The sequence below is a fragment of the Cotesia glomerata genome, linkage group LG4, assembly GCF_020080835.1.
Source record: "Cotesia glomerata isolate CgM1 linkage group LG4, MPM_Cglom_v2.3, whole genome shotgun sequence".
Lineage (NCBI taxonomy): Eukaryota > Metazoa > Arthropoda > Insecta > Hymenoptera > Braconidae > Cotesia > Cotesia glomerata.
The window spans coordinates 5,089,835-5,161,923 of record NC_058161.1 but is presented as its reverse complement, the minus strand read 5'-3'; the positions used below and the strand labels follow the sequence as shown (position 1 = coordinate 5,161,923).

At 26.9% G+C, this 72,089-nt stretch overlaps 5 protein-coding genes and 2 long non-coding RNA genes across 9 annotated transcripts in view; 5 read left to right on the top strand and 2 right to left on the bottom strand.

Annotated features, from left to right (window-relative positions):
- The first annotated feature begins 2,189 nt into the window (after nucleotides 1-2,189).
- Nucleotides 2,190-13,098, top strand: LOC123262973 (beta-arrestin-1-like). Its single transcript, XM_044725482.1, has 4 exons — nucleotides 2,190-2,607; nucleotides 2,681-2,971; nucleotides 5,890-6,033; nucleotides 13,005-13,098. Exons 1-4 carry the CDS (start codon nucleotides 2,339-2,341, stop codon nucleotides 13,096-13,098), a joined length of 798 nt encoding a protein of 265 aa, XP_044581417.1. The 5' UTR covers nucleotides 2,190-2,338.
- A 10,862-nt stretch (nucleotides 13,099-23,960) lies between these two features.
- LOC123262971 (beta-arrestin-1-like) lies at nucleotides 23,961-35,859 on the top strand. The gene is made up of 6 exons (XM_044725481.1): nucleotides 23,961-24,122; nucleotides 24,234-24,296; nucleotides 26,981-27,231; nucleotides 30,994-31,369; nucleotides 31,443-31,733; nucleotides 35,712-35,859. The coding sequence occupies exons 3-6, from the start codon at nucleotides 27,009-27,011 to the stop codon at nucleotides 35,857-35,859; spliced, it is 1,038 nt and encodes a 345-aa protein (XP_044581416.1). The 5' UTR covers nucleotides 23,961-24,122; nucleotides 24,234-24,296; nucleotides 26,981-27,008.
- A 1,504-nt stretch (nucleotides 35,860-37,363) lies between these two features.
- LOC123264306 lies at nucleotides 37,364-40,195 on the top strand. The gene is made up of 3 exons (XR_006509301.1): nucleotides 37,364-37,589; nucleotides 37,685-37,861; nucleotides 40,092-40,195. It is a non-coding gene; the product is annotated as an uncharacterized LOC123264306 (long non-coding RNA).
- A 5,507-nt stretch (nucleotides 40,196-45,702) lies between these two features.
- On the bottom strand, nucleotides 45,703-56,366 carry LOC123264301. Its single transcript, XM_044727536.1, has 3 exons — nucleotides 56,285-56,366; nucleotides 46,155-46,662; nucleotides 45,703-45,819 (listed from the first exon to the last, which is right to left on the bottom strand). The coding sequence occupies exons 1-2, from the start codon at nucleotides 56,353-56,355 to the stop codon at nucleotides 46,182-46,184; spliced, it is 552 nt and encodes a 183-aa protein (XP_044583471.1). The 5' UTR covers nucleotides 56,356-56,366; the 3' UTR covers nucleotides 45,703-45,819; nucleotides 46,155-46,181.
- Nucleotides 49,168-54,797, top strand: LOC123264293 (thiamine transporter 1-like). Its single transcript, XM_044727520.1, has 6 exons — nucleotides 49,168-49,699; nucleotides 51,003-51,387; nucleotides 52,796-53,155; nucleotides 53,608-53,800; nucleotides 53,899-54,040; nucleotides 54,147-54,797. Exons 1-6 carry the CDS (start codon nucleotides 49,577-49,579, stop codon nucleotides 54,258-54,260), a joined length of 1,317 nt encoding a protein of 438 aa, XP_044583455.1. The 5' UTR covers nucleotides 49,168-49,576; the 3' UTR covers nucleotides 54,261-54,797.
- A 17-nt stretch (nucleotides 56,367-56,383) lies between the features above and the next one.
- LOC123264291 (serine protease inhibitor 88Ea-like) lies at nucleotides 56,384-65,327 on the top strand. Of its 2 annotated transcripts, none has more exons than XM_044727518.1 (4): nucleotides 56,384-56,549; nucleotides 61,796-62,152; nucleotides 62,240-62,609; nucleotides 64,266-65,327. In XM_044727518.1, the coding sequence occupies exons 1-4, from the start codon at nucleotides 56,538-56,540 to the stop codon at nucleotides 64,880-64,882; spliced, it is 1,356 nt and encodes a 451-aa protein (XP_044583453.1). In that variant the 5' UTR covers nucleotides 56,384-56,537; the 3' UTR covers nucleotides 64,883-65,327. The 2 variants fall into 2 exon arrangements, with proteins under 2 accessions (XP_044583453.1, XP_044583452.1); XM_044727517.1 differs by lacking the exon at nucleotides 56,384-56,549 and adding an exon at nucleotides 57,415-57,565.
- A 1,294-nt stretch (nucleotides 65,328-66,621) lies between these two features.
- Nucleotides 66,622-72,089, bottom strand: part of LOC123264302 — a 20,901-nt gene continuing 15,433 nt past the window's right edge. Inside the window, exons 7-11 of one of the 2 annotated variants that reach the window (XR_006509295.1) lie at nucleotides 69,590-69,849; nucleotides 69,238-69,504; nucleotides 67,726-67,882; nucleotides 67,420-67,606; nucleotides 66,622-66,861 (exon numbers count right to left, since the gene is read on the bottom strand). This is a non-coding gene — a long non-coding RNA (uncharacterized LOC123264302). The remainder of the gene's footprint in view (nucleotides 66,862-67,419; nucleotides 67,607-67,725; nucleotides 67,883-69,237; nucleotides 69,505-69,589; nucleotides 69,850-72,089) is intronic. The other variant, XR_006509296.1, reaches the window with a different exon arrangement.

Below are 72,089 nucleotides of genomic sequence, written 5' to 3'. Positions count from 1 at the left end.
AATAGGATTTTACGAAATTCCTCCTCCACATAGGAGTGCGAGGGTGTTAATTATCAAAAAATTCATATTCTTCAAATACAGTTCCTACAGATATAAAGTTTAAAAGAATCTCAAGAGAAACAGGACATTACAGAGATGGCCTCCATGGTCAACCGTTTTAAATATTACTCTTTCTTAATAATTGGATATCAGCTAAAAACGAATTTAGCGACAATTGTCTTCATATGTAGGTTATGTCAAAATGGTGAGTAGAATGTAAAAAAATGTTTTCGTTTATAAACTAGAACTTCTTGAGACATGAAACTTAGGACATATCTATTAAACTTCAATAAATTCAGTAAAAATTTCTTCACAACAATCGTCTCTTTGGCAGTGGAGGAAAAGTGATTGTAATATTTTCAAAATTAAACATTATATATAGTAATATAGTCAACGGACTAAGAATTTTACATTCATTTGACTTTTGCAGATCATATAACTGATAAATTCTTTTATTGCGGGATCACGGGAATGTAACAGATTAAAATGAGTGCATTTTCCAAACACTTGAGATGTGGAAAAGAAATTTGGCTACTTATTTCAATAGAATTAATAAAAAACATGTACAATTAATTTTCTATAAAAAATTAGGAAAACGGTTGACCCTGAAGGCCATCCCTGCAACTTCCCGCTAATTCCATACGTAGGCGCTTAAAATTGCACCAATGACGTTTTTGACCGGACTGGTGGCGATCGACGTGGTTTTTTGAGGTTAAGAGCTGATTAGTTTTTGGAATTGAACCTTTAAGCCGTTTAAAAGTTATTCCAAAAAAACCACATTTGAAAAAATTTTTTTTTCAGTTTTTTTAAGATTTCTCAAAATCTATTGATCTGAATCATTCCAAATAGTTTTCAAAATCTAAGTTTGGTCAAGCCCTTTCGAATGGCACCAACTGCGATGAAATCGGTCAAGCCGTTCAAAAGTTATAAGCGGTTCACATACTTTCACACACACACACACACACACACACACACACACACACACACACACACACACACACACACACACACACACACACACACACACACACACACACACACACACACACACACACACACACACACACACACACACACACACACACACACACACACACACACACACAGACATCGTGACAACCTCGCGGGGATAGTCAGGGAAGCTTCCTATGACCTTTAAACGTCGAGATCTGATGAAAACTCGATTTTTTCAAAACGGGGTGAAAACAATAACTTCCCGATTTTTAAAAATCTTCGATTTTCTTAGCGGGAAGTTAAAAATTAATGTCAGGAAGAAAATTTTAGTTAACGGAAAATTCGTCGCACTTGAAGCTAGGCAGATTTCAACCACTTATGAGACCGACAATTACTTCAACTGAAACTCAATGCTCATTTCAAATTTTTTTCTTCGTGGCAATTATTACTCATTTTTGTAAGAAAGCCATGGAAATGTTATAATGATTGCGCATTGAAAGTTGCAATTAATATTAGCTAGAAAAATCACATGTATAAAAGGTGCAGGCTAATTCGATTGAATTTGGAATCTGTACAAGTCAAAACAGTATCGATGCTTACAATTTTATCTGCGGGGCATAGTTACGTTCATACAAAAATAAGAAATAAAATTTAATTTATTTTCTATTACAATTCGCCCAGCGAAGCGGGTGGGAACGGCTAATATATATATATATATATATATATATATATATATATACATATATATATATATATATATATATATATATATATATATATATATATATATATATATATAAATTGATGTGGGTACTCAAATGAAAGGTCTTGATGAGTGTAACATCGGGATGAGCTTATATCTTTAAAAATGTCATTGGTTCACAAGATACAAGGTCATTATTTCTTAATTATGTTAAATTGCACTGTACTTTCTTAAATATTGACGTTTTTGAAGATGTAAGCTCATTCCGATGTTACACATTTTATCATATAAATACACTGGCCACAAAATTTTGCTTATATTCTTAATAATATTGGTTAAAAAATAAAATGGAAAAATTATTGACTATTTTTCTATTTTTTAACTGATTTAATGAACGTGAGAGTTTAATTTAAAACATCAAGATTATTACGGCAAGCTTAATTGTATCAAAATCAAAATAGGTTACGTAGTTTAATGAGTCTATAGTTAATTTGTACTGAAGCTCTGTAATCAATTAAAATTAATTCTCTTATTAAATTTTCAGATGGTGTTGTCTGGCTCGATCCTGACTTCGTGAAGAGACGCACTGTGTATGTAAGTGTGTTGGCATTATTCAAATACGGTAACGAAGATGTCGAAAACATGGGATTAAATGCGGAAAACCTGCTCATCAAGATCCCTCAACAAGTCTATCCACCTCTCGAGCCTCGACTGCCGTTAACTCCGCTGCAACAAAAATTGATGCGTAAATTAGGCTCAAGAAATTTGTATCCCTTTTGCATTGAATTACCGGATAATTTTCCAAACTCTGTCGTATTCCACCCGACGCCCAATAATGGCGTGGATCCCTGTGGGATTGTACATGAGCTTAAAGCTTATATTGGTAAAACCCTGGTCAAAGTGAAAGGACGGTAATATTTTTTTTTAATTTATAATTAATTATAATGCTGTATTTAAGAAGATAAATTAGTTTATTTTTTACAGAGATTATGTGACGATGGAAATCAGAAAAGTAATGTACACGTCATCACAACCGTGTGAACAGCCGACAGCGAGGGTAATCCAGAGATTTTGGTTTTCAGACCCACTTCTTCTCAGGGCTAAGCTGAACAAACAGATATATTATCATGGAGAAAAGATCGTAGTAGACATGTATATTACTAATTACAGCAGACGCTACGTCAAGAAGATTATTGTGACTGTGAAACAATTAGTTACTTCCCGTATGTCCTTGGAATCAAGCTTCACTACTGTAGTCGCTAAAGTAAAAAGCGAGTGAGTATATATTTATATAAAAGCCTTATATAGATTATTGAAATTTACACGGAAAAAAGTAAACTGTAATAAATAACAGTCGATTTATAATAAATAATGATTAACTGCTAAAAATTACCATTTCAACACTGATAGAAGGATTTTTTTGTATTTAAAAAGATTTGTTAATATTTAATAAATGATTTATTAGAGGATAGGTCCTTAACAAATATTTATTAACAGTTAATAAATCATTTATCAGCAGCTATTTTTTTGTGCTAACCAAATATTTATTACTATTTAATAAACGATTTATTAACATTTATAAAATGATTTATTAATATTTAATAAATCATTTATTAGTATTTACACACTGGATTATTAATATCTCAAAAATTCCTCAAAAACATGTTTCAATGTTTTATTTTAATTGTAAAAATTACAGAGAATTAGATATTTAATGAATTTAATGAAAAATAAAATTAAGGGATACAAATAATAAAAAGAGAAATTACAATTAGAAGTTTACAAGAGAAGTATTAGAGAAGTTTACAATTAATTTTTTATTGCAACTATACATTTAAAATCAAAATAACTACTGTACAAGAATCGATTATCGATTATTGATGAAAATTTTTTAAATTAATTGATAACTTTTCAAGATTGGTATATTTTATAACTTGACCAAACTTTACAACATGTTTAAATCCTTCTTCTTTTATAAATTTTTCGCATAAATCAAGTTGCAATTTTTTCGCTAGAGTAAATAAAATATTTACAACTACACGTTAAGTACAGCCATCTACCAACACTGACCACCAACAAAATATTTGTTAACTATTAACAAATCTTATTTGGTGGAAATAAATATTTTTTTCAATACATTAAAGCTTCTTAATAGTTACAAAAATTTTGTTCTCATAAAAAATAGATTTAATTAATATTAACGAATATTGTTAATAGTAAAAAAATATTTTTTTCACCCAAAAAAATATTAAGAAGATTTTAATAAATTGATTTATTAAATACAAACAAATCCTTCTATCAGTGAAACAGTAAAATTGTGATTTTACTATTCACTATATAATTTTTACCGTTTAAACGTTACAATTTACTCTTTACATGGAAGAAAATACTATTTAAAACAGTAATATTCGCTATGTAAATGTCTAAAATATTAAAGTATAATAATTAAGAAATTCAGACTTTGATATTTATCATTTCGTAGCTAAAAAATGATCTTATGATATGTAAAATGTATAAAATAAAGTTAGTAAATTTCTAATACAAGCAACGTCAATATTTACAAAGTAAAATGGTAAATTTTAAACGCAACGCTAAAAATCAAACTGTAATTATTGACTTGCTTGGACTGGTAAAATGTATATTTTAAAAGTATAATTTTTACTGTTTCAAATGTTAAATTCTCCCAAAGTGAGACCCCCTTCTCTTTCATCTGAGTTCCCCTTCTCCTCATAATATGGACTATATATTGAAATGGCAATTTTTACTGTTTGAAACTGTAATTTTTTAAGATGAAAGAGTCGTTATTTACTATAGTGACAGCTACTAATCACTTATCTTGGATATTAAATTATAAATTGTGGCTTTTATACTTTCTACATTAAGTTCTATAATATTTATATATTTGCCACTCCGATGTCCGCTTTACTGCTTGAAACTATAAAAATTAACCGGAATTCGAGTGAATCTTACAGTTTACTTTTTTTCGTGTATGAATATCGGATATTCCAATATTTTTCAGTTATGAATGTTATGATAAATAATTATATTGTTTAATAATGTTCTAACGGACTTGTTAGTTTTTTAAATTATTCATGCAACAAATCGTTAACTACTTGAAAATGGAAAAGACTAAGGTAAAAGACTCAGTTATTGAAACTGGCCTAGTTATTGACACATTTTTATTTTAATTAAAAAAAAAAAAAGTCAACTCTAATAAATTAATAAATATAATTTGTGAATTATAAATTTAAAAATAATTAATTTTTTGAGAAGATTTTATTTTTTTAATTGGAATAAAATTGCAAGTGTCTAACAACTAGGCCAGTTTCAGTAACTAGGTCTTTTACCTTAGGTATTATTTTATCGTTTTTTCTGAGATTACACTTAAAATTATCCGCGTAAAATTTTAAATTAAATTTATATAATCTATTGTAAAAATTAATCATGATCTAGGGAAAAAAATCTAAAATCCTGAAAATAATAGCATTTTTAATTTAAAAGCATGAGACTGAGTTAAGAATATACATAGATCCTTAATAACTGGCTCTGTATAACAAACTAAAATAAAATTCTACACGGAAAAAAGAGAAAAGGAAAAAAAGTTTGGAAAATCTAAAAGGGCACGCCTCATAACGCGCATTCATTTTTTAAGAAAAAAATTAATGTGTTATTGATTAAAAAAAAAAATTATAATTAAATTTATAGTGAAGAAGCCTTTACCGGGCCTACGTACAGATGTCTACAAACACCTCTGTAGGGACATGCATTTATATTTCTATGATGTAATATGTATGTATATAAGTTGTTTTGTATCCTGGTATAAATAAAATAAAATAAATAAAAAATCAAAATAATTTTTTATAGAGTATTTTTTTTTTTTTTTTAATATCAGCGCTCTTTCATACCAGCTTCGCGCTATGAGGTGTGTAATTACATTATAAATAGTAATAATTGTCCATTCAAATTTAAAATTAGAAAACTTTGAATGTTAATTTTCACAGCTTTAAATGTAATATTTACATTTTATAATATAATTCTTACAAAATCTGAAATTGTAATTTTTTTTTTTTTTTTTTTTTTTTTTTTTATATAAAGCGCCACGTTATATTATATAACTGAATTTTTCTCTTTATCTTATTTCAATTTATAGCCAATGCTTATTTTCTAATATTAATACAACTTGTAATTTTCAGAAATGGATTTACGGTCTCACCTGATGAGAAAGTAAGCACAATCCTCGAGATAACACCACTTTTTTCCAATAACAGACATCAAAAGCGTCTAGCAGTCGATGGTCAGACGCACAATGCAGACACCAATCTAGCATCTAGTACAAAGTAAGCTCAATTATTAATCTTAAATAACCACTACTCGTTAAAAACTTTAATATTAAAATTGTTCTCAATACCTACACGGAGAAAAATTAATTATACTACCTACTATAAAAAAATAGTAACTCCTACTATCTAAAATGGTAATAAAATAAATTAGTAACAAAATAATAGGTGGTATCATTGACAATTGTAATAGTTACTATTAATAATGGTAACGATTACTATTGAAAATAATAATTGTAATTATTATAAATTATAACTGTTACAATCAAAGATGGTAACTGTAACCATCTCAGATTGTAAAAATTCTGAAAGAAAAAATAATATAAATTTACTTAATTAAATCCTTTATTTACATCCATATTTTAGCTAATGTACATTTTTTTCTTTAAAATATTAAAATATTTTAAATTCCCTTCAAAATTTTTTTTTTGAAATTTGATTTTTTTGATTTAAAATTTTTTTTTGAAATTTTAATTTTTTTTTTAATTTGAATTTTATTGAAAATTTTGATTCTTTTGGAAATTTCAAATTCTTTTTGAAAAATGATTTCAATTTCTTTTTGAAAAAAAAACTTGTTTTAGACAAATAAAAATTTATAAATATAATTTCAATCCGAATTCAATCCCGATTTTTTGTGCACTACACTGCACTACAGCTGTTTTTAGTTTATTCAGAAATGCATCCACGGTAACGCAGATTCTTCATTTTTTTAATATTTTCTACTAGCTTAAATAGTAGTTATTATTATTACTGATGGTAATTGCAACCATCAGGTTATATTAGGAATTACGATTTTGATAATAATAGTAACTAATTAAAATAATAACAGTTATTATTACTGATTGCCATCATAATAGTAGTAGTTACCATCAGGATGGTAAATACTACAATTCAGATGGTTTATTTAACTATTTAAATAATATTTACTACTATCGAATTCAGTTAATAAATTTTAACATAACTAGATAATAAACTCTGCTATAAAATTTTCTCCGTGTATGTTTATTGGTGAATTAACGATTAGATTTGCAATTTATTTTTTATTTGCTATTAAAATATTTAAGAAAATCTCGCACCGCCATTACTTGACTGTTTGAACCTTGTGTTCGGATAAATAATATATTTAATTGCAGTCAATCAAAAGGAACATGTGATTAGGTATGCTGTATTCACGTGCCTTTATTTTACTTACAATATCAATATTTATTTTCTATTATTATTTCTATCATAGAAACAGTGCTATGTCAAGATTGTATGTTTTGACAAAAATTTCTAAATCATGTCTTTTCTTATTTGATGTCAAAAAATTAACGTTTATTGCACATATATTGATTGTACTTATTAAGGAATTAAGAGTTTTCTCACTGTTACTATTTAGTGTTGGCTGCATTTGATTATAATAATAATTATTATTTATATTCAAATTGAGCCATAAGAAATTCAATGTTATTTAAATTTTCAGTAATTTTTTTGTTTATTTATGAGAATTGCTCTGTGAGGATATTCATTATGGATGTCTTGAACTGGTTCAGGAATGCCTCTACTGATGTAATATTATTATCACTGGTATAATGTTTGGGATTATTATATAGTTGATTATTTACCTCTTCTTCCTGTTGGGGCCTGAGTTGGTCGTTGAATGGACCTCTATTATTATTTCTTGTTGGTAGAGGTAGAAAAGCATAGCTATTGTTTGCTATATTTGCGAAAGACTGTTCTGGATTGACAATACCTGAAATTTTGTTTATTTTATTTCTTATTACATATTTTTTAATTTCATATGTTTGTCGTTTGACACCTTGGGCCAATTTCAGGTATTTACATCCGAAGTATGATGCGGTGTGATCGTTTTCCCCACAATTATTACATTTCAACAGATTTTTATCACCTTTGGCTTCAATTTCGCATTTGGCTCCTTCTTTAATCGGGCCATGATTTTTTCCACACTTGACACACCTAAATTCAAGGTGGCAATTGTTGCTGGAGTGTCCGACTCTTTGACACCTTCTACATTGAAAGACTGATTTTTTTTTCAGTCTTTCCCAACGGATAGGCTGGTGCAGCATCTGTTTCATTCTTGTTAATTCGGCAGGCTTACTTCCATTAGTCAATTGAACTATAAAGAAGAATTTCTCTTCCTCGGTTTTGCTAAATTTGAGTTTTGTCACTCGTTTAATATTAATATTTGGTAAATTTTTGTTTGTTATATATGTGCTTACGTCATTTTCGTCATATTCGGGTGTTAATCCTTTTAGAACTCGAGAAATTATTTTGTCCTCTTTTGGTGTATAAGTGTAATATTGCACTTTATTTATTTGTAGTATTCCTTTTATCAGACGGTAGATTTCTATGTTAATAGATCTAATAATGATGTAGTTTTTGTCAGAGTTTCTGACCCAAAAATTACTTTCGGGAATTTTTCCTGTTATAATTAAATTAATTAATTGTTTCATGTTGTTAGTGTAAACATGAATTGGTGGAGGTTTAGTCTTAGAAATATTAGGAGGATTTGCAGTGTTTTGGTTTGTGTCATTTTTACCATTTTGTGATTGTGTTTGTTTCGGTTTAATGAAGCGTCGTCCTTTTTTGTGATTTTGGAACGACGTTGACTTGACTCGGTTGCCGTGTCTCCATCTTCAATGCTCATATCTTCTAGTACTTCAAAATTATTTTCCGTACTGATGCATGCGCCATCTTGTGGTAGGTTCTTGGCTAGGCGCCTTTTTATAAATTTTCTAGGTGTTTTGAATTCGTTTTGTACTTTTTCAGTTACATCGCTACTGCTGCCATCTTCCGGACGCTCAGTGGAGTTTGAGCGGGAACGCGTGGCTTGTAGATTAGGCACAAATGCTTTTTTCTTGGTTAATTCGAAGAATTTATCAAAATTATATGTATTTGTTAGTCTCTCAAGTTCTTTTAATTTTTTGCTGTTCAGCAGCTCAGTTAAATCGTCTGTAGATTTACTCTCGTACGGTCTTTTTTTACGATTCATTTTGATACTAAATTTTTGAGGTTAGCTTCGGATGAGGAATTTCTCCCAATCCTCGCTACTCTAATAGTTAGTTAATTCTGTTCCACAAATAATTTTTGTTATCTCACTTTATAAAAAAACTATCATTACACGAAAAAAAGTCAAAGATTGTCAGTATTTCACAATTTTGGATATTGTTTTCCACTGAAATAACACAGCACACGGAATAGCGATGTGCACACGTTCATAGCTTGAACCTGAATGATAAATAATTGCGGCATGATGGCCGAGCGGACTAAGTCATTATTCCGTTAGTTTGTTCGTGCATCTTGTCGTGAGGCGAGGGTTCGAGCCCCGACGGTTGTTCGAATAGTTCCAACACCAACCGTCGGAGATCGCTCCGGTAGCCGACTGTACTGGCATGGGTTTTCTCTGTGGTTTCCCCATCGCCACTATTCCAACAGCCGATAGAAAGGGGTGAGGAATAGGGTAAATACAGTACAGAAAGCACAAGTCGGTCCACAGCCGCCCTGATAGTCACAGTTTCAGACCAACCAAGTTGGTGTCAGATAGTTGCCACCAACTTAGCGACAACTTGCGGTCAACTTCCGAATTTGTAGCTGTTGGTGTCAAGTTGGCTACAAGTTTCTGAGAAAAACAAGACAAATCTACTGCCGCAATATGTCGCCAAATTTCTTGAGAAACTTGTCGTCAACTTGGTGCGAAAGAGTTTCGAAAGCAATTTTTGCCGACAACTTGGTGAACAACCGAGTTCATTTCCAAGACTTGCCGCCAGGTTGGTGACGTTGCGGCAGTAAATCGACGGAAAGTTGCGACCAACTTGGCCATCAGGGCGCATTGAGAATAGAGTTATGTGCAAAATTATATGTCGATTATAAAAAAGCGGAAAACATGTTGGTAATAAAAAGTGGATAACATGTTGATTATAAAAAGAGTCGCAAAAGAAACGAGTGTTAGTTAAAGGGGCGAAAGCCAGGTATAACATTATGAATGTTATATGATAAGAAAAGAGGCACTTAAGTGGTATTACTGTGGTAATAGCAAAAATGTGGAGAATATGGGTTACAGTCTTGTAAAAACCAAAATAGGTATACAAGTAAAAACGATATAATAATAATATTATAAATAATTTAAATCATAGATTTGAGCGCAAAAAAGATATTTATTATTAAATAATTAACTTAACACTAGCAACCTGCAGTCACTATGTAACTGCTGAGAATTGCGAACTATAATAGATAAAATTTTGTTTAATTATATAATGACTTTTGTTAAAGTGTACACGGAAATAAGTAAACTATGATAAATAATAGTCAATTTATAATAAGTAATGATCAACTGCTAAAAATTGTCATTTGAAACAGTAAAATCGTGATTTTACTATTCACTTTATAATATTTACAATTTAAACGTTACAATTAACTCTTTACATGGAAGAAAATACTATTTCAAACAGTAATATTCACTAAGAAAAGGTCTAAAATGTTAAAGTATAATAATTAAGAATTCAGACTTTGATATTTATCATTTCGTACCTAAAAAATGATCTTATGATATGTAAAAAGTATAAAATAAAGTTAGTAAATTTCTAACACAAACAACGTCAATATTTACAAAGTAAAATGGTAAATTTTAAACGCAACGCTAAAAATCAAACTGTAATTATTGACTTGCTTGGACTGGTAAAATGTATATTTTAAAAGTATAATTTTTACTGTTTCAAATGTTAAATTCTCCCAAAGTGAGACCCCCTTCTCTTTCATCTTAGTTCCCCTTCTCCTCATAATATGGACTATATATTGAAATGGCAATTTTCACTGTTTGAAACTGTAATTTTTTAAGATGAAAGAGTCGTTATTTACTATAGTGACAGCTACTAATCACTTATTTTGGATATTAAATTATAAATTGTAGCTTTTATACTTTCTACATTAAGTTCTGTAATATTTATATTTTTGCCACCCCCATGTCTGCTTTACTGCTTGAAACTAAAAAAATTAACCGGAATCCCAGTGAATATTACAGTTTATTTTTTTTTTCGTGTACTGTACTTTCTTAACTATTGTCATTTACAAATATATAAGCTCATCTCGATGTTACAAAAATCAAGAGCTTTCATTTGAGTACCTACTTACAATTTTGATATATTTTTCATATATACATATATATAATATATATAAATATATGAAAAATTCATGTGGGTACTCAAATGAAAGGTCTTGATGAGGGTAATGTCGGGGTGAACCCTTTTATACCTTTAAAAATGTCAATAGTTCATATGATATTTGTTAAATTGCCCTGTACTTTCTTTATTGACGTTTTTAAAGATATAAGCTCATCGTGATGTTACACTTATCAAGAGCTTTCATTTGAGTACCCACATACATTTTCATATATTTTTACACGCTTTATATTAGCTTCACTTGTATGTCAGTTTGTCAGTATGTCAGTAACTCTCCGTGGGTAATCTGCGCGCCTGCGGCCTTCCTTGGTTCTGGTAGCCGTTTCTCAGGCTCGCTCTCCGAAATCGAACTCTGATTCCCCGTATTTATAATATTTATAAATAATTATTTTTTATTAGCTTCACTTGTATGTCAGTATGTCAGTATGTCAGTATGTAACTCTCCGTGGGTAATTTGCGTGCCTGAATATTTTTGATAATCAACAAATAATAGTTTAAAAAAACTAAAAAATCACGCTTTTATAAATAAACCAAACTAAAAAGTAAAAAATAAATAATAGTTTAAAAACTAAAACACGCTTTTTATAGAAAACCAAACTAAAAATAGAAAATAAATTTAAATTAAGAATAGTGTTAAAAGTTCACTAAATATAAATTAATAATAGGATTAATAAAAAAATGTATTTTATTTTAAAAAAAGCGTGGGGTGCTTTTTAAGATATTATCAAAATGATAATCACTCTACTCATATCTGTCAATAAAATATTTATAACTATTGATACCATGCACCTCACGCTTTTTTTAAAATAAAATACATTTTTTTTATTTACACTATTATTAATTTATATTTATTGAAATTTTTAACACTATTCTTAATTTAAATTTATTTTCTATTTTTTAGTATGGTTTTCTATAGAAATCGTGTTTTTAGTTTTTTTAAACTATTATTTATTTATATATACATATATATATATATAACATGTATAAATATATGATAAATTGAACTGGGTACTCAAATGAAAGCTCTTGATAAGTGTAACATCTCGATGAGCTTATATCTTTAAAAATGTCAATAGTTAGCAAAATAAAAGCTCAGTTCTTAATTATTGATATTTTTAAAGATCTAAGCTCATCTTAAAGTTGATTTTAAAGCTCATCTTAACATGAATTTTGATATATTTTTCATATATGTATACATACATATAAATATATGAAAAAATTGATGTGGGTACTCAAATAAAAGCTTTCGATGAGTGTAATGTCAGAGTGAGCTTATTTTACCAAAAATGTCAATAGCTCACAAGATACAAGGTCATTTTCTTATTATGTAGCTAGAGCTAGAGTATTTTCTAATGCAGCCTAAATACATCATAATAAATTAACTATTGATGAGAATGATCAAGAATAAAACCTTGAAAAGGCACAAATTCAAGTCAAGACCTTTGCAATGAAACTAAATTTCATTATAAAAAACCGATTTTATCATGTGACTATCCTGGAGACAAAAATTTTTCTTATTCTCTTAAAAATATAGATTTAATCTTGAAAGTTGCGTCTTTCTTGTTACCATATCTTAAAATTTAATTACGCTTTGCTATTAATGCCTTAAAACTTGGAATTGCTTTGCCGTCTCGATTGTTTGGTATCTATTAAATATTATTTTACCAAAAATTTATTTCATCGCGAGTTATAGGTGCATATTATAGCCTGCTAATTAACAATTCGATTAATCACACAATTAATTTTATTTTTTAATTATAAATATCAGAAAATATTGACAACCTTTAATTTTCACAGACTCGATGAAAAAATAGCCAGAGAAAAAGATGTTGACATGACCGTGCAGTACGTTGTTGAAATTAAATTAAAATTCTCATTTTTCCGAAGGTGAGATAAGAGATTTGTAATAATAGATGAAATTATTTTATACTTCTTAATTTATTTATAAATCTTGATTTTTACTGTTAATTTTCATTTTAGATGGTTTTTTTCTCATATGCAAACAAAGGCAGAAATACCGTTTACTTTGATGCATCCAAAACCTCCAGCAGAATTATCTGTGCCTCCTTTACCTCAATCGACTCCAGCTGAGCCATTACCATCTACTTCTAAAGATGACCCTGGATTTGTTGATGTCAACGTCATAGATTTCGAAGGGTAAATATTTATTTACAGTTTAATAAGGTAAAAGATCCAGTTATGGACACTGCCCTAATTATTGATACTTGCAATTTTATTTTAACTAAAAAAAAAAAAACAGCTAACTCCAATAAATTAATAAATATAATTTGTGAATTATAAATTTCAAAATAATTTGTTTTTTAAGATTTTATTTTTTTTTTTTAATTTATTTCAGTAAATAAATACTTATTCATTAAAATTAAGTAAATTTATTTAAAAAGCTCTCAAATAAATAATAATAGAATTAAATATAAAAAAAAAACATATTTTAAAAAAATTTGAAATTGTAATTCTTTATTAATTTTTAGATGTGAAATTTTTTTGTTAAAATTTTCTATAATCATTGAATTTATATAAAAATAAAAATAAATTAATCGATGTCTTTAATTACAGTATTCAAATAATAATATTTTGTGTCAAATAATTAAATAAAAAAAGTTATCAGAATTTAATTGGAATAAAATTGCTAGTGTCAAACAACTAGGCCAGTGTCAGTAACTGGGTTTTACCTTATAATAAAAATATCCGTAATGTAATAAAGATATTTTATCAATGCATGTATAAATCAAGGAGATCCAAGTACCCTACTAGTGTAAAGAATGTCTATAAAAAAATAATACGTAGAAATACTTTTGTTATGCATCTTAAAATTAATTTTTAAATTAATTAATAACATTTTTGAGAAAATTTCCGAAAAATTCACTTATTAAATAATTATTAACATTTAATTGACTAATGAAAAATATAGCACACTGAATTATTGGTATACACTTGACAACACTGCAAGAGTTTTCTAAATCTTAAAATTTATTTATGTTTACACGGAAAGAACAAGATGACACTGGATATCATTCCAGATTATACTCAGTAATATCTGTGGTGAAAAAAAATTTCAGATAGTAGCTAAAAAAATTAGGAAAACGGTTGACCCTGAAGGCCATCTCTACAACTTCCCGCTAATTCCATACCTGGGCGCTTAAAATTGCATTTACGACGTTTTTGAGCTCTCCGAGCTCAAAAAGATAACTTTTATATGCTTTTGAGCTCTTCAAGCTCAAAAGTTTGATAGAAGGTTGGAACACTATTTTTTGAGTTTTCAAACCGCAATAACTTTTGAATGAATGAACCGATTTTCATGCGGTTGGCGGCATTCGACGCAGTTTTTTAAGCCTCACAGAGAATTTTAAATTGATCGCGCTAGGAGTTTCGGAATTATTTCGGAAAAACACTTTTTTCGGTTTTCTATCGTTCACGATATCTCTCGAACGAATCAACCAATTTTGACCAGACTGGTGGCGATCGACGTGGCTTTTTAAGGTTAAGAGCTAATTAGTTTTTGGAATCGAACCATCAAGCCGTTTAAAAGTTACTCCAAAAAAACCACATTTGAAAACAAATTTTTTTTCAGTTTTTTGAAGAATTCTCAAAATCTATTGATCTGAATCGGTCCAAATATTTTTCAAAATCTAAGTTTGGTCAAGCCCTTTTGAATGTCACCAACCGCGATGAAATCGGTCAAGCCGTTCAAAAGTTATAAGTGGTTCACATACTTTCACACACACACACACACACACACACACACACACACACACACACACACACACACACACACACACACACACACACACACACACACACACACACAGACGTACGGGCATCATCGTGAAAATAGTCAGGAAATCTTCCTGTGACCTTCAAACGTCAAGATCTGATGAAAACTCGATTTTTGTAAAACGGGGTAAAATCAATAACTTCCCGATTTTTGAAAATCTGAGATTTTCTTAGCGGGAAGTTAAAAATATATTTTGAATATATGTAAAGTATATTTAAACTATATAAAGCATGTATGAAAATCGGCCAAAATTTAGTTATTAAAAATATATTTACTATACATAATTTATATACATTTATATATTTTTTATAGATTTTTAATATATTTTTTATGTACATATATTTTTTTTTCATGCGGTATACTCATTGTAATTTGGATTATAGTCATTATTATCTGGATTATAGTCATCGTAATATGGACTATACTAGCTACTATCTGAAATTTTTTTTCATTCAGTATAATCTGGGATTACTTATATCCAGTGTCATCTTGTTCTTTCCGTGTACTGTCTAACTAAAATGACTAAGATCTACTAGTATTTACAAAAACCGCGGTTACTTATGCGCCTAGCAACTGCGCAAGCGGTGTTGACAAGTCAAATACAATACTTTAAAGAATGACACGGAAGTTGACAGACATTAGAAATATTTTAAAAATTTTATAACAATTAAATAATTATAAAAAAAAATTTACTTAAAAAATTTCACATGTGAAAATTAATAAAAATTACAAGTGAAAATTTTTAGAAAAATTTTTTTATTGTAATTGATTTGTTGAAAAAATTTTTAAAATTAATTAACAGCTGACAATTAACTTCAGTATTATCTTTACAGAACGGAAGTTCCGAGTGATTTTTCATAAAAAATATAAAATATCTCCGTAATATGTTCGGAAAGCTACTTTTTTTATTGTTTTAATCGAAAGCTTATTATTTTTTCAATCAAATTCAACAATTTTCAAACCTAATTATTTGATTAAATATCCCGGAAACCTACACGGAAAAAAGTAAACTGTAACAAATAACAGTCGACTTATAATAAGTCATGATCAACTGCTAAAAATTACCATTTCAAAAGGGTAAAATCATGATTTTACTATTCACTATATAATATTTACCACACTGATAGAAAGATTTATTTGTATTAAATAATATTTGTTAATAGTTAACAAATCATTTATTAGAGACCACTTTTTAGCATTAAACAAATATTTCTTAGTATTTAAAATGATGTTTTTTTATTTAATAAATCTGACATTCATTTATTAAATATTAATAAATCTTTTTAAATACTAAGAAATATTTGTTAAGGACTAACAAATGGCTTTTAATAAATGATTTGTTAAATATTAACAAATCTTTTTAACTATAAACAAATCCTTCTATCAGTGCATTTAAACGTTACAATTGACTCTTTACATGGAAGAAAATACTATTTAAAACAGTAATATTCGCTATTTAAATGTCTAAAATGTTAAAGTATAATAATTAAGAAATTCAGACTTCGATATTTATCATTGCGTAGCTAAAAAATGATCTTATGATATGTAAAAAGTATAAAATAAAGTTAGTAAATTTCTAACACAAGCAACGTCAATATTTACAAAGTAAAATGGTAAATTTTAAACGCAACGCTAAAAATCAAACTGTAATTATTGACTTGCTTGAACTGGTAAAATGTATATTTTAAAAGTATAATTTTTACTGTTTCAAATGTTAAATTCTCTCAAAGTGAGACTCCCTTCTCTTTCATCTGAGTTGCCCTTCTCCTCATCATATGGACTATATATTGAAATGGCAATTTTTACTGTTTGAAACTGTAATTTTTTAAGATGAAAGAGTCGTTATTTACTATAGTAACAGCTACTCATCACTTATCTTGGATATTAAATTATAAATTGTGGCTTTTATACTTTCTACATTAAGTTCTATAATATTTATATATTTGCCACTCCGATGTCCGCTTTACTGTTTGAAACTATAAAAATTAACCGGAATCCGAGTGAATATTACAGTTTACTTTTTTTCGTGCATTGTTTTTTAAGTTTTTTTTATTAATTATCAGGCTACGGAGATTGAATTTACAAATTTTCAGGAAGTTTTACAAATTTGACTACTTCGCGTGGATCTCCTTAATTTATTATTAAATACCGAAAGAAATTCTCAATATAATTTAATATTTATTTAATTTTTTTATCTAGCGATGATAGCGTCGACCTTATATTCGAAGATTTCGAGCGTGAACGAATAAGGGAATGAACAGATACCTGATTATATTACGTCCATATATACTTCAGTAATGAAAGAGACAATAGAAAATCAATTCTGAAAAATTTTTTAAAATTAGCTTCAATTACTAGTAAAAAAATTTTATCAAAGCCTTGTTAACAAATGTAATTGATCAAAACAAAAAACGACTGATTTTAGTTTTAAAAATACTTGTAAAAAAACCGAATACGCTTATCTCATTTTATTTAAATCTATAAATACTCAATTTACAAAGAAATAATAATTATTAGTCTAATTTACAAGACATTGAGATTCTTACTAGAGTCTATAAATGCGTTAATATTTTATATATATTGTACAAAATTTAAATTATAATTTTTCAACATTTTTGCCATATGATGAAATGTACAAAGAATTATTTTATTTAATTAATTCTTTATATAATATTTTTTTTATAATAATTATTTTTGACTGGATATTTAGTACAAAATATTTTTAATAGTCAATAGCTGCTTAGTAAATAATGTAATTAGCTTATTTTAAATTTATCACATCGACAATAGTTTTTCAAGATAAAAAAAAAAAATACTCATTAACAATTTTAATATATATTTCTATTAATATTCTATAAAAATAAGCGACTGTCAACGCATTTATTAAATACATTTTAAGAATTTATACTGTTAAAAACTGTTGGGATAAATGTAAATTCATTTATGAGTAATTTTACTAGACAAAAATTTTTTAATTCGCTTTATTTAATTGCAAATGACATATTTATATTCTTGAAGAAATTTATTTTTTGAGATATTTATTGAATAAATTAGGATGTAAATATTTTTTGATTAATTAAATATTTAATTAAATTAAAAAATATACTTAATAAACAACAAATAGCTTTAAAAATAAATCTAGTAGTTCAAAGAAATTATTTGTACATAATTAGTGAATATTAATTATTTATAGTAATTGAGTATGTAATGACGTTAATTTATTTCAATGACAAATATTAAATTAAATAATACTTGTTAAATAATGTAAATATGTAATTACTTTGTTGTTTATATAATTAACAAGTATTAAATTAATAAGTTGACTAATGGCTTCATTGAAGCTATGTTACTCAGTACAAAAATTATTGAAGCCAAAAGTGAAATAAATATTTCTTTTTTTTAATTAGACTGAATCACCAAATTGTCTTCAATAGAAATTTATATAATTAAAGCGAAGTTATAATTAAAGACAATCAATGTAAATATTGACAATATAGCTCAATGTCATCTTTGACATATTGACATTAAAACAAAGCAATTAGTTAATTTTTGTATTTAAAAAAAAATAATTATATCACTTTTTACATATTAGTATTTATATTATCATAAAATTTACATATATAAAAATAAATATCATCTTTTGAATATATTTTTTACAAAGTATTAGAAGTAATTAGCAGTTAATTTTATTCTTATTGTTATTTACTATGTCCGCTGAATTTTCTAAATTTATAAAAAATTATACTTCGCCAATTATAAAAATGTGCATAAAGCATAATAAATGTAAATGTACAAATGATATATTCTTGTAATTATATTTTAATTGAATAAAAAGAATAATTGAAGCTAATAAATAATTTTGTGTGGTTTTAAATTATTTTTTGTTAATAGATAATTATGTATTAAAATTAAGTAAATCTATGAAAGCTATCAAATCAATAATAATAAAATTAATTATCGAAAAAAAAATATTTTTTGTTAAAATTTTTTATAACTTAATTACTATAAAAATAAAAAAAAAATTGACAGATGTCTTTTAATTACAATATTCAAATAATAATATTTTGTCTCAAATAATTAAATAAAAAAAGTTATCGGAATTTTTAACTTCCTGCTAAGAAAATTGAAAATTTTCAAAAATCTGGAAGTTATTGGTTTAACGAACGCCACCAGTTCGGTCAAAATCGGTTTATTCGTTCGAGAGATATCGTGAACGAAAGAAAACCGAAAAAAGTGTTTTTCTGGAATAATTCCGAAACTCCTAACGCGATCAATTAAAAATTTGAGATTCTTTGTGAGGCTTAGAAAACTGCGTCGAATGCTGCCAACTGCGTGAAAATCGGTTTATTCATTCAAAAGTTATTGCGGTTTGAAAATTCAAAAAATAGTGTCTTATAAAATCTCTATCAAACTTTTGAGCTCGAAGAGCTCAAAAGCATAGGAAAGCAATCTTTTTGAGCTCGGAGAGCTCAAAATAACTCATAAATTGTATTTTTGAGCTCGAAGAGCTCAAAAACGTCATTGGTGCAATTTTAAGCGCCTAAGTATGGAATTAGCGGGAAGTTGCAGGGATGGTCTTCAGGGTCAACCGTTTTCCTAATTTTTTTATCTGATAATTTAAGTTTCATCAGAAATGACTAATTAAACTTTATGACGATTTGGATTTTCAGCCAATTTTATTAGATGGATTAGGCACACTCGAGGCCAGAGTTCATTTTTAGAATGCGAATGACCCATTTCCAGGTTAGAATCAGCGCTGTTGCCGAAAGTCTCATGACTCCTGTCTCCAGACGGATCATGTAGCCTAGTGTGTTTCATGGTAACTAGAATCTTTTTGTAGTATTCTGCTTGCGCTCTGTCGATTTCTTCTAGATGGTCCAAGCCCCAGGTTTCAACTCCGTAGAGGATAGTAGGTGCGACTATACTGTTAAAGAGTTTAGTTTTGGTTTTCCAAGAGTCGGATCTGGCCTTGCTGAGAATTGAACAAGTAGCTCCAGTTGCTATTCTGCCGTTCATGATGGCTTCTTCTACCGCCAATTTGCCTTTAGATGCAGCGTCTAGAGTTGTGCCCAGGTAATAGTAACGAGAGGTGGACTGTATGGGGAGACCTTTGTATATAAATGCGTTTTGTTCAGATTTTTTAATTCTTCCCGAGCTCCGGAAGACCATAATTTGTGTTTTCCCGGTGTGGACTGTTAGTTTATTCTCGTCGAAGTATTCTTCAAGGGTAAGGAGTGTTTTTTTAACCTCAACTAGTGTTGGGGCAAAGAAGACTGCGTCATCCGCGAAAAGAAGTCCAGAGAGAGTCTTCAATCCAATGTTCAGACCCTGGAGTCCCTTGGTTTTGAGGAAGTCCACAAGATCTGCTATGTAGAGAATAAAGAGCGTGGGGCTCAGCTTGTCTCCCTGAAGAACTCCTTCTGTGATGTCAAATTCTTTGGATTGTTTTCCGTTTATTCGCAGTTGTACCCTGGCTTGCTCGTAGATGGCTCGGATTGTACGGATTATTTTACCACTTATCTCAAGGTTGAATAACTTTTTCCATAGTAACTGGTGCGGTACCGAGTCAAAGGCTCGGGTAAAATCAACAAAGATACAGAAGATCACATTGCCTTCTAGTCTGATTTTTGATTGAATAGTGGTGACAGTGGCGAATATCAAGTCCAAACAGCTGCGATTTTTTCTAAAGCCTGCTTGTTCTTCAGGGAGAAGGCCGAGATCCTCGGTCCATTTGCTAAGTCTTCTTTGTATTGTAGCAGTTAGTAGCTTTAGCAGGTTATTTAGAAGAGCGATTCCCCTGTAGTTAGCTGGATCTTCCTTTGAGCCTTTTTTGTGGATGAGTGAAATTACTTCTGAGGGCCAAGTTTGTGGGATTTGTTCTGTATCCCAGATTTTATTTAGCATACGAGTAAGATATTTTATCCAAGCAGGGGTAGGTGTTGAAGATGTTCATTTAGGATTCCGTCGGGACATGGTGATTTATTTTTCTTGCTCTTGGCGATTTCTTTTTTGACTTGCTGGTACGAAAATTCTGCGTCTAAATATGGATGACGGTTATCATAGAAACTGGTGTGGTCAATAGTTCTTGGTGGAAAGACATTTTTGTAGAACTCCTCCCATGTTGCGATAGGTATTGGGTTTGGCTGCTGTTTTGCTTTTCGCAGTTTCTTCACTACTTGCCAGAACTCTCTCGGATCAGCTGTGCGTGCAACTGTATTTTTGATACTTTGGCGGTATGTTTTAATTTTATTTTTTTAGTCTTTCTGAAGTTTCTTTTTAAGAGTTGAAGAATATTTAAGTTTATTAATGAAAATCCCTCCTTCCGGCAGAGATTTTGATGTTTGGATAAGATGGCTCTTGCAAATCATGCGGAATATAAATGGAAACGATAGACCATATACTGTCTTATTGTCAAACCTGTGATAATCTCAGAGCCCGGTATCTACATGAACTAACCAAAACATGTCCCATCAACTTACGTACATTGATGATCCTAAATATCCACTCCAGAGATGACAGGGAGAGAATAGCAAGATTCATAGCAGCAGTCGCCAGTCAACGAACGACCTTCAGTCACACATAAACCCTCAAAATTCTTTTTCTTTATATTTTTTTTCTTTTCCCTTTCCTTGGCCCTAACTCTCCGCTAACTAGTGACCTCCCCTTCCCTGATTAATTTTATTAATTTTACTAATTTAAATTAAATTGATATCTCACAAATGTTACCTAATTTTAAACTTACTCTTGAAAAACCACACTCTATTTGGAAACATGTGTCTCTCAACCCAACAATATTGTACATGAGATGATGTAAATGTCTTATAAACAATAAACACATACAATACAATACAAAATTTTATGACAAAAATATTTGACATCATAAAAAACGACAGCAATAAAAACTTATCTTACTTTTTAAAAAAATTTTAGGCCAAAACTAAAAAAGTTAAAATTACTTTTAGAATTATTTATTTAAATTTTATTTCATATTATAGGTCTATTGCCTTATAGGTCTTACTTTTACGACTTTAAGCGGAAAACGGGATGGTGACTTCACTATATTACAAATTTGAAAGTTAGAAAAACAAAGTCGTTAAATTCTGATTATCACAAAGAGATCAGGGTGATTCGTATGAACATCATAAAATCGTAGGAAAGATGGCCAGATTTCTCTTATACAGACTTCAAAGGTATGACAAATTGTAAACTAAAAATAAGAAGTTACATATATTTAAAAGAAAAACAAAATTTTAAATTTTAGCAGACGTCACAATGTGAAAAAAGTCTAAAAAATGTTAATTAAAAAAGGTGAATTTATTTCAACAAATGATTAACAATTTAAAAAAAAAATGTAACAAAATAATTGTAAAAAATATCATACATTTGGAATATTTCATTTTTTATATGAAATTTTAATAATGAGCATTTACATGCACATTTAAATCAACTGATTTCATTTAATGTAACAAAAGTGAAATACATATTTAACTATAAAAATTTAGAAGAAATATAATGATAATTAAGTGAAAAAATGAATTTTATTGAAAATATTAATTAAGAAGAGTATGAGTACATAATATATTGTATAATGTATAAATTATGTATTATTATACTATATCTGTAATAATTTAATAAATACAGCATAATAAGACGTAAATAATTATATTTTAGTATGAAATTTAATTTTTAATTTTCTTCATTGTGTTCATTTAATTCCGCAATGACATCTTCAGGGAGCTGTAGAGTGAAAAATTTCATCTTCTCCTCTAATTTGGCGATTCTGTCGTTCAAATCCGATAACTTGTCATCTATATTTGGGAGTTCAATCATCATAAAAGGTACATTGGATTACATTTCTATATATAATAACTTCCCAGCAGTCCTTGCATATAAACTGTGTGCTGATTTTCGGAGGCATAGTTATTCTTGAGTTACTAATTCACTTTGCAAACTTTAAACTTATAAAAACACACTGTAAATTTTTCTTCAATTTTTATATTAGTAACAAATTTTATAAATTATTATTACTAATAATTATAATAAATTTATTACATCTGTATGAGAAAACTCTGGCTATTCGCACGATAAGCACCGGCGGCATAGAGAAATAGTAATTTTACCCGGTTTATGAGCATGCGCACTGTTCAATTACCGTGCTCGGAAATGACATCAAAGTTAGCAGTCACTTAACAATTTTTTAATTTTATTTAAAAAAAAAATTTGTTCCAAAAAATTATTTTTAAAAAATCGCATTTTTTATTTTTTTAAATTTCTATATCAATTTTTTTTTTTCATTTTTTCTGCCATAATTTATTTGTTGAAAAAATTATAAAATATCTGCTAAATTAAATTTTATTAGCTCCGTTTGCTATTTGCTTGAGGAAAATATTCTCTGCACATACACTTTTTGACATGAAAATTAAATCAGCCAACATGTAAAAATTTTTATAATTTTTTATTGAAAAAATTATTTAAATAAAATTAAAAAAAAAATTTGACATATAGAAAATTTGAATAGTTTTAAGTGCAATTTTTTAAAAATAATTTTTAGTGATTTAAAAAATCAAAAATTGTTAATTAAATGTCTACTAACTTTAGTATCATCTTTTTGGCAGAATAATTTAATAAATGAAATATTTTAATTTAAATTCTCTGACTAAAAAAGTATAACGCGCAGAATTTTTGTGCATGCGTAAAAAATTTTAATAAGTTAAAAATGTAATTTTTAAAAAATAATTTTTTGGAAGAAATTTATTTGTAAAAAAAAATTAAAAAATAGTTTTTCTTTCATTTATTAAATTGGAACAAAAAAAAGTATTTTTTAAAATTGCACTTAAAGCTTTTCGAATAAAATTTTTTTTCTTATTTTTTTGTAATACATTTTCAAAAAAAAAATCATAAAAATTTTTAAATGGCGGCTAACTTAATTTTGATATACTAGTCAAGTGTCAGAAAAAACCCCTCAATAAGTAGATGTCACTGAAACCAGTAAAGAGTAATTCACAATTCGCTGTCGTTCAGTAATTATCAAGCAAGGGAGCAAGACGCATTACAAGATAGTTGCTCAGGAAGTGCCCACGTTCTCACGGCAATACAAACAATTTTTGAATAAAAATCTCTAGGTAATTTTCAAATAGCAAATATAAAAAAAATAAGTCAATATATTTAACATGTAACTCCGATAAAAATTCTAATAACTATTATTATTAAATAAATATTATTTTGTGTTTCAGGCTGACAAGGTGTAGGCTAATTGTTCTAATACATTCTACGTACCAAACGACAAATTTTATTGAGTAAGTTATTTATATTCACTCTATTCCAAACTAATTTAATTTATCACAACTCACACTTAATAAAAATCATTTTAATAAATAATTTAAAAATTTAACTACTAAACAATTTTTTATTTTTTAATTAAAAATTAGATCGAATATTTTTATTAATTAAAAAATTTTAATATTTGATTTTTTATAAATTATCATTAATCAATTTTTGCAGAATATGAGCGTTAGAGTATAATTAAATTTTTTCCCGCCAATAATTTAATTGATAAAATTTAATTTGCGCATAAAATAATTATCATCTAATTAAAATAATGTATTAAATAAAAAAAAGTACCAGATTAAATCGTGCAAATAGACTTAATGATAATTAAGTTAGCCGACATCTAAAAATTTTAAGAATTTTTTTTTTATTCAAAAAATTATTACAAAAAAATAAAAAAAAAATTCCATATGTAAAAAACTTGAAAAACTATAAGTGCAATTTTTAAAAAATATTTTTTAGTTTTAATTTAATAAATGAAAAATAATCAGAAAAATAAAAAAAAATGCCATTCGGCCTCACCCGAAATGGAAGGTAGATTTAATGTGATATGAGATTTTCCTTATTTATGTTATTTAATTTGTTGAATAAAAAATGTTTATGTAATTTTTAAATTTTCAATCCGCAATTACTTTTAAGCGAGTTAACCAGTTATCACGTAGTTGACAATAGTCGATGCAGTTTTTTTGAATTCTATGATGATTTTCAAATCGTGGATTGATCAGATAAAAAATTTCGGAATTTGTTTGAAAAAAACGCTTATTTTATAAATATTCTTTATAATAACATATAAATAATATCTTTATAGTAACTTATTCGCTAATATAATTTTTATTTTTTGTATTATCATATGATGCTCTTTACAAAAAACAAGAACTGAAAAAAGAAGTATTTTCTTAACCCTTCGTTACTCGCGTCTTTTTTAGTTTCTCGCTCGCACTATAGTGAGTCTCTATAGGTTGAGTAGTTGTTAGGCGGCGTCACGCTCATAGCGCGAGTAACGAAAGATTAATAATATTTATTAAACTTAACAATTTGAAGTTTTTCAAGTATTCAAATAATAAATAATAATATACTAAGCATTGGTGAAAGATCAAAAATGTGAAAAAAAAAAACCAATTGTGTGTTAACATTAGCAATAGTGGGTTGCGGTCAACCAGTCAGATCGACAACAATCCGAATTATCAAAACTCTAGAAAATTAAAAATTCCGCTACATTCAAAGTTTATAAAATACATTAACTTAAATAGAATACCAGCAAAAAAAATTTTTGTAAATTATGAAACACCGAGCTATTGAATATAGGTAAACATAAATCTTATAATCCTCAAGAGTTAAAATTAATTTAATTTCGAAAAAAGTTCGTTCCGACGTATATTAATCCGAATACTCATCCATACGAATAATGATTCAGCCGAAAATCATTCCGTATAAAAATCATCTCATATCATGATAAAGTTAATTATGAATCTCATATTTTGACATAAATATGAGATTCATATAAAAGCCATATTAATATAAATTTGATACTCGTAATAAGTAAAATATTTATGGGAAAATTTTTTTTCCAACTAGATTATAAATTTTTTTTATTTTTCTTGTTGGAAAAAGAAAATTTCCAGTAATTTTATGATGAAATCATTATGATATTAACATGAATTCATAATAAAGTGATGATCATATCTGCATAAAATCATAATGATATCATAGTAATGTTGTTAGCCTTCTTAAGTCGTGATATAAAATTATTGAGTAACTATATACAGGAAATAATGCAAATTAATTGAATTAAATAAATTTTCAGAAGGATTAAAATTGTTTTCAAAACAAAAAATAATCATCTTAAGACGAAAAAATTTTTTCAGTCAAAAATTATTTTAAACCAAGATAGTTATTGTTTTCCTAAATATTCCTTTAAGTTAAGAAAATCAAGGAAGAAGTAAAGCAGTTCAACAGTATAGTGTATGATAAAAATACTGTTTCTCTAAATTATTATACATTTCTTCTGATTAACAAAAAAATAAAAATTTTACTAATCTATTTAAAAAAAAGTTCATTCTCATAAGTATTATACTTATTACGGGTTTCAAATCTATTTTGATATAGCTTTTATATAAATCTCATATTTGTGTAAGAATATGAAATTCATTATGATATTCATAATGAATATAATTTACATTTTTCGGCTAAATGAGTGTTTGTCTGTTCATTCATTTTGGCGCAAAAATTTTCGTTGTTATGTTTTTTTAATTCATTGAGACTTTTTGACTTTCAAAGATTCTATTAATATATCTTTAGTTTTTTCTTTATTCAAATTTATTTTTTTCAGAATTGTAAAATTTGTAAAATTAATTATTTTATATTTATTTTCTAAGTTCTAGTAATTTATTAATTCGGAATGCATGACGTGAGAGTAATTGAATTCCTACTGGTAAAATTACGCATAAAACACCTACTTATTTACATTATGTCCACGTTGTTTTATTATTGTTTTCAGATTTATTGAGGCGTGTAGAAAAATGTCTAATTACTCGAAAAGAACTCATATTTATTTTCCCATAGTATAAGTTTAATGATTCCGAAATAAAAGTTTTTAAAAATTAATTAAAGAAATTGTATATTGAAATATCAATAAAATTTTTTTATTTTTCAGGAAGAAAAGTTATTTTTAATATCTAAAAATGAATCCTGCGGTAGATCCTGCGATAAATCCTGCGGTAGATCCTGCGGTGGATCCTGCGGTGGATCCTGCGGTGGATCCTGCGGTGGATCCTGCGGTGGTTCCTTCATCAAATTCCACACCTGGTAATAAAACATACAGGAAATATAATTCTATCGACACAATTGGACTGCATGTGGGGAAACGTGATTTTGTTCAGCGCGATAAAGACACTGAGCCCATTGGTAAGCATGTAATTATTTTATAATTCTTTAATCAGTTTAGTAAATATTTTTAATAGTTTTGCTGAGCGGAAATGTTTGACTTAAGAGGCTTAAGGGAATCTAGCGATTATAATAATAATCTATATATATATATATATATATATATATATATAAGAGACTTCCACGTACATACTCATTCATCACGATATCTCTGGAACCATAAGACCTAAAGAATTGAAATTTGGTAGGAATATTCTTTTCACCGAGTAGAGGTCAGCTAAGAACGGATTTTTTGAAATTCCACCCGCAAGAGGGGTTGCGGGGGCGTTAATTTAAAAAAATTCACATTTTCAAACTATAGCTCTTATAGGTATAAAACTTGGCCAGAATATTTCTTTTGGCATGTTTGAATTTACTAAGAACTAATTTTATGATATTCCACCGCTGGAGGGTTTTTCGGAGGCGTTAAAAATTTGAAAAATTTTGTATCTTCCAATCTATAGCTTTTAGAACTTTGAAACTTGGCCAGAATATTTTTTTTGGCATGCTTGAATTGACTAAGAACTAATTTTATTATATTCCACCCCTAGAGGGCTGTGCGGGGGCGTTCGAAATTTAAAAAATTTGTATCTTCCAATCTATATCTTTTAGAACTCTGAAACTTGGCTAGAATTTTTTTTGGCATGTTAAAAATTGTCGAGAACAGATTTTATGAAATTCCACTTTTAATCTATTGCTTCTACAGATTCGAGATTTGGGGAAATCATTATTTTTGTCATCGTAAGATGAACTGAGAACGAATTTTACAAAATATTACCTATGGTGGGGGTTTGCAGGGTTGTTAGATTAAAAGTTTAGAAAAATGATTAATTATAGTTCGGGGGCGATAATTTATCTACATATAACAGACTTTCTCTAAATATATTTACTCATCACGATATCCCCGGAACTATAAGGCCCAGAGACTTGAAATTTGGTAGGAATATTCCTTTCGCTGAGTAGAGGTCAGCTGAGAACGGATTTTATGAAATTCCACCTACGAGGGGCTTTGCGGGGGCATTAACAATGATAAATTTCCATTTTTAAAATATAGCTCCTGCAGACTCCAAATTTTGTAGGAATTTTCTGTAAAATGTAAAAATAATTTATGAACAAATTCTACGATATCCCACCCCACAGGGGATTGCGGAGGTGGGTATTAACAATGAAAATTAAAAATTTTCAAGCTATAGCTCCTACACACTCCAAATTTTGTAGGAATATCCTGTAAGTGATATAGAAATGATCTAAGAACGGATTTTGTAACGAATCACCTCCAATAAGGATCACGGGGGTGGGTGTTAACCATAAAAAATCTTAACTTACAAAATATAGCTTATGAAAACTCTAAATTTGGTAGGAATCTTTTATTTCTCATGTAGAGATCATCTCAAAATTGATTTCAATAAAATCTACTTCCGATAGGGGTTGCGGGGGTGAGTGTTAAAATCTAAAATTTTAGTTTCCAAACTTTAACGTCTGCAGACTCTAAATTTAGTAGGAATCTTCGTGTATGATGTCAAGTTCATAAGTTCATGGACTCGAAGTTTTGTTGGAATCTTTTGTTTATAAAGCAGAAATCATCTCGAATAGGATCTTACGAAATCCCCCCCCCCCCCATAAGAGTGCGTGAGTGATAATTATCAAAAAATTCAATCCTTTAAATACAGTTTCTACAGATATAGAATTTGAAAAAATCTCAAGAGAAACAGGAAATTACAGAGATGGCCTCCACGGTCAACGGACCTTGATTTTACTTTCTTAATAATTACATTTTCTTATAACTATCTTTTCTTTGGCAGCGGTGGAAAAGTAATTTTAAGATTTCCAAAATTTAACTTCACATGTAGCTATTCAGTCAACGGATTAAGAATTTTACATACATTTTATTTTTGCTGATCACATAACCGATGAATTATTCTTATTTCAAGATCGCGGGACTGTTAACAGATTAAAATGAATGTATTTTCGAAACACTTGAAATGTGGAAAAGAAATTTGGCTACTTATTTTAAGAGAATTCGTAAAAAATATGTATAAATAATTTCGTTTGAAAAATTGATGTCACGGAGGAAATTTTAATAAACGGCAAAATTCGTCGTACTTTAGGCTAGGCAAATTTCAACTTCGCTTATGAGACCTGCAATTACTTTAACTGAAACTTTCAATGCTCATTTCAAATTTTTTTCTTCGTGTCGATTATTATTCATTTTTGGAAGAAAGTCACGGGAATGTGTAGTGATTGCACATTGAAAGTTACAATGAATATTAGCTAAAATAATAACCAGGATAAAAAGTACAGGCCAATCCGATGGAATTTGGAATCTGTGCAAGTCAAAACAATACTCCAATTTAATTTCAAGTCTAGATCTAAATAAAAATACAATTCTATAAAGTGCCCAGCGGAGCGGCGGATAACAGCTAGTAATAACAATAAATTACTTACAATTTACTTGAACTTGAATAGAGTGAAGTATATGTAGACAACAAAAGCTTCTAAAATTATCTAGCTTTGGTCTTGGTAATAATGACAGTAATACTAAAATATTTACGTTTAATCCTCTAAGTTATTTTGTCGAAATATTTTCTAACGGATTAGTGAATAGTTTGTTTGATTTACAGTTTTAAATTTTTTTTTTTGTGAAAAACATAAAGTAAAATAAAATGTATCTATAATTTTTAGGACTTATAATTGAAGAGAATGAAATTTATTTTGATAAAATTTTAGAAAATTATTGGGTTGAATTTTTATTTAAAAAAAAAAATGAGTTGAATTTTTTGAATAATTAACTAGCATTCTTGCAGTCACTATGTGACTGCCGTGATTTGTGAACTAAAAAAAAAAAAAATTTTACTTGATTAAATAATGAATTTTGTTAAATTGCTCTGTACTTTTTTAACTGTTGACGTTTTTAAAGATATAAGCTTATTCCGATGTTATACTCATCAAGAGCTTTCATTTAAGTACCCACATGCATTTTGATATATTTTTCATATATACATATAATATATATAAATATATAAAAAAATTGATGTGGGTGCTCAAATGAAAGGTCTTGATGAGTGTAACATCGGGATGAGCTTATATCTTTAAAAATGTCAATGGTTCACAAGATACACTGATAGAAGCATTTGTTTATAGTTAAAAATATTTGTTAATATTTAACAAATCATTTATTACAGGCCACTTTTTAGTCCTTAACAAATATTTTTTAGTATTTAAAAAGATTTATTAATATTTAATAAATGAATATCAGATTTATTAAATACAAACAAATAATTTTAAATACTAAAAAATATTTGTTTAATACTAAAAAGTGGTTTCTAATAAATGATTTGTTAACTATTAACAAATATTATTTAATACAAATAAATCCTTCTATCAGTGTACGAGGTTATTTCTTAATTATGTTAAATTGCACTGTACTTTCTTAAATATTGACGTTTTTGAAGATATAAGCTCATTCCGATGTTACACATTTTATCATATAAATACACCTGCCACAAAATTTTGCTTATTCTTTTAATAATATTGGTTAAAAAATAAAATGGAAAAATTATTGACTATTTTTCTATTTTTTAACTGATTTAATGAACGTGAGAGTTTAATCTAAAACATCAAGATTATTACGACAAGCTTAATTGTAACAAAATCAAAATTGGTTACGTAATTTAATGAGTCTATAGTTAATTTGTACTGAAGCTCTGTAATCAATTAAAATTAATTCTCTTGTTAAATTTTCAGATGGTGTTGTCTGGCTCGATCCTGACTACGTGGAGGGTCAGACTGTGTATGTAAGTGTGTTGGCAATATTCAAATACGGTAACGAAGATATCGAAAACATGGGATTACATTCAGAAATCCTGCTCATCAACGTCCCTCAACAAGTCTATCCACCTCTCAAGTCTCAACTGCCGTTAACTCCGCTGCAACGAAAATTGATACGTCAATTAGGCTCAAAAAATTTGTATCCCTTTAGCATTAAATTACCGAAATATTTTCCAAACTCTGTCGTACTCCACCCGACGCCCGATAATGGCGAGGATCCCTGTGGGATTGTACATGAACTTAAAGCTTATATCGCTGAAAGCCCGAACAAAGTGAACGAAGTGAAAGAACCGTAATATTTTTTTTTAATTTATAATTAATTATAATGCTGTATTTAAGAAGATAAATTAGTTTATTTTTTACAGAGATTTTGTGACGGTGGGAATCAGAAAAGTAGTGTACGCGCCATCACAACCGGGTGAACAGCCGACAGTGAAGAAAGTCAAGAGATTTTGGTTTTCAAGCCCACTTGTTATCGAGGCTTCGCTGGGCAAAGAGATATATTATCATGGAGAAACGATCACAGTAAACATGACTATTACTAATAACAGCATATTATTCGTCAAGAAGATTATTGTGACTGTGAAACAATCAGCTACGTTACGTATGTCCTTGGAATCAAACCTCACTACTTCAGTCGCTGAAGTAAAAAGCGAGTGAGTATATATTTATATAAAAGCCTTATAGACTATTGAAATTTACACCGAAAAAAGTAAACTGTAATAAATAACAGTCGATTTATAATAAGTAATGATTAACTGCTAAAAATTACCATTTCAAACAGTAAAATTGTGACAAGACTTTAAAGAATGACACTGAAGTTGACAGACATTAGAAATTTTTTTTAAATTTTACAACAATTTAATTATTATAAAAAAATTTAATTAAAAAATTTCACATGTGAAAATTAATAAAAATTACAAGTGAAAATGATTAGAAAGATTTTTTTATTGTAATTGATTTGTTGAAAAAATTTTTAAAATTAATTAACAGCTGACATATAACTTTAGTATAATCTTTAAAGAACGGAAGTTCCGAGTGATTTTTCATAAAAAATATAAGATAGGGGAAGGGGGGGGGGGGGCAAAATGAGCCCCCAATATTTTCAACTCTCGAAGTGTTTGGGAGGTATAATGGACTGATTAGACTTTAAAAATCGAAGAACATTTTTCAGTTAAACGTGTTCTAGAATTTTTGAATTATAGAAAAAATTATATAGGTAAAGTACGAACTAGGTCGCAAGTTAAACAACATCATTATTTACTATATTTTTTGTTAAAAAACTATTTATTTTACAGAAGCTTCCCTAACTATTCTTGCGATGGTGTGTGTGTGTGTGTGTGTGTGTGTTTTTTTTTTTTTTTTCAGAGCGGGGAATCCTTTTTACGGATTCCAGGCATAGCTGTTTCGCCTGGATATGTGAAGACTCGACGCAGCGTCATACTAAAACTCGATGCTAACGCCCCTACTCACTAAACCCTAAACCCCATTTCTTCTTTCCTCTAATCCCTCATGGGAACCGCCGTCAGGCATTACTTCGTGAGGGACGGAACTAGCTACTGCTCTTCCTTCTAGGCTAAGGTGTTAACAACTACCTTCCTTCTATCTTCTGATATTTGCTCTTCTTCTTTTGTGTGTGTGTGTGTGTGTGTGTGTGTGTGTGTGTGTGTGTGTGTGTGTGTGTGTGTGTGTGTGTGTATGAACGTAAACCTCTCATAACTTTTAAACGGCTCGACTGATTCAAACGGAATTGACAGCAATCGAAAGAGTTTCTTTGCCCCTAAATATTTTATAATATTTAAGGTAATTCGGGCCAGTAGATTTTGAGTAATCTCGAAAATAAAATTTTCAGAAAATGTTTTTTTTTTTAATAAATTTTAATAATGCCTTTAATTTTTTTTTAAATCGGTTAATTCATTTGTGAGATATCGTCAAAAAAATTATAAAAATTTTTTTTTTTGTGATACATTTTTATTGGCTTCACCAATCGATTCGAAAAACTGATCGGTTTTTAAGCTCAGAAACCCGCGTTGATCGCTGTTAACGCGAATGAAATTGATTGATTAGTTTGAGAGATACCGTTGTCGAAATAATTCAAAAAACGCGTTTTTTCTTTAAATTACTCCGACATTTTTTACCTGATTTATTATTGCTTTTGGCGTGAAATGTGGAGCGCTTAACTTATGGAGTTAGCGGGAAGTTGCAAGGATGGCTTTTAGGGTCTATTGTTATCCTAATTTTTTATACTGAATACATAATAAAAAAAATTCAAAATATAAAACAAGGAAGAAACATATTGAGTTTTTTGGGGGGCCCGTTTTACCCCACCTTTCTCAATTTTTTAATTTCGATATACACAAAAAAAATAATACCATAAACTCAGTAAAAGGCAAAAAAAAGTAAAACGAGCTGGAAAACTCATATTATAAAAATTTTTTGAAGTTGGCCCATTTTGCTCCACATTTTCAATTTTTCATTTTTAATGAACAGAGCAAATTGAGGTCAAATACTTAGCAAGGGACTAAAAAAAAGTAAAACCAGAGAAAAACACTAAGGATAACATTTTTTTCTTAAGGGGCCCATTTTGCCCCCCCCCCCCTTCCCCTATCTCCGTAATACGTTCGGAAAGCTACTTTTTTTATTGTTTTAATCGAAAGCTTATTATTTTTTCAATCAAATTCAATGAAAATAAAATTTTTTTAAAATCGTTAATTGCATTAAATTCTTAACTAAATACACGGCTGGTGGAATCTCCATTTACCTTCATGTAAAAATTACAATTTTCAAACCTAATTATTTGATTAAATATCCCGGAAACCTACACGGAAAGAAGTAAACTGTAATTAATAACAGTCGACTTATAATAAGTAATGATCAACTGCTAAAAATTACCATTTCAAACAGTAAAATTGTGATTTTACTATTCACTATATAATTTTTACCATTTAAACGTTATAATTTACTCTTTACGTGGAAGAAAATACTATTTCAAACAGTAATATTCGCTATTTAAATGTCTAAAATGTTAACGTATAATAATTAAGAATTCAGACTTTGATATTTATCATTTCTTACCTAAAAAATGATCTTATGATATGTAAAATGTATAAAATAAAGTTATTAAATTTCTAATACAAGCAACGTCAATATTTACAAAGTAAAATGGCTAATTATAAACGCAACGCTAAAAATCAAACTAATTATTGACTTGCTTGGACTGGTAAAATGTATATTTTAAAAATATAATTTTTACTGTTTCAAATGTTAAATTCTCCCAGAGTGAGACCCCCTTCTCTTTTATCTGAGTTCCCCTTCTCCTCATAATATGAACTATATATTGAAATGGCAATTTTTACTGTTTGAAACTGTAATTTTTTAAGATTAAAGAGTCGTTATTTACTATAGTGACAGCTACTAATCACTTATCTTGGATATTAAATTATAAATTGTGGCTTTTATACTTTCTACATTAAGTTCTATAATATTTATATATTTGCCACTCCGATGTCCACTTTACTGTTTGAAACTATAAAAATTAACCGGAATTCGAGTGAATCTTACAGTTTACTTTTTTTCGTGTATGAATATCGGATATTCCAATATTTTTCACTTATGAATGTTATGATAAATAATTATATTGTTTAATAATGTTCTAACGGAGTTGTTAGTTTTTTAAATTATTCATGCAACAAATCGTTAACTTCTTGAAAATGGAAAAGACTAAGGTAAAAGACTCAGTTATTGAAACTGGCCTAGTTATTGACACATTTTTATTTTAATTAAAAAAAAAAAAAAGTCAACTCTAATAAATTAATAAATATAATTTGTGAATTATAAATTTAAAAATAATTAATTTTTTGAGAAGATTTTATTTTTTTAATTGGAATAAAATTGCAAGTGTCTAACAACTAGGCCAGTTTCAGTAACTAGGTCTTTTACCTTAGGTATTATTTTATCGTTTTTTCTGAGATTACACTTAAAATTATCCGCGTAAAATTTTAAATTAAATTTATATAATCTATTGTAAAAATTAATCATGATCTAGGGAAAAAAATCTAAAATCCTGAAAATAATAGCGTTTTTAATTTAAAAGCATGAGACTGAGTTAAGAATATACATAGATCCTTAATAACTGGCTCTGTATAACAAACTAAAATAAAATTCTACACGGAAAAAAGAGAAAAGGAAAAAAAGTTTGGAAAATCCAAAAGGGCACGCCTCATAACGCTCATTCATTTTTTAAGAAAAAGATTAATGTTATTGATTAAAAAAAAAAAATTATAATTAAATAAATTTTTATAAAGTATTTTTTATTTTTTTTTTTAATATCAGCGCCCTTTTATATCAGCTTCGCGCTATAAGGCGTGAAATTACATTATAAATAGTAATAACTGTCGATTCAAATTAAAAATTAGAAAACTTTGAATGTTAATTTTCACAGCTTTAAATGTAATATTTACATTTTATAATATAATTCTTACAAAATCTGAAATTGTAATTTTTCCAGTTTATTTTTTTTTTTTTTTATATATAAAGCGCCACGTTATATTATATAATTAAATTTTTCTCTTTATCTTATTTCAATTTATAGCCAATGCTTATTTTCTAATATTAATACAACTTGTAATTTTCAGAAGAGGATTTTCGGTCTCACCTGGTCAGAGAGTAAGCAAAATCTTCGAGATAACACCACTTCTTTCCAATAACAGAAAAAAAATTCATGTAGCAGTCGATGGTCAGACGCAGAATGCAGATACCAATCTAGCATCTAGTTCAAAGTAAGCTCAATTATTAATCTTAAAAAACTACTACTCGTTAAAAATTTTAATATTAAAATTGCTCTCAATACCTATGTTTATTGGTGAATTAACGATTAGAATTGCAATTTATTTTTTATTTGCTATTAAAATATTTAAGAAAATATCGCACCGCCATTACTTGACTGTTTGAACCTTGTGTTCGAATAAATAATATATTTAGTTGCAGTCAATCAAAAGGAACATGTGATTAGGTATGCTGTATTCACGTGCCTTTATTTTACTTACAATATCAATATTTATTTTCTATTATTATTTCTATCATAGAAACAATAAATCTGTTAATTTTAGAAATGAATCTCAATATTGTTGGGAAATATTTAAAATAGTCGAGGTATTCTTTTGAAACACTTTGACGATTTTAAATTCCAGATTTTTGATAAAAATAGACAACACAAGAATCTTCAAAGTCATTAAATAAGTTTAAATATTCGATAGAAAAAATATCATAAATAATTTAAATCATATATTTGAGCGCAAAAAAGATATTTATTATTAAATAATTAACTAAACACTAGCAACTTGCAGTCACTATGTAACTGCCGAGAATTGCGAACTATAACAGATAAAATTTTGTTTAATTATATAACGACTTTTGTTAAAGTATACTGTACTTTCTTAACTATTGACATTTATAAAGATATAAGCTCATCTCGATGTTACAATAATCAAGAGCTTTCATTTGAGTACCTACTTGCATTTTTGATATATTTTTCATATATACATATATATAAATATATGAAAAATTAATGTGGGTACTCAAATGAAAAGTCTTAATGAGTGTAACATCGGGATGAGCTTATATCTTCAAAAATGTCAATAGTTCACAAGATACAAGGTCATTTCTTAAATATTGATATTTATGAAGATATAAGCTCATCCCGATGTTACACTCATTAAAAGCTTTCATTTGAGTACTCACAACCATTTTTGATATATTTTTCATATATTCATATATATAATATATATAAATATATGAAAAATTGATGTAGGTACTCAAATAAAAGGTCAGTTCTTAATCATTGATGTTTTTAAAGATCTAAGCTCATCTTGAAGTTACACTCATCAAAAGCTTTCATTTGAGTACCCACATGCATTTTGATATATTTTTCATATATATATATATATATATATAAATATATGAAAAATTGATGTAGGTACTCAAATGAAAAATCTTGATAAGTGTAATGTCGGGGAGAACTTATATCTTTAAAAATGTCAAAAAAAGGCACAAATTTAAGTCAAGACCTTTGCAATGAAACTAAATTTCATTTAAAAAAAACCGATTTTATCATGTAACTTTCCTGGAGACAAAATTTTTCTTATTCTCTTAAAAATATAGATTTAATCTTAAAAGTTGCGTCTTTTTTGTTACCATATCTTAAAATTTAATAACGCTTTGCTATTAATTCCTTAAAACTTAGAATTGCTTTGCTGTCTCTATTGTTTGGTATCTATTGAATATTATTTTATGAAAAATTTATTTCATCGCGAGTTATAAGTGCATATTATAGCATGCTAATTAACAATTCGATTAATCACACAATTAACTTTATTTTTTAATTATAAATATCAGAAAATATTGACAACCTTTAATTTTCACAGACTCGATGAAGACCTTGCCAAAAAAAAAAATGTTGGAATCACCGTGGAGTACACTGTTCAAATTGATCTAAACTGCTCATTTTTCCGAAGGTGAGATAAGAGATTTGTTATAAAATAGATAAAATGATTTAATACTTCTAAACTTATTTATAAATCTTGATTTTTACTGTTAATTTTCATTTCAGAGGGATTTTTTGCCATAAGCAAATAACGACAAGTTTGCCGTTTACTTTAATGCATCCAGAACCTCCAGAAGAATTATCTGTGCCTCCATTACCTCAACCGACTCCAGCTGTTCCATTACCATCTACTTCTAAACATGACCCTGGATTTGTTGATGCCAACCTCATAGAATTCGAAGGGTAAATATTTATTTACTGTTTAATAAGGTAAAAGATCCAGTTATGGACACTGCCCTAATTATTGATACTTGCAATTTTATTTTAATTAAAAAAAAAAAAAAAACAGCTAACTCCAATAAATTAATAAATATAATTTGTGAATTATAAATTTTAAAATAATTTGTTTTTTAAGATTTTATTTTTTTTTTTAATTTATTTCAATAAATGAATACTTATTTATGAAAATTAATTAAATTTATTGAAAAAGCAATAATAATGCTGTCAAATAAATAATAATAAAATTAATTATAAAAAGAAAAATATTTTTGAAAAATTTGAAATTGTTATTCTTTATTAATTTTTAGATGTGAAATTTTTTTGTTAAAATTTTCTATAATCATTGAATTTATATAAAAATAAAAATAAATTAATCGATGTCTTTTAATTACAGTATTCAAATAATAATATTTTGTGTCAAATAATTAAATAAAAAAAGTTATTGGAATTTAATTGGAATAAAATTGCTAGTGTCAAATAACTAGGCTAGTGTCAGTAACTGGGTCTTTTACTTTATAATAAAAATATCCGTAATGTAATAAAGATATTTTATCAATGCATATATAAATTAAGGAGATCCAAGTACCCTCTTAGTGTAAAGAATGTCTTTAAAAAAATAATACGTATACCGAAAAAAGTAAACTGTAATATTCACTCGGATCCTGGTTAATTTTTATAGTTTCAAACAGTAAAGCGGACATCGGGGTGGCAAAAATATAAATATTACAGAACTTAATTTAGAAAGTATAAACGCCACAATTTATAATTTAATATCCAAAATAAGTGATTAGTAGCTGTCACTATAGTAAATAAAAACTCTTTCATCTTAAAAAATTACAGTTTCAAACAGTAAAAATTGCCATTTCAATATATAGTCCATATTATGAGGAGAAGGGGAACTCAGATGAAAGAGAAGGGGGTCTCACTTTGGGAGAATTTAACATTTGAAACAGTAAAAATTATACTTTTAAAATATAAATTTTACCAGTCCAAGCAAGTCAATAATTACAGTTTGATTTTTAGCGTTGCGTTTAAAATTTACCATTTTACTTTGTAAATATTTACGTTGCTTGTATTAGAAATTTACTAATTTTATTTTATACTTTTTACATATCATAAAATCATTTTTTAGGTACGAAATGATATATATATAAAAGTCTGAATTCTTAATTATTATACTTTAACATTTTAGACATTTCCATAGCAAAGATATTACTGTTTGAAATAGTATTTTCTTCCCTGTAAAGAGTAAATTGTAACGTTTAAATGGTAAATATTATAAAGTGAATAATAAAATCACGATTTTACTGTTTAAAATGGTAATTTTTAGCAGTTGATCATTACTTATTATAAATTGACTGTTATTTATTACAGTTTACTTTTTTCCGTGTAGAAATACTTTTGTTATGCATCTTAAAATTAATTAATAACATTTTGAGAAAATTTCCGAAAAATTTACTTATTAAATTATTATTAACATTTAATTGACTAATGAAAAATATAGCACTCTGAATTAATGGTATGCACTTGACAACACCCCAAGAGTTCTCTAAACCTTAAAATTTATTTATGTTTACTGTCTATCTAAAATTACTAAGATCTTCTAGCATTTAAAAATCCGCGGTTATTTATGCGCCGAGTAACTGCGCAAGCGGTGCTGCCAAGTCAAATACAAAACTTTAAAGAACGGAAGTTCCTTGTGATTTTTCATAAAAAATATAAAATATCTCCGTAATACGTTCGGAAACCTAGTTTTTTTATTGTTTTAATCGAAAGCTTATTACTTTTTCAATCAAATTCAATGAAAATAAAATTTTTTTTAAATCGTTAATTGCATTAAATTCTCAACTAAAATACACGGCTGGTAGAATCTCTATTTACCTGCATGTAGAAATTACAATTTTCAAACCTAACTATTTGATTAAATATCCCGGAAACCTACACGGAAAAAAGTAAACTGTAATTAATAACAGTCGACTTATAATAAGTAATGAACCTAATTATTTGATTGAATATCCTGGAGACTTACTATTTTTTAAGTTTTTTTATTAATTATCAGGCTACGGAGATTGAATTTACAAATTTTCAGGAAGTTTTAAAAATTTGACTACTTCGCGTGGATCTCCTTAATTTATTATTAAATACCGAAAGAAATTCTCAAAATAATTTAATATTTATTTAATTTTTTATCTAGCGATGATGACGTAGACCTTATATTCGAAGATTTCGCGCGTGAACGAATAAGGGAATGAACAGATACCTGATTATATTACGTCCATATATACTTCAGTAATGAAAGAGACAATAGAAAAATCAATTCTGAAAAATTTTTTAAAATTAGCTTCAATTATTAGTAAAAAAATTTTATTAAAGCCGTATTAACAAATATAATTGATAAAAACAAAAAATGACTGATTTTAGTTTTAAAAATACTTGTAAAAAAACCGAATACGCTTCTCTCATATTTAAATCTATAAATACTCAATTTACAAAGAAATAATTATTGTTAGTCTAATTTACAAGACATTGAGATTCTTACTAGAGTCTATAAATGCGTTAATATTTTATATATATTGTACAAAATTTAGATTATAATTTTTCAACATTCTTGCCATGTGATGAAATGTACAAAGAATTATTTTATTTAATTAATTCTCAATATAATATTTTGTTTTTTATAATAATTATTTTTGACTGAATATTTAGTACAAAATATTTTTAATAGTCAATAGCCGCTTAGTAAATAATGTAATTAGCTTATTTTTAATTTATCACATCGACAATAGTTTTTCAAGATAAAAAAAAATACTCATTAACAATTTTAATATATATTTCTATTAATATTCTATAAAAATAAGCGGCTGTCAACGCATTTATTGAATACATTTTAAGAATTTATACTGCTAAAAACTGTTAGGATGAATGTAAATTTATTTATGAGTAATTTTACTAGACAAAAATTTTTTAATTCGCTTTATTTAATTGCAAATGACATATTTATATTCTTGAAGAAATTTATTTTTTGAGTTATTTATTGAATAAATTAGGATGTAAATATTTTTTGATTAATTAAATATTTAATTAAATTAAAAAATATATTTACTAAAAAACGAATAGCTATAAAAATAAATCTAGTAGTTCAAAGAAATTATTTGTACAAAATTAGTGAATATTAATTATTTATAGTAATTGAGTATGTGATGACGTTAATTTATTTCAATGACAAATATTAAATTAAATAATACTTGTTAAATAATGTAAATATGTAATTACTCTGTTGTTTATATAATTAACAAGTATTAAATTAATAAGTTGACTAATGGCTTTATTGAAGCTATGTTACTCAGTACAAAAATTATTGAAGCCAAAAGTGAAATAAATATTTCTTTTTTTTAATTAGACTGAATCACCAAATTGTCTTCAATAGAAATTTATATAATTAAAGCGAAGTTATAATTAAAGACAATCAATGTAAATAATGGCAATATAGCTAAATGTCATCTTTAACATTTTGGCATTTAAAAAAAACAATTAGTTAATTTTTGTATTTTTTTTTTTTAATAATTATACTACTTTTTACACATTAGTATTTATATTATCAAAAAATTTACATTTATAAAAATAAATACCACCTTTTGAATACATTTTTTACAAAGTATTAGAAGTAATTAGCAGTTAATGTTATTCTTACTGTTATTTACTATGTCCGCTGGATTTTTTAAATTTATAATAAATTATACTTCGCCAATTATAAAAATATGCATAAATCATAATAAATGTAAATGTACAAATGATATATTCTTGTAATTATATTTTAATTGAATAAAAAGAATAATTGAAGTTAATAAATAATTTTGTGTGGTTTTAAATTATTTTTTTTTTCAATGGATAAATATGTATTAAAATTAAGTAAATTTATGACAGCTATCAAATAAATAATAATGAAATCAATTATAAAAAAAAATATTTTTAAAAAATTTACACTTGTAATTTTTTATTAATTTTTAGATGTAAAATTTTTTTGTTAAAATTTTACATAACTAAATTATTACAAAAATAAAAAAAAATTGACATGTCTTTTAATTACATTATTTTATCTCAAATAATTAAATAAAAAAAGTTATCGTAATTTTTTTATCTGCTAATTTAAGTTTTATCAGAAATTACTAATTAAATTTTGTGACAAAAATATTTGACATCATAAAAAACGACAGCAATAAAACCTTAAGTTTAATTATCTTACTTGTATAAAAATAACTCAGATTTTAGGCCAAAACTAAAAAAGTTAAAATTACTTTTAGAATTATTTATTTAAATTTTATTTCATATTAAATTAAACATTAAAATAAATAAATGTTCATTTTAAAAATAATAAAATTTCATTTTTATTTCAAATCAATAAGAATTGAAAATAACAAATTTTTGGTTTAAATTCAATATTTTCGAAACCAAAAAATTTCACTCTTATAAATATACTATTATTGATCCTCTGACTTAAAATTTCTCTTCGTTAAAAAAAATAAATTTCAAAAAAAAAATTTTTTAAATAAAGACAACCGACTGCAAAATAATTTTCTTGGAAATAATATTTCTCTTGAATTAATTAATTTTTTTTATTGTCTATTTATGGGAATTAAAATCATTCACTTTAAATATTATTAATATTCAGTGTTTGGCTCAATATAATTGGTGACTAAATAAGGTTACAGTCATGTTGATAAAAGAAACTATCTTGATTCAAAAAATTTATTTTTAAATTAATTTAAAAATATTTTTTCTGAACCGAGTAGTTTTATTGAATGTTTAAATGTGAACTTGACGCAAGACTCTACTGTCTCTTCTGTACTTTATGTACAATGTAAAGAATAGCCCCGGCACACATTGACCGTCTGGCGCGGCGGTGAAGGTTCAGGCGATCCACCAAATTGTCGGAATTCGATCCCAAGCGTCGGATGCAATGTTTTGCTTTTTTTTTTTTTTTTTTAATTTAATTACAAATAAAATAATTAATGCTTTGCATTATAAGTCCTGTAAAAGAAATTTAATTTGTAAAAAAACTTTTTTTGTATTAATTTAATAAATGAAAAAAAATGACATTAAATTATTCAGTCACTTGATAATTTTTTAATTTTATTTAACAAAAAAATTTATTCCAAAAAATTATTTTAAAAAAATTGCATTTCAATTAAAAAAAATTTTATTTTTCAAAATTTTTACATGTCAATTTTTTTTTGTCATAATTTATTTATTATAAAATTCTTAAAATTATTAAATATGTGCTAAAAATAAATTTTCAAGAAAAAAAAACATTAATGTCAGCTGTTTAAAAAAAAATTTTTCAAATGTCAGCTGATTTTAGTATCACTAGAATTTTTAACGGCGTGCATTCGCGCGCCCCCTATCGGAATTCTTGAATAAATCTATCGTTTATAAATTGATGAATATGTCGAAGAATTTTTGTTCATTTATTTATGAAATGAATTTGGATTTTAATGTTATTCGGATAATAGAAAATGCACGATAATACGATTGTTGCATAGACTGATTTATTCATTTTTATCGGTGATAATCTTTTGATTATCCTTCCTTTTACGTCAAATGTTTCATAATAATATCAGCTGACTATGTGTTTAGACATAATGACATGACGGTATTTGACATGATGACATTTGAATTGATCCAACAAAAAAAATTGCCTTTAAGAGAACCGAAAATTCATTAGTTCATGAAGGAAAAATAATGATCATCTTCGTGCAGTTGATGTCCGGATATTTTTTTTTTTTGGAGCAAAGGATTTGTCATCAAATCGACTAATCATGTGATGAAACTCTTTAAACATACAAGAATATACTTAGACATAAAACGTGCCCTTAAAATTTATTCATATACCGACGATCGTCAAATAAATAACCATTTTACGAAACCGCGAACGTACACTTTGACATTATTATTTATTTTGTGGAATGCATTGGTCGACATATCATATTTGTATGAGTCGCTGCGAAAAAATATGACAGATAAATCAACACGAACAAAAAACTATGCACAGTTTGGGTGCTCAACGTGGTTTAAATGCGGATAACGTATATAAATTTCTTGGGGACCGTTCAATCGAACCACCGAATATCGTTTATGTCTTTTCTTGAAGATGAAAAAGGTCCAATAAATGAAAACAGTTACGGTCTTATGACGTTATTTGGTTGTTTGATTTAATCCCGAACGAAAAATCCTTATTGGTCATGAAAGAAGAGATTATTATTTTATGTGATTGATATTGCTATGTTTTCTTTGCAACGAAGAAAGTATGTCATTGCATCAGATAATTTCATGTTGAAGCACGTCAAACCGATACGAATATGAGTAATTAAACATAAAAGGTGCATAAAGAATTTATTCATATATGTTGAAAATCGTCAACAAAATATCCATCATATAAAACCGTGATTATAAATTTCAACGTTATTAAATTTTTTTGTGGAATGTAACAGATAACTCATCATATTTAATGTGCGTCGCTGCGAAGAATATGACGGATAGTTCAGTACATAGTAAAAACTATATACAGTTCGCGGGCTTAGCATGGTTTAAATGCGGATAACGTACATGTCCTTCTTCGGAACCGTTTAATAGAACGATCGAATGTTGTTTGTGTCCTTATCTTGAAAGACGAAAACCATTCGATGAATAAAATAATTATTGTTAAATGACGTCATCTGAACATTAGATTTATTCACGATCGAAAGATTCTAATAGGTCATGAAACTTGAGATTAGTATTTTTATATAGTTAACGTTTGTTTGTTTTTTACGTAATGAAGAAATTATGTCGTTGCATTAAATAATTTCGTGTTGAAGAACGTTATACCGATACGAATATGTTTCAACATAAAATGTGCATCTAGAATTCATTCATACATGAAAATCGTTCATAAGAAATCCGTTGTATGAAATCGTAGATGTAAACTATGACGGTATTAAATTTTTTGTGAATTGCAACAGACAACTCATCATATTAACGTGAGTCGCTGCGAAGAATACGACAGATAATCCAACACATAGAGAAAACTATATTCAGTTCGCGGGTTTAGCATGGTTTAAATGAGGAGATCGTACATGTCTTTCCTGGGGACCGTTTAATCGAACAATCGCATATTGTTTGGGTCGTTATTTTGACGGTTGAAAAGAATTCGATGAATAAAAATAACTATTGTTAAACGACGTTATCTGATTATTAGATCTATTAGCGATCGAAAAATTGTTATAGGTCAAGATAGGAGAAATTATTACTTTTATACAGATAATGTTTGTAATTTTGCTGTGTAATGGAGAAATAATGTTGTTGCATTAAATAATTTCATGATGGAGCACGTTATACTAATACGAATATGTTTAAAAATAAAACGTGCATCTAGAATTCATTCATACATGAAAATTGTTAATGAGAAATCCATTGTATGAAACAGTGGATGTAAACTTTGACATTATTAAATTTTTTCGTGGAATGCAACGGGCAACTTATAATATTTAACGTGAGTCGCTGCGAAGCAATATGACAGATAATCCAACACATAGAAAAAATTATATATGATTCGCGGATTTAACATGGCTTAAATGGGAATAACGTACATGACTCTCGAGAATCGTTTAATCGAATAATCAAATATTGTTTGTGTCATCATCATCTTAAGGGAGTATTCTACTGTAGAGGCATGAATTTCGCCCGGTTTTAGAAGCGCTATACGAAGGAAAAAAAAAATATTTTTATGATCAATTATTTTATCATTTGTTTATTGATAATTTATTATTACATAAAAAAATTATTAAAAAAAAAAATTAAAATTGACAAAGTTATGAGCAGTCAAAGTGGGGGGTCAAAAAAAAAGAGGGTGTCCTGGCGTGCATTATTCTAACCCTCCTGGTGATCTGAAACATAAAAAACAGACGGATTCTTAGTTATTATAGATGCCACTATCGTATAACCTTTGGATAAGTTAAAAAAAAATTTTTTTTTTTTCATATTTTTTTAACAATTCCGAATTTTTTAAAAATACTAAATTAGAAATTATAGTTTTGGGCAGGGTTCACGAGATGAAGCGACGTATAGAGAACATCCTCTTCAAATTTGAAGTAAATCAGTTTATTAGAACTCGAGATATCCTTACCGTCAGCTCGAAAAAAGTAGTTCCGAGAAAAACGCGTTCAAAGTTTTGAGACAAATTTTCGACAATTTTACTTGTAGAATGGTACAGAATACTTACATATTTTTAATCGGCGATTCCTGCTCCCTATAAGAATCCTTCCTCTACTTCAAAATGCTCATTCTCCGATTTTCTCTTGTGAAGACGTGCAGTTCTACCCTCCTTTGACGCCTCTGAAGTCCGGAGTTCCGAGCGCTCGATACGCGCTTCGTCCCGTCTCGCTGCAAAAGCATTAGCTTCTGGGCCAATCGTGATTCCCATAACATCTAAGATTTTTAATATAGGTATAAAACCTTCATTAAAAATACTAACTGCGAAGAAAGTGGCAATTTCAATTGTCTTCGGTCCAGCGTGAATGTGCTTCGGAGCAAAAGTCCAAATTAACGAATTCAAAGATTCGTTATTATTTTGGGTTTCAGAACCCAAACATCGTTCCAATAAAGAATCAGCTGATAAACTTTCATAAATTGGTTTTATTACTTCTAAAACTTTGTCATTTAGAGGAGGATTTTTGTGGTCAAATTCGTCAATAGTGCCGTCTTCTATTGCCTTCTGATACTTGCACCAACTAGATGATATTAAAAATACATTAGAAATAAACTCTCTTTGTTGCTGTAAGATGGACAGCGGGGTTGTAGGTCCACCTCAGTATACCCCTCCCGTGCGGTGTGTTTTCATGCAGGGACAGGTATACGGTCAGTAGCAAAAAAGTAGTAATTAGGTGTAACTTAGGTGTAAATTAGGAGTAAATTTGCTACTTGCTACTTGTTACTTGCTACTTAATATTAAAAATACATTAGAAATAAACTTTTTTTTGAAAATATGAAAAAAAAAAATTTTCGATTTTCTCAAAATTCTACAGTAGAATACTCCCTTAAAAGTCGAAAAATATTCAATAAATAAATACAACTATCGTTAAATGATGTCGTTTGGTTATTAGATTTATTCGCGAACGAATAATCATTATAGGTCATGAAAGAAGAGATTATTTTGATACGGTTGATGTTCTTATGTTCTTCATGCAATGAAGAAATTATGTCATTGCATCGAATAATTTCATGTTGAGGAATGGTAAACTGATACGGGTATGTATAACCATAGAACATGTGTATAGAATTCATTTGGATGTTAAAGAGCGTTAATAAAATATTCATTATATGAAATTGTGGACGTAAACTATGAAGTTATTAAATTTCATTGAGGAATGCAACGGGGAACATATCTTATTTAACGTGAGTTGCTGCGAAGAAATATGGCAGACATTCCAACACATAGAAAAAATTATGTACGGTTCGCGGGCTTAACATGGCTTAAATGCGCATAATGTACATGGCTTTCTTAAGAAACTTTTGATCGAACTATCGAATACCGTTTATGTCATCATCCTATAAGATGAAAGACATTCAATGAATTGAAACAACTATCGTCGAATGACGTCGTTTGATTATTAGATTCATTCGCGAACGAAATGTCCTCATAGGCCACGAAAGAAGAAATCACTATTTTCATACGGCTAATGTTCGTAATTTTGCTGCGTAATGAAGAAATTATGTGGTTGCATTGAATAATTTCATGTTGAGGCCCGTAGAACCGATATGAATATGTTAAATCATAAAATGTGCATTTAGAATAAATTCATATATCAACAATAGTTAATTAAATATCCGTTATATAAAGCCGCGGACGTAATTGTTGACATAATATAATTATTCCGTGAAATGCAACAGGTGATTTATCACGTTTAATGTGAGTTTCCGCGAAGAAATATGAAAAATAAACTAAACACATAAAAAAAATCATATACAGTTCGCGGGTTTAACATGGCTTAAATCCGGATAACGTTCATGGCTTTCTTGGGAAACTTTTAATTGAACAGTTGAATATCGTTTGTGTTAATATCCTAAAAAAAAAAAGGTTAATAAATAAATAAATAAATAAATACAATATCGTCAAATGACGTCGTTTGATTATTAGATTTATTCGCGAACGAAAAATCCTTGTAAGTTTTTGAAGAAATTTTGTAGCCACATTGACTAAATTTATAATGTTACGATTTTATTATCATGGTTGATTAGTTAAAAGACAAGAACTTTAATGTAAATAAAAATTATTCAAATAAATGTATCTTTGACATCTGGTGATTTTTTTAATTTTAGTAACAATAATAGTAACATCTTTTGTTATTATTACTATTATTTTATAGATATTTTCTGACGTAAGTCTTTAGAAAAATAAACATTAAATTACTATTATTATTATAATAATAATTATTATCATCATGTGTTGCTGGTATTGTTTATATTATTGTTATTAGTCATGAATTCTATTAATAAATATTTATATATTCATTATTCATTTAATTAAAATTCTAAAATATAATAAATAAATAACGAATGAACACATTGATAGGGTTGTTCCATTTTTGTTCAGTTATTATCGGCAAATTAATTTTATTAATTTTATATTTATATTATTTATTAAAATTTATTAATTAAAATTAAAATTAATTATTTTTTTAAATAAAAATTTGAATTTTCCTGTTCGATTTATAACGATATATTGATATGTTCGCGTACCAGGATATTGACCAATAGTAACTAAGGAAGGTCTATATTCTACCAATAAGGAATCAGGTCCCATTTTTTCGACTATTGACTTACTTCAAACTGTCATGTATTTTTATTGTAGGGATATTATTTATTAAAATTAAAATTAATTATTATTAATTAAATAATAATAAAAATTCAAATTTTCCTGTTCAATTTATATCGATATAATATTATTATTTATTAAAATTTATTAATTAAAATTAAAATTAATTATTTTTTTAAATAAAAATTTGAATTTTCCTGTTCGATTTATAACGATATATTGATATGTTCGCGTACCAGGAGATTGACCAATAGTAACTAAGGAGGGTCTATATTCTACCAATAAGGAATCAGGTCCCATTTTTTCGACTATTGACTAACTTCAAACTGTTATGTATTTTTGTTGTGGGGATTATTCAAACTGAACCAAGTAGATAGATGGCATTGCAAACAATAATAATAATAGTAGTAACTGATAATGATTATTATTATTATAACATAACCATGTGAGCATTGAAACGTTTTTCATAACGTTGAATAATCACAACCGACAATCACTGTCATTTTTCAGCTGTTAACTATCAGTGTCACGTGTGTTTTATAAAAATCAACTATTTACCCAATGAACTATCAAATTGTATCAATTACATTTTTATATCTCGACGAATAACTATTATTTAATTTTGTTAACCTCTATTACATAAACTGTCACCGGAAAATTAATTGGTTAAATCCAGCACTCCATTCATATTACTTACTCTCATAAGTATTCTCATTAATTATAAACTTATCAATGAAAATTTGAATGACACGCAACAACTAATTTTAAAAAACTTGAAATGATTTTAAAATTATAAATTAAAGTTGGAGATAATATAAGAAAGTTTTAAAATGCACTGGATAAGAATTTCACAAATTTTATGTATTTTTGGTTTTCTTAAAGAATTTAGACCAAATGAACCATTTATTTTTGAGTACTTGACTCATCCGCCGAAAAATTTCACTAGCACCCAAGTAAGTTTTTTATTTTATTAAGTGCTGATCCCATCTTTTTCTCGCGTCGCACTCACGGCGAGAAACGGTACTATCCTTGTTGCACTCGCGATGATAAAGCTGATTGCAGTTTTATGTTTTTCTTTTAAACAAATGAGAATTTCGAAAAAAAACGCTCAGCTATAAAATAGATAATTAAAAAATCTATTACGTAGCTGAGCGTTTTTTTCGAAAATCTTCTTTGTTTAGACGAGAAATCAAAAGCTGCAATCATAGGGACCGGCTCTTAAATAAATTATTTATAATTGATAATAGTGAAATTAACAGACATTTATATATTTTTTAATTTTTTTTTCATTGATTAAATTAGAAACAAAAATATTTATGACACTAAAATTAAGTTAGCCGACATCAAAAAATTTTTAGAATATTTTCTATTCAAAAAGTTATTACAAAAAAAATAAAAAAAATTAATTTGTAAAAAACTTGAAAAACTATTATTGCAATTTTTAAAAATTTTTTTTTAGTTCTAATTTAATAAATTAAAAACGTCGGCTAACTTTAGTATTATCTACAATTAGCCGGCGTTCAACAATTTTTGGTTTTTTTTTCAACAATTAAATTGCAACTAAAAAAATATTTTTAAAAAATTGTATGTATAATTTTTCAAATCATCTATAAGTAGAATTTTATCTATTCATTTTATTGTAATAATCTTTTTAATAAAAAAAAAATTATAAAAATTTTCAGATATCGGCTAATTTAATTTTCATAAAAAATTGCACTTATATTTTTTAAAATCTTATAAATGTAGAATGTTTCTTTTTATTTTTTTAATAATAAAAATCCTAAAAATTGTCAGATGTCTGATAATTGAATTTTCATTATTTTTATTATAAATTAATTATAAAAATAATATGTCCTTAAATAACTTGCACTTATAATTAATAAAAAATTTTTTATGTACTTAAAATCGTTTATTAAAATTTTTTTATAACAATTTGTGTTAATTTTAGTATCATAATAGTTATACTACTTAAATAATATTAAAATCAACACACTTGTCAATTTTTTTATTTTAAAAATAAATTAATATTTATTTATTTATTTATTAATATTACAAAAATATTTATTTAAAAATTAAATTGATAGTTTTTAAAAATTTTCATTATTAAAATTTTTTAACAATAATTTATTTAGAAAAAAAAAAATAGTCAGATTTCTGAATAATATGTACAATTGTACATATCTACATTAGATATTCAAATCATAGTAGATAAAAAAAATGAATTGATTAAAAATAATTTTTTCTTTTTTTTCTCAGGTTACTGAAGAAATTTATCCAATCGGAACTTACAGTAATTTTGCGACACTAATTATCGTCTTCTTACTAACAGATTTCTTGAGATACAAGCCAGTGATAATATTATGTGGCTTATCAGGCATAATAACATTCATCGGACTAATATTAGGCGACTCTATACCGGCTTTGGTATTCGTTGAAATTTTCTATGGGTTTTACATATCAGCGGAAGTAGCATATTACACGTATATTTATGCAAAAGTTGATAAAGAACATTATCAAGCAGTGTCCAGTTACACTAGATCAGCGCTCTTGCTCGGTAGATTTATCACCGGTGTTATAGGCCAGATAATAATAATATACGGCTGGTTGGATTATCATCAACTCAACTACCTCACTGTCATTGGTAATTTTTTTATAATTAATCAATAAACTAATAAAAGATAATAGTGGGGCATTCCATGCGAAATGGGGAAAATGACTAAAATTTTTAAATCTCTCTAATTCATTCTAATTTAGTCCTAATTTATTATTAAAAGTTTATATTTTACTAATTTGTAAAAAAAAATTTTTTTAATCAATAAGAAAATCGATTTTTCTCTCCTAGTAATTTTTTAGCCGTACTAACTTATATCCGGGTCAAATGTTGTTTTAATAGTTTTAAGAAAAAATTCATTTTATGTTTGTTATTAACTGACATATTTATTATTGAAGTTTTAAGAACAAATTTTTTTATGTTCGTTATTAATTAACACCTAAGTTTATCAAGATCGTGTTGTCAGCATGCTAATTCCTTTATTTGTGTTTTTTAATTAGTTTTTTTTAATTATCCTAAATAATTTATAGTTAAATATATAAACAATAATGATTCTAAGGTTGAAATAATATAAAAGTCTTTTTAATAAACAACTTCATGTACACATTTTGAACTTGTCCCACCAATTACAAATGCCTGTCCCACTAGTCACAATAAAAAAAATTTTTTTAATTGTTTCTACGTAGGTAATCGGTCTAATTCTTCATAAATTTGAATATTTGTAGGATAAATTTTGTATTGAGAGGGAAATATTTTTTAAAAGTTTAGTGGTCGAACTGAAATTCGACTTTAAGTATACCTTTGGTAAGAGAGAAGGATTTTTCGATGTCCCACTAGTCACACTCAGTCAAATGATAATTACGAGAAACTTAAAAAGTAATCGAGGTTTTTGACAAAGGGATGTTGTTAATTAGTTATTTTTCTATATTATAAGATAAATTTTACTGTAGTATGAGTTTCAGTCACATAATTATAGCTTATAATTGATGGAATTCCAGAGTCAAATGTCCCACCAGTCACTATGGAATGCCCCAATAATAATTACAATTTAATTAGAGATAAAAAGATATAAACAATTAGTAATAATTTAATCAACAGATCAAATTAAACTAATTTAAATACACTGATAAAATTATCTCAATTACCAACATCAACTGTTAAACTTATGTATAATAATCTTGGCATTCATACGACTTATAACTTCCTCTGTTTCTAGTATCATCTCACAATAGTTAAAAAATAATATAAAATTGTCAATTATTGTCAAGTATTTAAATTATTTTAATTTGATCTTTTAATTAAATTATTACTAATTGTTCATATCTTTTTTATATATAATTAAATTGTAATTATTATTACTGTCTGTTGTAGTACCTGAAGAAATTGCGAAAGTGACAAAATGTTGTATGAAAATTAAATAAACATCAAATATTAAATATCCTTAAGTTAAAATAAGAACCGATTGAATGTATTAATCTATTTATTTACTATTTTATAGGTCAAGTGCTTGCGACGATTTGGTCGCTATTTTTGCCGTCTGTTGGACAATCGTTTTATTTTCACCGCAAAGAACTGATCGTTGATTCTGACGCTGGATCATCGCAAAGAATAAATGATGATAATGCGTATAAAAAATTGTCTTTTTACAGTAAAGTAAAAAGAGCGTATTATTTACTGTGGAAAGATTTTGTAAAGGCATTTACTAATTTGTATATAATTAAATGGTCGCTCTGGTGGACCCTTGCTAGCTGTGGGTACTTGCAAGTGCTGGTCTACGCACAGTCTATTTGGCAAACTTCTATTAAAAAAAATGAAACCATTTACAATGGGGCTGTTGAAGCGCTTTATACGATTATTGGTAAATATTAATTGTTCTTGTAGTTTATAGTTTTTATTCCCGGAACAATTAGAGTTGTATAGATAATACAGCTGATAAACAAGAAATATTATCTTGTATCAAATTTATCATAATGTTTTGTTTGCTTTTATAAAGATAATTTCTTGGAATTAAATTATAACTCTGCTATTGATCAATTAGTGTTTTCTTTTTTCATTGAATCATTTAGTGAATTTTCACTAATTTTAAGTTGTTCGAATTCAACTGTAAGAATTAGTAAAGTTTCACTGTGATTTAGTGAAATTTCACTACTTTTATTTTTAAGAGTAGATATGGTCAAAAATAGGGCGAACCCCACTTGTAAAAAATTACCAATAATTTTTAAAGAATTGTTTCTTTTAAACCAAGTGATTGAAAAAATTGTATGATAAATTTTGTATTTTTTTGTACTAATTATATTAATTTATTTTCAGGTGGAATAACGGTTTACGGTGTTGGAAAATTAAAACTCAACTGGGCGCTGCTTGGAGATGTAATATTATCAATATTTTCATTTATTATGGCTGTTTTGTTATTTGTAACATCATGGAGTTATAATATTTTGTTGCAATACGCAGTATATATCGCTTTTGGTGTAATTTATCATTCTCTCGTCACAGTTGCAAGGTATATATAATTTTATTCATCAAGGTGAATTTTAATTTAAAAAATATTGTGACATATTTAATCATGGGGTTTATATAAAATATTTTTATTCTAATTAGCTTTGAAGTAGCAAGTAGAATATCAGAAGATAGTTTTGGATTGATTTTTGGAATAAATGTTTTTCTGGGATTAACATTTCAAAGTTTATTAACCTACATCGTTACCAGCGGGAATGTTAAAAAATTTCATATCAGGACTCAGGTAAATTTGAATCTTACGCAATATTTTAATATGCTCATAGTAAATATTAATTAGAGTTAAAAATATAAATTGTTGAGTAATAATGCTATTATTATTTTTCTTTCAGTTTACAATTTATGCCGGATATTTTGCCGCACTCGCTTTAATATTTGCGCTAATATCGGTATTTACAATAATAAAAGCGTACAAAAAAAAGAAAAAAGTCAGCATTGTCGACTGAAAATAATAATAAATAACAGTCTTGTCACCGATTGATGCAATGTTGCAATTACGTGACCAATAACCGCGAAATTGCTGTAGTTAACAAAAAGTTACCTTACCAAGAACTATAATGGTAAATATTATTTTATACATCTGTAAATATCAATAGTTTTCAATTTTTTTAGATGAAAAATGTTTAAGCATTGTGATACTTCCGTTTTATATAGTTTTACCTCTAGAGTATAAATGATTTTTTATAAATATCTATACAAAAAATGTTAAGTTTAGAATTTTATATAGGCCAGTATTTTTTATAGATAAATAAATAAGTAAAGAGAAAAAGCCTTTTATGTACATGCATTTATTTTATTTATTTAGCGAGTACGTTAACTTTCAACACGTGGAATTACCCACGCGGAACTCCAAAAAAAAAAATTGTTTTGTTCTATACATTTACGTACGAGAAAACCTTGAGTTTGAAAGTCAATGGTATTAAATAATCTGAGTGTTTAATTTTTGAATGGGAAAATCCCGGTATTGTGTTTCATGATTTATTGAAAAAAAAAATATTAGTACTGAAATAGAAAATTATTATTTTATAATTTGTATTTTTTTGTAGATTTTTTTTTTTTTCTAAAAAATTACAATTATCATAAATTTATTCTAATCAATTTTAGATTTGTTTAAATTTAGTAATACATAATTTGTAATTAATTTATTGTCATTTTTTACTGATGCAATTATTAACTCTTGTTTTTTTTTTTTTTTAAATTGTTATTATTATATCAATTGAAAATAATTTAATAGTAATAATAATAATAACTAGCAACTTTGCAGTCACTATGTGACTGTCGTGACTTGTGAACTATAAATAAAAAAATTTTGCTTTATTAAATAATGACTTTTGTTAAATTGCACCGTTTGTTCTGGAAATTATTGGCAGCTATTTTTGTTTATAATTTATTTATAAAATTGGATCCATAAGTCTTAATATTATTCTAATTAATGTAAACATTCATTGAGAACTTAAAAAGTTGAGTGCATTGAAATAGTTTTCTTGATTTTTCTTAATTTGATAAAAAAAATCAGTCCCCTGTCATGTTATATGGCAAAAAATACACAAATATCGAGAAAGCAAAAATTAATTCGGCTGTTTATTTATTATAATTAAGCTGATAGTTTTGTAGCTCTTGTTAATTTTTTTTCTAATAAAATCAAAAATAATTTGGTCGGACAATTTTGTACAGATTTAAGACGTCCTTACAGAGAATCACCCATATACATATATATAAATATATGAAAAATTGATGTGGGTACTCAAATGAAAGGTCTTGATGAGTGTAACATCGGAATGAGCTTATATCTTTAAAAATGTCAATAGTTCACGAGATACAAGGTCATTTCTTAATTATGTATCTAGAGATAGAGCATTTTCGAATGCAGCCTAAATATTTATTATCATTAATTGACTATTGGTAAGAATGATATGAAATCTTGAAAAGGCACAACTCCGGGTCAAGACCTTTCTAATGATACCAAATTTAATCATAAAAACTCATTTTATCATATAAATACACTGGCCAAAAAATTTCTCTTATTCTCTTAATAATATAGATAATAATAATACTAAATTTTTGGCGTTATTATTATTATTATTTTTATTATGTTTGTTTTTATTTTTATGATTATATATAACGAATGATGTCCGTTAGTTTAAAATTAATAAAAAAAAAAAATTGACTAAAGTATTGAGAAGAAAAAAAAATAAGGAAGTAATAAAAAACTCAGTCGGTCATGGATGAAGATTAAGATTAAGTAATGATACATAATTTCATTGGGATTTTCCCTTGCTTCGGTATTGTAAAAGATGAAGTCTCTCGAGATAAAATGAGTGATGACGATAATAATGTTAATACGCTACATTAAAGTGTTACTCGTACACATATACATAAAAGTGTTAAAACGACTGATAAGTAAGAGCATGAACGAATACGAGTGGACATTAGCTTTGTATAGTGTGAAATGAGACAAATATATACATACACATTCACATAATAAAATAAAAAGGTGAAACACATGGTAAATACTCGGCATATAAACCAGCGCAATAACATATTCTTCAACAGTTAACATTACACTTTGCATTGAAAAACAACACGAGATTTTTAATCATTTATTTTTCTTATCTCAATAGATGTATATTGATTGATTAATAAAGACTGTGCTAACTCTACTCTGTGTACAATACTGAATTGTGATTAGTGACAGAGTGATTCACTTGTTAATTTTAATTAAAATGAAGCTTCAGGTATTTATAATTTACAATTATCATTAATATTGAAATTTATTAATTAAAGATGATATAGTACAATATTTAATTGTAATAGAATGTTTTTTTTTTTTTTTTATTATTATTATTTAATCAAAGACCTTGTCTTTTATGACCTCTTATTTATCAACATAAATAAAATCTTCGTGTATATTATAGATTTATTTATTACTCTTAGATTTATCTTATCGTTAATTGAATTTATTAAATTAATAAAGTTTTAAATTATAATATTTAAATGAAAATATGTTAATAATTGAATTTAAACTTTGACTTTATTATTAACGCGGAATATTTATTTTGATGAAGAAGAAAAATACTAACAGTGATTCGATCAATCATAATTCTAACTGGGAATTCCCGAGTAGTCATTCAATAATAATCACGTGATTGAGTTTCAGATTGCATGTGCTTGTTAAATTATTTTATTTCTTTTTATTACCTTAATAATTTTATTTTAAAATATGATGAAAAAATGAAAATTTTTGAAAAATTGATGAAATAAAAAAATAAATAATTTAGCGGATGTAGTTGAGTCTTTCGTAAATATTAAGTACCGAGATAAAATATTTGATTTTAAATATAAGTTTAAACTCTTGAATTAGTCACCGGTCAGCGTTGGAATAAATTAAACATAAGATTTTTTTATTTACCTTTGACGTACGTGATAGCTTTTAGAATTATTGTTATTATTTTAGTGCGTATTTACGAAAAGGATGTCTGTACGTATATATTATATGATAGTTATATATAAATATATCTACATATATATTTTATAAAATGTTGTATTGAAGGGGAAAGAAGAAAAGTGGGGAGATGGTAAAACCTGGCGAGATTTCTCCGACATTTGTTCAGTTTAACTTTGCCATTGGCCAAATACACTCTTATTTTTTGCTCAGATCATTAGATTTTCCCTTTTTTATATTTTTATATATTTATTAATATTATTTAATTATATTTTATTGATATTGTTTTATATAATGGCGAAATCACGAGTAAGTATTTCATTTCTTCTCATTTATTTTTATTAAAAATTTTTTAAATGTTTTTATTTAATTAATTAATTAATAAAAAAATTATCAGGTAATTAATTTATTAAATAAAAAAATTTTAGGTAATTTATTTAAAATAAAATAGTTTGAAAAATTTATTTTTATAATAAAAGTAATATTTCTTCAATTTTTTTAAATAATTTTTAAAATAAAATCAAATAAAATTTTATTTGAAATTAAGAAAAATATTTTCAACGTTTAAGTAAAAAATAGCTTTCTGTTTCATTAGATTAAAAAAAAAAAATAATCATCGTAATTTAAATATTTCATGTTTTCCGTAACTTGTTTTATTATCACTGACCAGTAGAGCGTTAATATTTGTAATAATAAATTTATAATAATAGAATAACAAAAAAAATGAAATTTAAAATGATAAATTAATTACCTATAATGATGATAATTATTTATTTGTTGGCACGCAACAATCGAATTATCTATTATAGTAATATTCACGGGGTAAAAATGAAATGAGATAAAAAAAAAGGTCAACCTCATATCTTATAACTTTATATAAATATAAATTTCAAGGTGAACAAATTTCGGCAAAACATTATCCCGGATCTATTAAAAACCACATGAGTTTAAAACCCGGCGATGCTTTCACTTTTTTACACCTTTTATTCAATCGTTACTTTCACCGGTAACTAGCTGTCACGAGCATTATTTCTATCAGCGTGAGTACGTGTGTTAATCTTAATCTTTATTTGTTTATCTGACTCATAATTTAATAATAAAACGATCGGAAGAAATGAAAAAGGTAAAATAATCGCGTAAGAAATGACCCAATTATGGCTTACCTGTAATAAAAGACGTGAAGAAAAGAGAGCAGTAGATTTCGAAATAAATGGTCGACTGTGGGTGATGGTCTCAATTCGACTTCTATGCATGTCCGAATTATATGTCGCTTTCTCCATATTATCCATTCGAGAAAGCTTTTTTTACTTTTAACTGTCTGATTCAGCTCTGATCTTCCCGTAAATTTTTCTCTTCATCTTTGTACGTCGTCTCGGGTCTTGTTTGTTTTACTCACACTTACTGATAAAACCTGAAAACCAGTCTTTTATTTATTAAAATTTTTATAGAGGTGAGATCAATTCTGAGAAAATCCGGTATTAAATCTCGAAATTTATATAGTCTTATTTTTCTATTATCTAATTTATCTATTGCGAAAGCCTGAGAACCAAAACAAGACTAGAATATTAATGAGAGACACGGCCGAGACACCATAAAAAAAAAAACATGACCGATGTCGGTTAGACCTTGGTTGTCTTTACCATTTTTAAATTAATTTACTGGATGGTATAAAAAATATTATACTCACTAAACTAAGCTAAACATTTTTTTTTAATTAGTCATTTCTTCTTTTGAAAACTCTAAAATTATTTATTTGACAATCAAAACTTCTTTCATGACTGTTTTTTTTTATAAAAAAATATTTTTAGGTCTCCGGTAATAATCTTTAACTACGAACAAAATATTCTGAAATTAAAATATTATTAGCTAATAATTTAACTAGATAAAATCAACAAATAAAGTAAGTCCCAATTATTGACACTATAAGAGACAAAGTTATGATTTCATTTTTTTTTTAAGCAATCAAATATCAATATCAGGTAAAGTACCCAGTACTGAACACTTATAAAAATGGGGCCAGTACTTGAACAGATTTTTCGAATTGTTATAATACAAAATCGGTAAATTTATTATGAGTAATATGCGCATATTATAATTATTAAATGATACAGTAATTGATTTCTGTAAGTTTTTTCAATTATACATCAAAACAATTATACTTTTGTTAACTTAAAAGTTGACATTTCGAGAATCGCCGATAGATGCTATTTTTTCATGAAAATGATTTTCAGAGCGGTACCCAGAACTTGAACAAGTTGAGGCCATATAATTTTAACAACACCCGAACCTCTAATAAGTTTATAGACTAGTGATCAGCATTGTAATTTTTATTTATTACTGCAAATTAAATAAGTTTTGTAGCTAAAAATTAGTGTAGTTAAAAATTATTGAACGTTATGAATTGATTTTTTTTATTTATAATTGAAAATTTGCTTTGTCATTCATAAAAAATGTAATTAAAAAATTAAATACAAATATTTCTCATTTTTAAATGAACATGTGGGGGTCATATCTTTCACCCACTCCTTTGTAATATAATTTAATTATTATTATTTATAATTAGGAATATTTAATTATTATCATTATTTCACTATTATTATTATTATAATTTTATTATTTGACTATTAATTATCATTAGTTATAATTATTTGATTATTATTATTATCATATATAATTATTTAGTTAATAATTATTATTGTTTATTAGTAATGGTTAATTGATGTAGTTATTATTTAAGTTGTAGATTTTCTACATTTTTTACAACGTTATTAAGATTTTCTTAGAAAAGTTTCAGTTGTGTCTCATCACCATAAATTATACCGGATTATAATTTACTTGGTGATGCCAAGCGATTGATAAAGTCTCGTCTCTGCAAGAATATTTTGGGAAATTTTAGTTAGTTTAAAAGTTTAGTTTAATTAGTTAGTTTAATTAGTTTATTGTAATTTTGGTGCAATATAATAAAATTCACATTTGCAGCTGGCGAGACCTTAATAAAATGTATTGTAGTAAGATTAAAAATATGTATAAGTTTGTTTGTAAGAAGCTTAAGGGTTTTCCCAAATATTTTTCATAAAAATATCCCAATAATCTACCTTTTTCTAAAAAGCAATTAAAGGATTAAAAACTCTTGTCGCCTGGCCAGCGACCGGACCCATGAGCTCAGTAATTGCTCTATACCTGTACCTCTGTACCTATATCTCTCTCTTCCTCTTTTAACTATACTTCTACTTCTGTAATTTTTACATACTTTCAGAATCTATCCTATACCTAGACCTACTTGTACCTAGTTCCATACTTACGTACAACTAAGTACTCCTATCCTATATATTTTCTCAATACTTCCCTCGAATACCCCTACCTCCTGAGAGGTCAGAGGCCGAGATGGACACTTTAAAAAAATCAGTTAGTCCTGGAAACCTATTAGCTTCACTTCGCTTTTAAGTTACACGCGTGTATTAATAGTTAGATTTATTTAAATAAAATTTATTAAACTTAAATATTTCTATTCGCTCACTCGCTAACCCGTACTTCCCAAAAACATATTAAACATTCATAATATTCTTTTTAATATTAATCAATAATATATTATAAATATTTGGATATTTCAATAAAACGTTAAAAATTTTTAGTGTGCCTATTGCCATATATTTTATTAGTTCAACTGTTGCTCCTGGAGTGTTTAACTACTGTGGCTTGTCAGAATTGATTGTTCAACTACTACTCCTTTCATAGCCTATCTTAAAAACGTTGTCGAAATATAAATATTAAATTGTCTGCGTTATTTTTCGCTTCAATCAATTCAAAATTGTTTATATTTTCATGAAAATCACTTATTTAAACTAATAATTACATCTTTATTTATTAAAAGTATGGTCAAATACATTTTACTTTAAAATCTGTTCAACTACTGGGTACTTTACCTTAAACTAAACATTTTTTTTAATTACTCATTTCTTCTTTTGTAAACTCTAAAATTATTTATCTGACAGTCAAAACTTCTTTCATAACTGATTTTTTATTATAAAAAAATATTTTTAGGCATCCGGTAATAATATTTCACTACGTAAGGAATATTCTAATACTAAAATATTATTAAATTAATAAATTGATAATTATGTTCCATTTTCAAACCATCTGAATATTAATCTCACTTGCATCTTATCCCTCACATCTTTAGTTAAACATTTTTAGTTATACATCTTCAGTCAATTTTTATTTATTATAATTATAATATGATATTATATTTGTTGGAATATTTGTAAATATTCCAGTATTTTTTTTATATCATTATTTTTTGTTCTATTACTTCTCTTTTGTATAAGCTACCAGTACAGCGCACTTAGTTTTAAGTTATACTTTGTTATCTGTATTAACTGATTTAGAGACCCTGTTATTGGCCTTTTGGCTGTTGGGTTGTATAAAAGGAAATAAATAAATAAATAAATTATTAGTTAATAAATTAACTAGATAAAATCAACAAATAAAATATTTTAATTAAAATTATTTTCTTACTTACGTTTAATTAAATTTTTTCAGGGACTATTAACATTACTCCTGACAATTGGATTGTCGCAGAGCATATCAGGTCAATGTTTAACAGGAAATGACAATCCACCAACAGCGAATCCCAATGCGGATAAACTTATGATCCGCAGCAAGTTCAATTTCACCCTAAAAGTCGTTAAACAATCAGCACGTCTAGAATCCAAGGACAATATTTTCATCAGCCCTCACAGTCTCTACGAAGCCCTAACCCTCGCCTTTTTCGGAGCTCGAGGCACCACTGAAGAGGGTTTGAGACAGGCTCTCTGGATCCCCGACTCTTTGTCCAAAGTCGACATCCAGCGGTCTTATGCCCTAGAAAAGTCCCTCAAGGAGTTCGCTGCTCTAACGGTAATTCCAGTCACTAAAAAGAAGATTATATATTATATTATAATTTAATAATTTTATCAAAAAAATTTACTTATTTATAACTCACAGGGAAATGTGTCTACCAACTACGAATTCAAAACAGCAAACCGTCTATGGATCAGCGACACAAAAAAAATCCGCGAGTGTATGACCACTCTCTTCTCAGAAGAGCTACAGAAGGTTGATTTTCGGTCGAATCCTGGAAAAGTTCGCGACCGCATTAACAATTGGGTTAGTAATGTCACCAAAGGCCACATCCAGGATCTTCTTGCTCCGGATGCAATCGACGAGTCCACAGATCTTGTTTTGACGAATGCCGTTTACTTCAAAGGACTTTGGGGCCGTCGTTTTGACGCTGCTAACAATAAAAGAGACATTTTCTACGGGTCCAAGAATTCAATCGTTACTTACATGCGTCAAAAGTCGACTTTTAATTACAGTAAGTAACAAATAGTTAGTAAAATATAAATGACGTTAAAATTAGCAGTCACTTGACTATTTTTTAATTTTTTTTAACAAAAATATTTGTTTAAAAAATTGCATTTTTAATTTTTTTAAAGTTTTACTTGTCAATTTTTTTTTTACAAAAATTCTTCAAATTTTTAAATACTGCTTAATTAATTTTCATAAATATAAAAATAAAATTAAAATTTTCATGACACTAAGTAAAAATTATGATGCTTAAATCAGCTGACATTTGAAAACTTTTTTTTATTAAAAAAAAAATCAAGTGCAAAAAAAATTATACTATACAGTTTCCACTTAAAAATTTTTTTAATATCTTAATGTGAAATATTTTTATTTAAGAAGGTACTGCGTGCAAAATCACTTTTCTTACAATATTTTTCAATTTTTGAATACGCGTACTTTTAAGCGTCCTCTATACGAATAAATTTTTTTTAATAGTCCTTGCGGTGCTAATTATCAAAATATTAGCAATTAAAAATCGTACATCTAACATGTATTTCCTATTCTGACCGTAGTTAGAGTGAAAATTTTATTGAATAACAACCATACTTTTCTTAGAATTTTTTTGAAAAACTGAGAATATTTAATTGAAGTTATAACAAGTATTTTTTATTAAAAATAACATAAATGAGCGGTATTCATTTTTTTATAAAAAATGTTTGAAGTTTGCGATTTTCGATATTTTACGTGAGTGGAAGTAAGTGGGCGATAGTGTGTAAAGAGAGGCAGCACTAGTGCGTGAAAAAGAAACCAATACCCATAACCTATTGGTGTCTTTATTTGCCGCAGTACCTCCTTAAATTATTTCATAGAAATTGAGGGCCAGTTTTTCAATCCAAGATACAATTTAACTAGGATAAAATTATTATTTCCAGTATATTTATATATATAAAATATATAGATATATTTATCATTGGATAAAATTTTATCCTGGATTGAAAAACTGGCCCTTAGTTATTATGAAAGTCAAAAAAAAATGACAGATATCAGTTGACTTCAAAATTATAAAAATTTGTTTAGGTTAGTTCATGAACATTATGAGGTTAAATTATAAATATTCATTTTTTTGAAGATTTATTCGAATAACATTATTCTAAAATAAAAAAAAAATGAATTAATGTAAAGAAAAAATTATAAGAGAAGCGATAAAATCTCATATAATCTTATTTATTATCTTAATTATTATGCTAACTTCTCGAAAATGTAAGTATCGAATCATCGGTCGTTTTCGGTTAATGTCGGTTGTATTCGTATTTCTTTTATCAAAATTAATTTAGAAGGTATTTGACAATTTTAAAAATTTTTGTAATAAATAAATTATAGCAGAAGAAAATTGACATGTAGAAATTTTTAAAAATTGAAAATGCAATTTTTTAAAAATAATTTTTTGGAACAAATTTGTTAAAAAAAAATTAAAAAATTGTCAAGTGGCTGCTAACTTTAATGTCATTAAAAAAATCACTGAACACATTAAAATTTTTTTTAAAACTAACTAATCAAACATTGTTTAAAAATAATAAATAATTGTCAATTACCCTAACTTTTAATTATTATAATTATAATAGCTATTAATTTGATATAACAAAGGAACGTAAGAAAACTAACCTCAATTCTTGATATTTTTCAGTGGTATCCGAAGAATTAGGCGCTCATGTTATTGAATTACCGTACAAAGGAGATGAAATATCAATGTACATTTTCTTACCTCCCTTTGTCACGACGAAGGCCCGTCGTGGGTTCAGACAAGTGCCTGCAGCAGGAGTGACCGTCGGAGTTAACAGAGACGGAATTCAACAGCTGATTGAAAGAATGACTAGCACTGAGCGCGGTGTTGAGGAGCTGTACGATATTCTGGACCGTGGAATGCTGGAACGCGAAGTTGACCTGTCATTGCCGCGGTTCACTGTCGAAAAAGAATTACCTATCTCATCGTTATTTGGTGCTTTGGGCGCTGGAGAACTTCTTGAGCCTGGCAAGGCTGATCTTCGGGGCTTCCTGGAGAACTCCAGTGACAATTTGCATCTTGGCGACGCGGTTCATCGTGCCAAAATTGAAGTTAATGAAGAGGGAACCACTGCTGCAGGTGCGACTGCCATCTTCACCTTCCGCTCCAGCAGGCCAACAGAACCTGCTGTTTTTAATGCAAATCATCCATTTGTTTACCTCATCTACGAGAAGCCTAGTCAGTCTATCATCTTCGCTGGTGTGTTCCGCACACCTACGTCGTCTGCTGAAACAAATTAAATTAATTAGTTGATAATACTTTACTGACTTTTAGGGTTTAAATTAAAAGTACTATTACTTTACAGTTGGCATCTTGCAAATATTCTTAGATCGCGCTCTCTACTTTTGATAATACAAGGATTCTGAAATAAAATGTCAGAACCGTCATACATCTTTATTAATAACTTAAAAAGGATTAAAAAATTAATTAAAAAAAAATGTATTAAGGTACCCTAGCCAGAATGTAAATTTTAGAATAATTTACTTGCAGCAATTATTTATTATAATTTAAATAAAAATAAATAAAGAAATTTTGAAGTGAAGATGATGATTCAAAATGGCAGAATCATAACCAAAAATTTAACGATTGCATTTAAGAGGAGAAGTCGGTCATTTTTTTTAAATATTTTTAAAGGTGATAAAATAATTTTGTTTTTAAACTTTAAAACAATTTTATTGAACCTTTCTAGAGTACAAAAGTAATTTTTTTTTCTTTTCAAAATGGCGGCTCAGAATAAAAAAAATATTTTTTTGTTTGCTGCCTCCGATGCGAAGTCCCAAACTGCTCTATTTATCACTCATTAATCATTGATTTGAAACAAAAAAATTAGTTTTTTTTTTTTTTTAAACATATTAACGGAAAGGATCAGCCTTTAAAATTAAAAAAAAAATATAAAATTCAATATCAAATAATCCTTTGAAAAAAAAAAAAAAAAAAAAAAAAAAACAGAATTTGGGACTATTTTTTTGACATTTTTGACCTCAAAAAAGTATTTTATTAACGCAAAATATTTGAAATTTTAGGTTTATCCTTCTGATAGTAATATAGAGAAAGACCTCACCAAATTTTAAAAAAATCATGAAAATTAAGTTAGTCGACATCTAAAAATTTTTAGAATTTTTTTTTATTGAAAAAACTACAAAAAAAAAAAATTTCATTTGTAAAAAACTTTAAAAACTGTAAGTGCAATTTTTAAAAAATATTTTTTTGTTCTAATTTAATTATTAAAAAAAAATCAAAAAATTAAAAACGTCGGCTAACTTTAGTATTATAACAAATCGATCAATAACTTTTTAAGTTACAATACGAGCAGTTTTTAAAAATACAGTTTCGAGATAATCCCGTTTAAAGTTATAGTACGCACGACAATACTCCGGGCCCGCTCCATTATATTAGTTATAACTTCGTCAATATTTGAGATTTTATTTTTTCCTCTCGTCAGTACACGCTCAACATACTATATTTTCAGATTATCGAAAAAAAAAATTGATTTTTTGAAAATTTTACATGGACTTCATACTTAAAATAGTTTCCAGTATTTTACCTTAAATTAGTACTTTAATCCGTGATTTGAATATTGTAGTACGGTTGTGATATTTGAATATTCAAAAAGTAGAGAGTACTATCTAACAATACCGAAAAAAAATCTAAATTAACAAATTTAAAATTAAAGCCAGTAAGAACAAAATAATTTTTGAAGTTTCTTATTAATTTATTTTTTATAAAAAAACAATTATTTTTTAAATCAAATAAATAAAATGCTTATGTAATTTTTACTTGATATATTATATTTTGTATAAATATAAGTTTATTAATTTTGGTGTACAACGTATAAAACGGCAAAGTTGTTTGTAAACTATTTTTAAGGCATCACTTAATAATAATAATAAAAATATTTATTTTTTAATATTGAAAACGAAATTTTTGTAATTTTATTATTTAAAAATACCGAAATTTTTTATTTTACCAACTCTAAATCAGGCTAGTTTTATTTTAGGTAAAAACTTACCTTAGGATTTTCAATCGAATCCTGGATTGTTTACACGGGTTGTATTTCATCTATATATGTGGATGGATGGATGGATAAATATATATATTTACGTCTGGGGGATAGCGGCATTCGAATAGGCATCGACTTATATTAGGGTCACTTGGGTCCATCCGATGGAATTTATGTTGTCTGGACCAATCAGTTTTAACTAGAACGCAAAGAGATTACCTATGCAGGTGTAAGGATGTTTCAAGTGTTATATACATTTATAAATGTATATATATTAAAGGTGAGATGAAAAGAAAAGATAAAAATATATAAAATTATGATAGACTTTAATTTTATAACTGTATGAAGTACTTACATATTTAATTATAGCTTTTTTCTAAATATTTTTTCACCACATTTAAATATTTAAGTCCTTCGTGATTTACTAATTAAACACTTTTTATCCTAGGTCTAATTAGCTTCATAATTATTTTTTACAGTTAGTTTTTCAATTTATTAATTGATGGATTCAATTTTAACTTTGATAACTTTATAATTAATTATTTTTTATTGCAGATATAAATGTAATTTTTTTTATAAATTATTAACTAAAAATTTTTTACTGTAACTTTTTTTAGTTAGTATTAATTTTAATAATTTACATTCATATCAGATTTAAATGTTTAATTTTTTTTTATTAGTTACTAAATTTAATTGTAATTATAATTTTTTATTGAAATTTAATATGGAAATTTTTTAATTATTTTAGTAACGCATTATAATTTTATAAAAACTTACCTGTCAGATAGTGTTATATTAATAGAGGTTTACTGAATTGATATATGACGTATTTCTTCTTTTTTTTTTTTAGAAGTATATGAGTAAGCCTTTGTATTTACATCAGATCCATAGATCAATCTGATCAATAGAAAATAAATTTTTTATACCCTATTTTCTTCATTTTGATTTACAGGCATATATTTTCCTTTAATGAAATATTATTTAATTTTTTTTTTATTTGTATTATGAAGAATTTAATAATATTAAATATAGTAATTATTTCATTATTTCGGTATGTATTATCATAGCTATAATAGTACATACCAATTGCATTGGAATGAAGAGAAAAAATCTTGAGAAGTTTTAAATTTTATTGATGCTCATGAAAATACCGAAAATTCCAAGATTTTTAAAGCATAATAAAAAATTTTCGTGTCATTGACCGTTAGATAATTTTGAAGGTCGGCTGAGTTTCCAGTAGCTGAAAATATAAACAATGAAAAGTGTTGTACAGGAGTAAAAACATCAGTACAATGTCAAGTTTTTTCTGCATTGTCATTCTGGGAAAAAATATCCCCGACAGAATATTTTTTTAAGACAATTTAAAAAAATATTATCGCTGTGGCTATAGAGTCAGCTTCGGAAAACGGAAAATATTCATGAGTTATTCTTAGGCTTCATTAAAAATTAAACGTGCCGTTGACCCTTAGATTACTATTTTGAATTTTGAAGATAATTTTAAATCATTAAAAATGTTACTGTTAAAAATTAAAAAATTTCTGTTTTTTAAAAAATTAGAAATAATATTGATATTTTTATTGAATATATTTTTAAATAATTAAATTATTGATTTTTTTAAATTATGGTTGACATCGCAAATATACTTCAGTAAGTTTAGATAATTTTTTTTTATTAAAATTTTTTTATAATTCATTAATAATCTTCTGTTGAGAAATTCATCTTTCTTTTTATTTAAATATCTTAATTCATTTATTATTTTTTGTAACGGATTAATCAGAATGAAGAAAAGCTACATCGAAAATATAACATTAATCTTCTTAATCGAGTTATGTATATTATTCCCATAGTTATTTTTATCAAAGTAAATTTTGTATAAAACAATAATTCATATGAATAAATTTTACTTTGTAATCAAATTTACATATCTAAAATCTCTTTATAAAAAAGTAAAGGGTTACGTATCATCAGAAGAAAAAGTGACAAAATATGGTATTTTATAAATTATTTTAGACTAGCAATCTGCAGTCACTATGTGACTGCCATGACTTGCGAGCTAAAAATAAATTAAATTTTGCTTTATTAAATAATGACTTTTGTTAATTTGCACTGTATTTTCTTAACTATTGATATTTTTAAAGATATAAGCTTATCCTGATGTTACACTCATCAAGAGCTTTCATTTGAGTACCCACATCAATTTTTGATATATTTTTCATATATACATATATATAATATATATAAATATATGAAAAATTGATGTGGGTACTCAAATGAAAGGTCTTGATGAGCGTAATGTCGGGATGAGCTTATATCTTTAAAAATGTCAATATTTTTCAAGATACAAGGTCATTTCTTAATTATGTATCTAGAGATAGAGCATTATTGAATGCAGCCTAAATACTTATCATAATAAATTAACTATTGATGAGAATGATGTAAAACCTTGAAAAGGCACAAATTCAAGTTAAGACCTTTGCAATAACACTAAATTTCTCTAAAAAAAAAAAACAATTTTATCATGACTATCCTGGACACAAAATTTTCCTTATTCTCTTAATAATATAGATTATAATATAAAAAAATTCCTCTTATTACCTGAAGTAAAATCGTATTTTGATTTAAAATCAATAACAATAATAAAGGTTGACATACTAATCCAGAACAGTAGATATTAAAATTCCTCAGGACCCCAAAAGTTTCGAATATCCCAATTAGTTTCAACAAAAAAAAAATTTCGTAAAGGTTCCCTACGAAGTCGAAAGAACAGTTAGCATCATAGAAAGATTTTTTTTTTTTAAACTTATGTTCATTTTTATTTATTTCTGGTCTACTTCTTCCACTTAACTTGAGGATCCCAAGGATCTGAAAATGAAAAACAATATAAATTTTTAATATTGTTTTTTAACAGAAATCTAAATCTTAAATGACTTAAATGTTAAATATCTACCTGAGATCGGTACTGTAACAATGACAATACCATCCGGTGGCAACATTACCAGGAATACCATGAAGTACCGTTAAAAGAGATTAAATTCAAATAGAAATAAATAAAGATATTGCAGCGGAATCAATTAAAAATAGAGTTGACTCATTAAACTGCATCATCAACTGCAAACTGTATTTTATTTTTAATTTCTTGTTGGCACAGTTTTTAAATCGATACTTTGGAAGAATGTAAATAAAATAAAGAAGACAATAAAAATTCATCTGCAAGTAAAAAACACTTAAAAATAATAATAAGTAATTATTTAATAATAAAGCATTTAAATTGTTTTAACTATTTATCACTTGGAAGAAATTTGGGCTGGAAAAAAAATCTTTTACGTCTTAAATTTTAATTATAATCACAATAATAACAGTTTTCTCTTGACATTGAGTAATACCCGATTATCAAAAAGCCTTTGTCTGTTATTTTATATTATATTATATACATACATACATACATACATACATATATGAATTAAATAACAACTAAAGTAACATGTACGTAGAGTTAAACTGTAGTCCTATAATATTCTTCTGACATGCCGTAGTTCTTTTAAATATAAATAAACCGTTAAGTTTTGAGAGTTGTGAAAGACAAATTAAAGTTGAGGACACGAATCATCTAATGACTCGTAATCATAGTCGAATAATCTTTCATATTATTTTTTATTACTTTTCATTCAACTCAACTCAACTTAAATTTAACTTAGCTTAACTCATGTACTCGCACGTTAACCCACCGATCTTTCTTCTTATCTTTTTTTTCTTCATAGAATGAAAAAAATGTTTCTATAGACTTGTATATATGGATATGTATGTAATAATATCAAGTCTGAGGACATTGTACGATTCAGTGTACCGAAAATACCGTACGTTTCCGTCTTGAAGAGGTCATTAGCGATTTACCGATTTATATCAAGTCAGGACAACGTATATATTCAGTCCATAGGAGCCGTCGGATAAATAGATTACCATAATCATAATGGACTCTAAATCTGTAATGAAATTGAATTAGTATGATAGAGATAAGTGATTTAGTTATGTCAAATTGAATTATTTAAAATTATATGAAATTTCTATTATGATTTTGTTTAAGATTTATGACACTAGAATTAACAGACATCTGAAAGATTTTAAGATTTTTATAATAATTAAATTATCATGAAAAAATTAGGAAAATTAATTCAATAGATATTTGATCATTATTATAATTTTTTTAATAAATAAATTACGGTAAAAAAATTGACGTAGAAATTGAAAAAAAATTACAGATGCAATTTTATATAAATAATTTTTCGGAACTAATAAAATTTAATTATGGTCAAGTGGCTGGTAATTTTTATGTCATCTATATTATTAAGAGAATAAGCAAAATTTTGTGGCTAGTGTATTTATATGATAAAATAGGTTTTTATGATTAAATTTGGTATCGTTGGAAAAGTCTAGATCTGGAATTATGCCTTTTCATGGTTTCATTTTCACCAATAGTTAATTTATGATGATAAGTATTTAGGCTGCATTCGAAAATACTCTATCTCTAGATAGATAATTAAGAAATGATCTTGTATCATGTGAACTATTGACATTTTTAAAAATATAAGCTCATCCCGATGTTACATTCATCAAGACCTTTCATTTGAGTACCCACATCAATTTTTTATATATATATATATGTATATATATATATATATATGAAAAATATATCAAAATGCATGTGGGTACTCAAATGAAAGCTCTTGATGAGTGTAACATCGGGATGAGTTATATCTTTAAAAACGTCAATATTTAAGAAAGTACAGTGCAATTTAACATAATTGAGAAATGACCTTGTATCTTGTGAACTGATGACATTTTTAAAGATATAAGCTCATCCCGATGTTACACTCATCAAGACGTTTCATTTGAGTACCCACATCAATTTTTCATATATTTTATATATTTATATATATGTATATATGAAAAATATATCAAAATGCATGTGGGTACTCAAATGAAAGGTCTTGATGAATATAACATCGGGATGAACTTATATCTTTAAAAACGTCAATATTTAAGAAAGTACAATGCAATTTAACATAGTTAAGAAATGAACTTGTATCTTGTGAGCTATTGACATTTTTTAAGATATAAGCTCATCCCGATGTTACACTCATCAAGACCTTTCATTTGAGTACCCACATCAATTTTTCATATATTTTATATATTTATATATATGTTTATATGAAAAATATATCAAAATGCATGTACTCGAATGAAAGCTCTTAATGAGTGTAACATCGGGATGAGCTTATATCTTTAAGAACGTCAATAGTTAAAAAAGTACAGTGCAATTTAACAAAAGTTATTATTTAATAAAGCAAAATTTTATTTATTTATAGTTCACAAGTCACGGCAGTCACATAGTGACTGCAAGATTGCTAGTAAAATATTAAATAAAAAGCTTCTACATCTAGAAATTTATA

Bases quoted from the DNA above. Each gene is read 5' to 3' on its own strand.
- LOC123262973 (XM_044725482.1), top strand. From the start codon at position 2,339: ATGGGATTAAATGCGGAAAACCTGCTCATCAAGATCCCTCAACAAGTC. The intron at 2,972-5,889 runs GTGAGTATATAT...TGTAATTTTCAG, and splicing joins GTCGCTAAAGTAAAAAGCGA to AAATGGATTTACGGTCTCAC. The intron at 6,034-13,004 runs GTAAGCTCAATT...TAATTTTCACAG, and splicing joins AATCTAGCATCTAGTACAAA to ACTCGATGAAAAAATAGCCA.
- LOC123262971 (XM_044725481.1), top strand. From the start codon at position 27,009: ATGAATCCTGCGGTAGATCCTGCGATAAATCCTGCGGTAGATCCTGCG. The intron at 27,232-30,993 runs GTAAGCATGTAA...TTAAATTTTCAG, and splicing joins TAAAGACACTGAGCCCATTG to ATGGTGTTGTCTGGCTCGAT. The intron at 31,734-35,711 runs GTGAGTATATAT...TGTAATTTTCAG, and splicing joins GTCGCTGAAGTAAAAAGCGA to AAGAGGATTTTCGGTCTCAC.
- LOC123264293 (XM_044727520.1), top strand. From the start codon at position 49,577: ATGCACTGGATAAGAATTTCACAAATTTTATGTATTTTTGGTTTTCTT. The intron at 49,700-51,002 runs GTAAGTTTTTTA...TTTTTTTCTCAG, and splicing joins AAAATTTCACTAGCACCCAA to GTTACTGAAGAAATTTATCC. The intron at 53,801-53,898 runs GTATATATAATT...TATTCTAATTAG, and splicing joins TCTCTCGTCACAGTTGCAAG to CTTTGAAGTAGCAAGTAGAA.
- LOC123264301 (XM_044727536.1), bottom strand. From the start codon at position 56,355: ATGTTATTGCGCTGGTTTATATGCCGAGTATTTACCATGTGTTTCACC. The intron at 46,663-56,284 runs GTATGTATATAT...AATATCATCTAG, and splicing joins TTATTTTATTATGTGAATGT to TTGGTGCAAGTATCAGAAGG.
- LOC123264291 (XM_044727517.1), top strand. The intron at 62,153-62,239 runs GTAATTCCAGTC...TATAACTCACAG, and splicing joins AGGAGTTCGCTGCTCTAACG to GGAAATGTGTCTACCAACTA. The intron at 62,610-64,265 runs GTAAGTAACAAA...GATATTTTTCAG, and splicing joins AAAGTCGACTTTTAATTACA to TGGTATCCGAAGAATTAGGC.